At 36.6% G+C, this 54,249-nt stretch overlaps 5 protein-coding genes and 1 long non-coding RNA gene across 9 annotated transcripts; 2 read left to right on the top strand and 4 right to left on the bottom strand.

Annotated features, from left to right (window-relative positions):
- The first annotated feature begins 18,619 nt into the window (after nucleotides 1-18,619).
- LOC103453322 (multifunctional methyltransferase subunit TRM112 homolog A-like) lies at nucleotides 18,620-19,698 on the top strand. Of its 2 annotated transcripts, none has more exons than XM_070827247.1 (2): nucleotides 18,620-18,752; nucleotides 19,154-19,698. In XM_070827247.1, the coding sequence occupies exon 2, from the start codon at nucleotides 19,214-19,216 to the stop codon at nucleotides 19,580-19,582; it is 369 nt and encodes a 122-aa protein (XP_070683348.1). In that variant the 5' UTR covers nucleotides 18,620-18,752; nucleotides 19,154-19,213; the 3' UTR covers nucleotides 19,583-19,698. The 2 variants fall into 2 exon arrangements, with proteins under 2 accessions (XP_070683348.1, XP_008391085.1); XM_008392863.4 differs by having other exon boundaries at nucleotides 18,626-18,752; nucleotides 19,141-19,698.
- Nucleotides 19,699-20,044: 346 nt separating this feature from the next.
- LOC103453323 (uncharacterized) lies at nucleotides 20,045-24,616 on the bottom strand. Of its 2 annotated transcripts, none has more exons than XM_008392864.4 (8): nucleotides 23,411-24,616; nucleotides 23,170-23,310; nucleotides 22,837-23,064; nucleotides 22,187-22,394; nucleotides 21,900-22,036; nucleotides 21,492-21,572; nucleotides 20,637-20,703; nucleotides 20,045-20,549 (listed from the first exon to the last, which is right to left on the bottom strand). In XM_008392864.4, the coding sequence occupies exons 1-8, from the start codon at nucleotides 23,713-23,715 to the stop codon at nucleotides 20,250-20,252; spliced, it is 1,467 nt and encodes a 488-aa protein (XP_008391086.1). In that variant the 5' UTR covers nucleotides 23,716-24,616; the 3' UTR covers nucleotides 20,045-20,249. The 2 variants fall into 2 exon arrangements, with proteins under 2 accessions (XP_008391086.1, XP_028962994.1); XM_029107161.2 differs by having other exon boundaries at nucleotides 22,837-23,069; nucleotides 23,411-24,289.
- A 299-nt stretch (nucleotides 24,617-24,915) lies between these two features.
- Nucleotides 24,916-29,042, bottom strand: LOC103424091 (probable mitochondrial adenine nucleotide transporter BTL3). Its single transcript, XM_008362166.4, has 4 exons — nucleotides 28,243-29,042; nucleotides 27,582-27,885; nucleotides 26,229-26,696; nucleotides 24,916-25,180 (listed from the first exon to the last, which is right to left on the bottom strand). The coding sequence occupies exons 1-4, from the start codon at nucleotides 28,815-28,817 to the stop codon at nucleotides 25,112-25,114; spliced, it is 1,416 nt and encodes a 471-aa protein (XP_008360388.2). The 5' UTR covers nucleotides 28,818-29,042; the 3' UTR covers nucleotides 24,916-25,111.
- A 4,602-nt stretch (nucleotides 29,043-33,644) lies between these two features.
- LOC114826368 (uncharacterized) lies at nucleotides 33,645-34,384 on the bottom strand. The gene is made up of 2 exons (XR_003775180.2): nucleotides 34,159-34,384; nucleotides 33,645-34,068 (listed from the first exon to the last, which is right to left on the bottom strand). It is a non-coding gene; the product is annotated as an uncharacterized lncRNA (long non-coding RNA).
- Nucleotides 34,385-36,843: 2,459 nt separating this feature from the next.
- On the top strand, nucleotides 36,844-43,355 carry LOC103453326 (carbon catabolite repressor protein 4 homolog 1-like). Of its 2 annotated transcripts, none has more exons than XM_008392866.4 (11): nucleotides 36,844-37,141; nucleotides 38,206-38,911; nucleotides 39,002-39,088; nucleotides 40,218-40,304; nucleotides 40,417-40,497; nucleotides 40,609-40,689; nucleotides 40,776-40,829; nucleotides 40,913-41,001; nucleotides 41,273-41,381; nucleotides 41,585-41,726; nucleotides 42,685-43,355. In XM_008392866.4, the coding sequence occupies exons 1-11, from the start codon at nucleotides 36,981-36,983 to the stop codon at nucleotides 42,891-42,893; spliced, it is 1,806 nt and encodes a 601-aa protein (XP_008391088.2). In that variant the 5' UTR covers nucleotides 36,844-36,980; the 3' UTR covers nucleotides 42,894-43,355. The 2 variants fall into 2 exon arrangements, with proteins under 2 accessions (XP_008391088.2, XP_017192397.1); XM_017336908.3 differs by having other exon boundaries at nucleotides 40,609-40,692.
- A 1,000-nt stretch (nucleotides 43,356-44,355) lies between these two features.
- LOC103453327 (protein CURLY FLAG LEAF 1-like) lies at nucleotides 44,356-45,184 on the bottom strand. Its single transcript, XM_008392867.4, has 2 exons — nucleotides 44,954-45,184; nucleotides 44,356-44,805 (listed from the first exon to the last, which is right to left on the bottom strand). The coding sequence occupies exons 1-2, from the start codon at nucleotides 45,182-45,184 to the stop codon at nucleotides 44,356-44,358; spliced, it is 681 nt and encodes a 226-aa protein (XP_008391089.1).
- Between the last annotated feature and the right edge of the window lie 9,065 nt (nucleotides 45,185-54,249).

The following is a 54,249-nucleotide window of genomic DNA, read 5'->3' as shown; positions in this document are numbered from 1 at the left end:
AATCACCATCCCTAGACCGAGATTCAACACAAGGCTCGTGTTGAATCTAAACAAAGGTTCATAATCATCCTAAGGCCCTAAGACAACTATATAATCCATCAAATGAATGCAAAGGTTATGTTAGTAGTATCATATACTCTTGTTTTAAAAACGTTTTATAAGCATAGTGGGAGTATTATATACAACTAAAAACAATCATATGGACCAATAGTTGTAATAGGACCAAAATTGTTTTAATAGAGATTAAAATGTATGTTTATATGTGATGAGACCTAAAACCCTCAACCAAACCATTATTAAGTTGATAAGCGTGAGAGTGCTTTGAACACTCTTTCGTGGCCTTCCACCATGGTAGGCTCCGATCGTATGTGACTCGTACACCGGCTTCACCCTATAATGGGGGAGTACAAAGTGCGTGCTTACACTCAGGAGGAGTTCTATATACATACATGATGAAGTGAGGTAGGCAACGAGTTTAGCCAACATGATATAATTCTGAGGCTATGCTTGAACCCCTACACGAACTAGGCATGGTGGGAATGACTTAACTAAGTGCAATGACGCCAACATGATATAATTTTGAGGCATCATTCTCTAGAGGCTAAATTAGATGGGTACTTGCAAGAGATGCAAATGAGTAAGCGTACTCTCTCATTATTATTAACGCTAGCCAACATGATATAATTCTGAGGTGGGCTTGGTAATAGTGAGTCTCCCATACCCTACTAAGAGTTTCCTCCAAAAACTCTCGGATTCCAATGAGGGATATGGAATTTGCCAAAAATAGTGGGTGGTGCTATTTGATTTAAAGACCCGAATCAAATGGCTTAAAATCAATCAATTTATATTCGTTATGTATTTGTTTACCAATATATTTGCAAAACGCTATCCCACACTTGACAAATAAAAGCCGAAAGCTTTAGTTTCCGGACTTGGTACTACAAAACCATAGATTGTCTTTAATGGCTTGTAAATGTACCTAAGTAGTCTCATCCTCACAATCTTCCTATTGATAAAGTATCATTAGAAGAATATGTTAGATAAAGTCTATCATAAAGAGGACAACACTTTTAATGTCATAATTCTTCAATTACAAAATGTTGTATAAAGAAATAAGAGTTGTTTTGAACAACCCTTAATCAATGCAAACATTAGTGCTTGTTTCTTTGTTACATGAACAAGGAACTTTAGAAGAAAGCACAAAGGCATGGACACTTTATGTGCCATGATTCTTTACTTACAAATTGTTGTATGAAGAAATGAGAGTTGTCTTGAACAACTCTTGAAAGTTTGTAATTATGCTTAGAACATAATGGTTGGTTGACAAAAATAGTCCATCAACATGGACTTATGATGATTTTGAATTATTGAGTGTTGAAGTGATAAACCACTTAACGAGACGGAAACTAGGCAAGGACTTCACCTTTGTTTCCCTATCCTTATAGTTCAATAAGTTTATTGTAAACTATGTAGTGAACAATAAACCACATGCTCTCCAAATTGTTTGATGTGTATAACACAATTGAAATAAGTTTCAAGAGAGATAGTGGGAGTTTAGGGACCATGACTAATGTAGTCAAATGTGAAAGTCAAATGAAGAAGATAAGAATTAACTCCAAGGGAACAAACTTTCTTTATGAAAGGATGGACATTGGAAGGGGTATTTGCAAGAAATGTCTTGCAAGTGTTAAGAACACGCCTTTCGAAGGTGTTGTAAATTGTTCTTGAATAGTTCAAAACAGTTGGTTCTTCTACTTGAATGCTTGATTCCGTATTAATAACTATGTTTTACAATCGTTGTAAAAGTGTGACTAATAAGAAGTAGAAGATATATGAGAGAAGGAAAAGGTACTTCACATTCGGAACGTGAATAAAATATAGATCTTTGCGAAAGCAGATAGTACTTACTTCCTCATATGAACTACCAAAGAAATTGGAAAAACCAAAGATTGTCTTTACATTCCAATTTTAAGGAACTTAATTCCATCACTATAGTAGAGATGGATGAATGTTTTGTTTGACAAAACATTGTTCTTTATTAATCAATGATTGGATTATAGTAATCTAATTGATTGTCTCTATAGTAGAGATGATATGGTAGTGTTAACTGTTTAGAATATAATGATGCTTAAAACCCAAAATGTTGCAAGGTAGTGACTAATCCCAACTAAAGTTGTGATACCTCTATAACATAAATTACGAGTTGGTCAAGGATGGATGCTTTGGATCGTTAGATCCGGATCCAATACCTTCTTATTAAAATTGTATAGAGACAAAATGTTTGAATCTTTATTCTTTTTGGAAAGAATAAAGAATCACAAAGTTGTTGAGGTTAATTCACTTAGATGTTAGTGGCACTTGTCCACAACATAATACTACTCATGTTATATGACATTCACCGAAGATCACTCTCGGTTGGACTATAGTTTATTTTGAATAAACACAAGTCCGAATACTTTGCAAAATGTTTCAAAGAATTCAAGTAATGTAAGTTGATGAGTAAGACGTCTAAAGTAATTACCTCCTTAGATTTGATCCAAGATAAGGTAACACTTTAGAACAGTTTCCTTGAAAGATATCAAGGAAATAAGCATCATAAGATAATAGATTTCTACATAAGGAGAAGAACGAACTTAAATAAGATTTAGTTCGTTGGATGTTATCTATTACCCATATATAGGATATATACTTCTAAAAACAATATGATTGTCAATTAGAAGATCTTCCAAATTTTTCATGACTCCATAAGATGTAGTTGGAAAGAAAGACAAATCTTAAGCATGTTAAGATTTGGGGTTGTGTGCTAATAAGCAATATTTGTTTGATAACAATCTTGTGGGATATCCTTAAATTAACTTTTGGATATCGCTTCTATAAACCAACTAACAAATGTTGTTTTATTGGGTTGTTCATTGTAATCCTACAATGTGATTTGCCTAAAAGCAAATAAATGAGAGATAGAACTCAAAGAATGGGTTCTTTGAGAGACAAGAAAGTAATCAACAAATATAACAACCTAGTTCCTATACCAAAAGCTCCAAGGTAGTCAAGAAGGATTTATAAACCGTCTCAGTTGAATGGTTTGAACTTTATGACTATGTCATAGAGTTGCACCTCTTAATTCGAAAGAAATAAGAATGAAAATCCTTATGACTACATTGAGTGTATATATGATATATACTCAAGAAAATGGTAAAGTACCATTTGACCCGAAATAATGAAACCTTCATAAGCTAATTGGTAGCTTAAGGTGACTACAATCAAAAGGATGGTTGACTTTGAAGAAACCATCTTTGACGTAGTCTTGGTTTCAATAAATTCGAAGATAGCTAGCTACAACTAAATGGTGATTCAATGTTTGGACATAATATGGGTTTCTGAAACCATTATTAAGATAGTCTTAATAATATATGTCTAAAACTATGAATCACAAGACATGTAAGTTGTAGAGATCCATCCATCATGAATCTTAGCAAGCTAGTGGGAGCTATAAGCATCTTGTGAGAAAAAGGATCAAATCTTTTGTTTCTCATAAAGATGTAAATGAATCTTTTGTTTACTAGGTTTACAAAAGATTAGTGGGAGTTAATCATGTTCCTAAAATTTAAATATATATGATATATTAATTTTGGAAATGAAAAGAATACTTCTTCGTTAAAGTTATGACTTTAAACATTATATGAAGATATAATGTAAATGGGAGATATAGTCTATATACATGGGATGGAAATCTATATTGATAGATTTCAAGATATAATTTTGATTATATCAATCCCTAATAATAGACAAAAGATGCTAGAAAGTTTCTCATATGATGATAAACTTCAATTAGAAGGATAACTCTAGTGAGACTAAGAAGTTGCTCTTCTCAAAGAGAACGTACTCTTTGACTCCCAAAGAAATAATGCGTAAATAGAATCCTTTATGCATACGCAGAAAGGTGATTTATGTATTTCATATTGTATGAAAAACATTGATATGAGTTATACCTAGAACGGTACAAGACGATATCAATGCAAGTCCAGGATCAGAACCATGGCAACTGTTAAGTGAGTCCTTAAGTATTTAAGAAATACTAAAGGATAAATTCCTCAAAGATCGAGGAAGAATTAGAGTAACGTAATGGAAGCGTAAATGTATTAGATTATGAATCTAATCCATCATTGGATGTTTCTTCATTATGAATGAAGAGATAAACGGATATCTCTTTATTATGACTAAAGAGATATTTGGATGGAAACATTAAAGTAATGACTTTAGTGTGTTCCATTATGAATGCAAAATATATTGCCATATAGAAGCTTACAACAATGTTGTTTGGATGGGAAAGTTCATTTATGAACTCTCTATTCGGTTCCAACCAGAAAGTGTATCTAGTGTACTGACACTATGACACTAATGGGGCGATAGCTCAAGCCAGGGAATCAAGGTCTCATCAAGGTCCGAACTCAAATGAGAGACTGAACCACATGATTGAGAATCATGTATAATGGTGACGTCGTTATTCTCAAGGTTGCTTCTATGGATAACATATAGATATCCATTGTCTAGGCCTACTACTCAGCCATTTATGAAATGACTACATAAGAGGTATCATCACTGATGAACAAGCTGATTGGTACTAGTGCAAGTGGGAGATTGTTGGAAATGTGCCCTAAAGCCAATCATATGATGATACTTTACGGACATTTCACATGTTAAACTAATCTAGTTTAATATAAAGGGCAAAGATTATTGTTTGAGCTGTCTCATATAAATGTTATATGCTTAAACGATAAAGTCCAAGGAATATGTGATTGGGAGAATGCAATCTAATGAAGTTAGATTCATGAGACCATTCTTTCGTAGACACATCCTAAATGTTCCTGATCATAGGATTGTCAATTGGGCATTGACAATCCGTTAAGATCGGTACGTACTGTGTCTTCTCTCAGGGAAAGTGACTAGTCTCGAGTCATTGGTGTGTGTGACATCAAGTCAAGTACGTAGGTGCTCAATAGAGAATGAGTTCACTGAACACGATCAACGAAGAGTTCTCATATTCATGTCACATGAGAACTCATGGTTGGGATAATGCAAACTAGTCCTTTGACCTGAGGCATCATCGTTGTCTTGTGGTTAAGTCCTTGATCTTTGATTATGTCAAACGTCATTCCATTGGAGTGTCCACGGCATCGTTGGGGTTAAGCCACTTAGTCATGGAGGCAAGTGAATGCGCAACAAGAGATCTCTAACCTTCAAACCGTTTGAGGGAGAATACTCTATGATATGATTAAAACCTCTGGCTAGAGTATGAATGAGATTTAGAAATGTCGTTCTAAATCACATTCAAGGTAATCATATAAGCACACGAATCACATTGGATAGTAGACATGAATAAATAAACTATCAAACCAAACAATGTGGTCAAGAGTATTAGATTAGAGAAAGACCGTATTGCATTTGTAATCCTAAACTGAATAGGTTCTCCACCTCTTCTGATTAGCTTGGGTAACCATGATATGCTGCTAGGTGTCACTCATGGTTTGTGGAAGCCCTAAACGTGTATAATCACTAAAGGGAGAATTGAAAGTAAGTTTTAATTCACAATCGATGTAAAATGGTTTTAATCGCCCACTGCCTCGCTAAAAGGAACCTAATGGATCGCACACCGTGTAAGGTGGAGATTGAAGAAACAATGGAGATGAGTAAGAATGATTAAATGGTTTAATTATTTATTTATGGCAAGGATTAATTAATATGTTAATTAATCAAACGAATAAGTTCGTTAAAGACCTCGGGATAGTTTTGGACGTTTAGGCCCAATGGGCTTCGAACGTCAAGCCCATTGACTTAAGTTGTATGACAACTTAATTCACAAAAGCCCAAAAGCCCAAACAACACCCTATGGCCGGCCATTTAGAGGAAGGGTAGTGAACTTGCTTTAATTACAAGTTTGCCACTCAAATGAACAAAGGTATAAATATGACTTTATAGCCTTTTGTTCATTAGGGTTTGTTTTAGAGAAAATTGGAGAGAACATGTCTCTCCCTTTCTCTCTAAAGAGGCCGGCCCCTTGGAGGGTGCATCTAGCAATCCCACTACTCCAAGGTCACTCATTTCTTCTGTAATCTAACCTTGGTGAAGATACTTAGAGGTTCTCTATTTTGGGAACTTGGAGAATACTATTCTTCCATCCAAATTCATAGATTTAATATGCAAGGAATGAAGGCCCTCTCTTTGGGTGATTAGCCTTTGCTTATGCAAAGAGGAATCTACAAAGGTATATATTTCTCAACTCACTTTGATTTGAGTTGAGTCTTGGTTCACCAATCTACTAGGCTTTGAATTTCATGGTTAATGTTTTGTTTTTAAGTGCATGCAAGCATGATTCCGCCTTTAATTGTTAATTGCATGCTTATTGATGTTGCTTAAATGAACATGTTTTCACCAAATAATCCTTCAAGAATCATACCATCGAAGGTAATCTCCAATACCAAAATTTGCCACGTATCCTCGTCAATAAGAAAGCTCAGCTATTACAACCTGGAGGGGTGAAAACAAAACAAGGGTGAGTGGAATAAAATTTTAATAAAGACCTTCTAAAACGTTATAACCCCTCGTTGTAAAACCTGTATAGTTTCCAGAAAATCATACCACGTATAAGTATGAAATCAAGTGTAAATCAACAGTAAATCCATAAATAATCCAAATCATTACATATCAGCAGCAACATAATAAAATAAGGTGCTCATCAATCTATGTTGACACACGGGTCGGAGTTGCCTAATGCAACCTGTACGACTCATAAATTAATCTATAATAACACATGAGTCGGAGTTGCCTAATGCAACCTGTACGACTCATAGGCAACCTGTACAACTCATAAATCAATCTATAATAACACATGAGTCGAAGTTGCTTATTGCAACCTGTACGACAATATCGGAGTTGCATATAACACAAATCTAGTCATGCCATAACTCAATCATTTCAAATAACACAATAAACTCACCTGAACTTACCTGCACGTTCCGTGTTCACCTTAACACTTCAAAGCATTCACAGTAATTGTATGCAGGTAATATGCATATAGATATACCATGATGCAATCTAAAACTCAACCATATCATAGTATTTTAGAATATATAAATATATATGACATGGCATAAAATGCATAAATCAATTTAAAAGCACGTGTGGAATTATCAATCATATATATACGATAAAAAGGAAAAGACCCATTCACCTGAGGTCCACGCTACGACTCACTAGCACGAATATCGAGACATCACGAACCATCGTCGCCTATAACAATTATCAAATCACGTCTCAGAGTACTTATTGATAGAACATGTAACTTAGATAAAACATATCCCCAAGGACGTTTTAGAATGATTTGTAACTCATTGACCAAAAGTCAACTGTCGATCAAAGGTCGACGGTAGGGTCCATAACACTACATAACTTAATCCGAAAGATTCGCACCTCGGATTTCCAATCTGTAACTTTTAAAAATTCACATTATGTTTCTAGAATAACATACTAAAATCTTACCACGATCCGACTGTCAGATCTTCGCTAATTGCCAAAACTAAGTGACGGCCAACGTTTTATTTTATGAACTTACAAATCCAATTCGGGAAGATCCATATGTCAGATTCCTGATCCGTAAGTTCCTATGGTTCTCAAATACTACGTACTATAACGTAGTAAAGTTTGGTGACGATCCAACGGTTGGATCATCGATTCATAAAATGGTCAAGCGACGAACCTTAATAGAACTCGGTTCAAACAACGGAAATTCGTCAATCAGACTTCACATACGGAATTGGAGAGTCAACTTTAGCCTAGGAAGGTTAGGGGATGCTTCGGCCGCACGCCACCGTACATGGCGGTTGGCCGCCCCGACTCGCTGGAAAATCCAACTATTTCTAAAAATTCTTAAACTTCATATAAATGAAGATCTTAATGAGTAGAGAAAGTTTTATACGTGTGACTAAGGCCTATTTTGCCAGGAAAATCCCCAATTTCACTAAAACCCGTCGGAACCCTAGATTTGGGTGGCTTTCGATTCAACTTCTCTGGTGCTCCGCCGCCTCCAAAGTTGTTTGGGCTTTGATCTAGGCCTCAAGAGGAGTCTAATGGTGGTGGTAATTGAAGGGAATCGTTTCACAAATGGTGGTTCTCGCCATCGTGGCTTCGGGACACCTACGATGAAATTCGTCGTGCAACAGAACCAATCTACTCGAATCTGTGGTGATCACTGAAGGAGGAGGGACGTGATAATGTTTGCAAGTGTTGGAGGATCCTAATTCACTGGGAAAATGGCGAAGATCATCAGAAAAAGACTCGGGGAGGTTGGGTCTAAACTGGGTCACAAAATGGATGTCGGGAACAGAGAGGGGCTCAAGTTCGCTAGGTCTCTCTCCTCTCTTTTCCCTTCCTTTCTTCTCTTCCTGATTGGGCAGCTTCTTCCTCTCCCCTCTCATAATTCGTCCACCTCCCTCATTTTCTCTCCTGTTACTCTTCTCCCATCATCTGATTGGGCAGCTCTGCCCAATCCTTCTCTTCCGTTTCTCCTCTTCCCCGATTCCATTCTATTCCCCTCTCAGCCACACACATGTGGCATAATAATTTAGTAGTATAAAATAATATAATATAATTAAAATAGTGATTTCTTCAAAGTACTTTCGAGTTCGTAGCTCCGTGAAACTTTAACCGTAACTCTAAATTCGCTTCTGCTTGCGCTTATACGTTCGTATCATCTAATACTTCAAGAATACGCTAAAAAATATTTAGTATGTCTCACTATACGTTGGTCAACGAAAGTCAAAACCTTCACCTCTAGGGAATTTTTCGTAATTCACACTTTTAAAATTTATAAAATCGTATAACTAGGGACAGGTACCACCTTAAAAAATTTCATCCCGGAAATTTGAAATCATTTGCTAAACATAATGTACTCCAGAAGATAGGAAAAAGTATATATATCCATATATAGAAGGAGGAAATCAAGCTAAAGCGGTTGCATAAAAGAGAATGTCATTCCATCACAATCAGAGTGCAGTGATTCCTCTTTCATGCCTCCAAACTCAAACTTTCCTTCTCCTTCAGTACAATACTAAAACATAAAGTAGAAAAATTGATGTATAACAACGTAATGTCGAAGTACGTATATAATAAAGTGAAGTTAAAATGATTGTACTGAAAATAACACCGAAAATAGAAAACTTCACCTACACACCCATAAGCGCCACGTGCCTTGAAGATGAGTGTGTGATATCTTTGGGTTAAGCCCACACAATAATTAAATAACTAAACGTAGGCGGACCTAGATGTCCACTTGCTTAACAAGTTCAATAATTAAGTTTTCAATATTACGGTCTGCAGCCCGTAATACCAACAACTCACTATTGTCCCGATAAGTAAGTAACAAATTCCTGAGGGTGCAATATTACCATCATGCCCCCATTGGGAAAATACGCCTAAATCATCCAATTAGCGCCTCAATCGCGCTCACGTACTGCCCTCTCAGGTGACATTGCAAATAACACACAATTTGCTACATTATAATCTCGATCATTCAACTATCTGTTCACAATATTTTTCTGTCAATCATGTGCTATGGATAAAATTTTCATAGTATGCCTCAACAATGCCATACTCAAAATCAAAAATTGTAACCGTAATGACAACCAACTAAAATAAAGATAACTATTTATTACAACATGTACACCACATAACCCAAAAATGCAGTTCATAACACCATAGTAAGCAGGTTCATATTGAATTTTCCCTCAAGTTTAGCAAAACTACACCAATAAGAACAATCAAGAGTTTGAAGGTCAAACAAGTCCAACAAATCTAGAATACAAGGTAATTGAAATTAATGTATGACATCTCGCTACAACAGTAGCTTCTAGAACATTTAACCACCAATGGTTAAGATTCGTTTAGTAGAGTATTTGTTGGGTGATTGAGAAATTAATGTTCACGACTAAATATCAATGTCCTAGCAACTCCTCTAGACGATTTGATTGTTTAAAAAATAATACAAAGTGTAGTAGGGTAGACATGGACCCAAAATTAACTAGAATACCTTCCAGCACAAAGAAATGAATGGGGAATCCCCATCAGAATAGACACTAGTCTAAACGCCCGAGAAATCTGATAATTTCATGAATGACGAATTTTACCAAGTGGTCAAAAATGTAGTCCCTCTGGACCAATGAAAAAAATGGGTTGACTTATCAAGTCGATCTATAAACATCAAATCATCATCATCATCTCCACATGTACAAGATACCTCATACCAAACGTGTATGATGATATTTCCCAACTCTCTTCATATACAAGAAGTGATTATGACTATTCAAACCATTTCTTGATATCCTGCAAGTAACATCAAAACAATACCTATGAATTCCAACTAAGGCGGGATAGGACAGGCCGAAAGTGTTCAAGTATACATATGTCTTTTGCTGCATTAAATAGTAATTACATTTGCACAATCAGGATAATACACGATAGTGCAATCGTAGAAGTTGATTTAATTCTTCCATCATCACTATCAGAAATTTTAGCTTATCTCAAATGAAGATGTATTTGAGAAATCTAAGGTTGGTAAAGGTTCTAGACATGTTCTCACCGATAAGTGTCATCCGATATTTCAAATGAAGATAATAACACTTAACTCTAGTTATGAATAGGATGGTTCATTTCGAACGGTTTTAACCGTTGGAAAGTATAAGCGATTCTCCATCATGCTAACTCAGCACAGTCGAAACATCCAAAGAACATGTCATCATGGATTTCCAAATGATCAATGTCATCGAAAGATGTAAAGAAAAGGTAAGGTGGGACAATAGTTCATTTGTCAGAAACTTTATTCTTAATTAACATCCCAAACCAAACTAATTTTCCTTGGTTGACAAGTGAAGAAAAACACTATAGTAAAAAAAATCGATAACAATTTGTCAATAAGTTCGACAAGACCAAAGATTGTTTCGAATTTCACAACACTTTGTGAGAATTCCAACTTTCTTCCACTACTACCTTTGGAGAAAAGAAAAGAATATCATTTACGAAAATCACATCTCCCAAGAGAAGTACCAATTTACACAAAGGTAATATTTAAGGAATTTGATGAGAAGCTGACTGTTGATAGTTGAAGAATTTAATCTCGTTACTAGAATAGGTGAGATAGTCGTCTACAAGACTATTATGAATTCGTCAAACTACAGAAGGAAACTCGAGTTACAAAGGTTCGTCGATTAGACCATCAACTCAAAGTAAGGAATAACGGTTTTTAATCGTCATCCAAGGAAGTTGCTAAAATCTATGTACGATCCTGAAGCTCAGTCTTTCACCTTCACATATATGACACATCCCGACCCGGATTGTCCACTAGGACTTCGAATCGAGTTGTGTTGGCTGACACCTGAAAGGTGACGAAGCCATAAAGTATAGTGATCTGGAATATGTGAATAATTTTAAACCTAAAAGTGCATAAATACGAGAGTGCGCTGTGAGTGAAAATGAACCCATTTCACACGTGATGTCAGAATATAAGTAAAGTACAGTAAAGTGAATCGAAAATCATACCATCGAAGGTAATCTCCAATACCAAGATTTGCCACTAATCCTCGTCGATAAGAAAACTCTACTACTAGAACCTGGACGGATAAAAAAAAACAAGAGTGAGTGGGCCTGAAAATAACGCTTTAATAAAGACCTTCTAAACGTTATAATCTCTCGATGTAATACCTGTATAGTTTCCAGAAAATCATACTACGTATAAGTATGAAATCAACAGTAAATCCAGGAATATTCCAAATCACTACATATCGACAGCAGCATAAAAAATCAGGTGCTCAACAATCTATGACAACACACGAGTTGGAGTTGCCTAACGCAACATGTACAACTCATAAATCAATCTATGATAACACATGAGTCGGAGTTGTCTAATGCAACCTGTACGACTCATAGGCAACCTGTACGATAATGTTGGAGTTGCCTATTATTGCAACTTGTACAACAGTGTCAGAGTTGCATAAAACACAAATATAGTCATGTCATAACTCAATCATTTCATATACCACCATAAACTCACCTGAACATACCTGCACGTCCCGCGTTCACCTTAGCGCTTCAAAGCATTCACAACAATTATATATAGGTAATATACATATGGATATGCCATGATGCAATCTAAAACTCAACCATATCATAGTATTTTAGAATATATAAATATATATATATGTATATATATACACGATAAAAAGGAAAAGATCCACTCATCTGAGGTCCGCGCTACAACTCCTTAGCATGAATATCGAGATGTCACGAACAATCATCACCTAGAACAAATATTCAATCACGTCTCAGAACTCTTATCAATAAAACACGTAACTTACATAAAACACATCCCAATGACGTTCTAGAATGATTTGAGACCCATTGACCAAAAGTCAATTGTCGGTCAAAAATCAACGGTAGGTTCCACAACCCTACGTAACTCAATCCAGAAGATTTGCATTTCGGATTTCTGATCTATAACTTCTAAAGATCCACATTATACTTCTAGAACATCATACTAAAGTTTCATTACGATCCAATGGTTGGATCTCTGCCAATTGCTTATTCAAGTGGCAGTCAACGTTTTACAAACTTACAAATCCAATTTGGGAAGATCCATACGTCAAATTCCCAATCCGTAAGTTTCTACTATCTCAAATATCACATACTATAATGTATTAAATTTTGGTGATGATCCAACGGTTGGATCATCAATTCACATAATGTTCAAGTAGCGATCTTTAACAAAACTATGCTCAAACGATGAGATTTCATCAATTGGACTTCACCTATGGAATTGAGGTGTCAAACTTAGCTTAGGAAGGTCATGGAGGTGACTCGGCTCACGCGTCGCCGCACACGGCGGTCGGCCGTTCCGATTCGCCGGAAAATTCAACTATCTCCACAAATTCTGAAATTATATATAAATGAAGATCTCCAAGAGTGGAGCAAGTTTTATACCTGTGGCCAAGTCCAATTTGGCCGGGAAAGGCTCCAATTTCACTCAAACCCGACGGAACCCTAAAATGGGTGAACTTCGATTCTCCTTCCTCGATGTTCCAACGTCTCTACCACTGGTTGGGTCTTGTTCCTAGGTCCAAGGGAAGTTTATTAAGGGTAGTTTTAAGTGGTGGAACTCACCGAATTGGAGGAATCACTGTCGAGCACCTCCGGTGCTCCGGTGGAGTTCTTCACGGTTTAAGCCTTAAAAACCCTTGATCTTTGGTGGAGATGGAAGAAGAGAGGTTGAGGAAGAAGTTGCAGGTGGAGAATGAATGAAAATCACCTGAAAAATGGTGGAATTTGGCAGGAACAACTCGGATCCCTGTCGGGTATAGTGTGCACGTTCACGAGAAGAAAAGTTGAGGCTTCTCTCCCCTCTCCTAATTGGTTGACTTTTTTCTCCATTTTCTGATTGGTCATCCTTTCTTTCCTTAAAACTGATTGGTTACCACTCCCACATGGTAGGAGTTTGAATTAATTTATAATTAAACTTTAAATAACCAATTTCAAACGTCTGTAACTAAACCATTATAATCAGGACTTGCAAACAGCTTTCGCCTATACATTCATAGTGACAAGTAAGGATATGCTAAAAAAATAAGTTCCACGTCTCTCTAACCAATGGTCAATGAAGGTCAAAATCTTTGCCTCAAGGGGGCATTTTCATAAAATCACTAATTTAAAATTTATAAAACTTAAAATTAGGGACGGGTTGCCACATATAGGTTTGAGATTTCCAAGATAATGTGTTGAATAACTAAGTTCTTTCAATGAAGTAAGACTTGTTCAAAAAGTCATAAGGATAGAAGTTGTTTGATAATAAATAGGGGGAATAAATGTGATGTTAACAAGGTGGGTCAACGGTGTATTCTACTTCTTGCATTCTGTGGAATCCCAAGTAAAATTTGAGAATTGATGCCAAAGGTAAATATCCTCAAAACATAATATACTGCTACCCAACTCTACTACACGAACTAAAAGGTCTTCATAGTTTTCTTGACACTCAAATCACTCCAACAGAGAGATATCATCTCATCTTTTGATTATATTGTCTATCGGTGGAAGTGATCGAGAGGTGGCTAGTCGAAGAAGTTTTGATTACCTAAATAGGTAATATGGTTAACATAACCGTGAGTTTACTGTCTTAATACAAAGTTTGCCCCTAACTTTCCGAGATTTAGTTTCTTAGGCTCCAGCAGTAACTGTTAGTCAGTCTATTATTAAAGAACTTGTACTAGGAACTAGTGCCATAATTCTAGGGAAAATACTTACTACTTATGGGATTTCTACTGACCGTAGATATAACAATTCTTACTCCCGTGCCAATGCTCATCAAAATGATGAGTATAACACCAAAAGTAATGTGGGAAATTAGTATTGATTGGAGTGTTCTAAAGTCGAAAAATAAAATTTTCTAGTAATCTACTTTAGAATGGACTTAAACAGAAGTCAATCTTCATCCTAAAGATCCGGAATGATCCCTAACATGTTTGGAAAAATTTGTGCTATCAGGGACCAAAAGTGATTATCCCAAAATGTTTTTTTCGTCGAGTGCTACCCCTGTAACACCACATTCTCACTCGAGACATTTTTGGAAATTTCGATGAAAACTAGAACTTCGTAAGGATTCTGGTAAGTGAAACATTAACGGGTATTGCCAAGGAATCAAGATTATTTATGGTCTCCTAACTCGAAAAGATTGGAAGAAATGACAAGATAGTAAGGTAGGAAATTCTCCCCCCCTCGGGGATACACAACTATCAATATAGTAGCCCTGCTTTAAGGCCATCAACTTATCTCAAATATACATCTTTCCTTGGCAGGGAAATTCTTCCCTTATAATTTAGAGGTGTTTGCCAAAATGATCTTCTAAAACGTCGACAAGTCGATAAAACTGCCCAAAACTTAGGAAAAGCTAACACATTTTTCATATTCGACAAGGTGGCAAGCTTCAGAAATTAGGTTCAAGAATCAAGAATGCTTACATCACGCGTGTGATGAACGCAATACTGCCTAACTTATGCTCTGACACCAAACAAACACATCCCGACCCGGATTGTCCACTAGGACTCTGAATCGAGTTATGATGGCCAACACCTGGAAGGTGACAAAGCCATAAAGTGTAGTGATGTGGAATATATGAATAAATTTAAACCTAAAAGTGTCTAAATACAAGAATGCGCTGTGAGTGGAAATGAACACATTTCACACGTGACTTCAGAGCATAAGTAAAGTATAGTAGAGTGGATTGAGAATCATACCATCGAAGGTAATCTCCAATACCAAGATTTGCCACGAATCCTCGTCAATAAGAAAACTCAGCTATTAAAACCTGTAGGGGTGAAAACAAAACAAGGGTGAGTGGGCCTGAAAATAAAGTTTTAATAAAGACATTCTAAAACGTTATAACCCCTCGCTGTAAAACCTGTATAGTTTCCAGAAAATCATACCATGTATAAGTATGAAATCAAATGTAAATCCGTAAATATTCCAAATCATTACATATCAGCAGTATAATAAAATCAGATGCTCATCAACCTATGCTGACACACGAGTCAGAGTTGCCTAACGTAACATGTACGACTCATAAATCAATCTATGATAACACATGAGTTGGTGTTGCCTAATGCAACCTGTACGACTCATAGGCAACCTGTATGATAGTGTCGGAGTTTCCTATTGCAACCTGTATGACAATGTCGGAGTTGCCTATTATTGCAACTTGTACGACAGTGTCGGAGTTGCATATAACACAAATCTAGTCATGCCATAACTCAATCATTTCAAATAACACAATTAACTCACCTGAACTTACCTGCACGTCCCTCGTTCACCTTAACACTTCAAAGCATTCACAGTAATTGTATGTAGGTAATATGCGTATTGATATACCATGATGCAATCTAAAACTCAACCATATCATAGTATTTTAGAATATATAAATATATATGACATGGCATAAAATGCATAAATCAATTTAAAAGCACGTGTGGAATTATCAATCATATATATATATATATATAATAAAAATGAAAAGACCCATTCACTTGAGGTCCGCACTACGACTCCCTAGTACGAATATCGAGACATCATGAACCGTCGTCGCCTATAACAATTATCAAATCACGTCTCAGAGTTCTTATCGATAGAACACGTAACTTACATAAAACATATCCCCAAGGACATTCTAGAATGATTTGTAACTCATTGACCAAAAGTCAACCGTCGATCAAAGGTCGACGGTAGGGTTCATAACCCTACATAACTCAATCCAGAAGATTTGCACCTCGGATTTTCAATCTGTAACTTCCAGAGATACACATTATGCTTCTAGAATAACATACTAAAATCTTACCACGATCCGACGGTCGGATCTCTGTCAATTGCCAAAATTAAGTGACGGCCGACGTTTTATTTTATAACTTACAAATCCAATTCAGTAAGATCCGTATGTTAGATTCCCGATCCATAATTTCCTATGGTTCTAAAATATTACGTATTATAACGTATTAAAGTTTGGTGGCGATCCAACGGTTGGATCATCGATTCATAAAATGGTCAAGCGACGAACCTTAATAGAACTAGGTTCAAACGACAGAAATTCGTCAATCGGACTTCACATATGGAATTGGAGAGTCAAATTTAGCTTATGAAGGTTAAGGGATGCTTCGACCACGCGCCGACGTACAGGGCAGTCGGCCGCCCCGACTCGTTGGAAAATCCAACTATTTATAAAAATTCTCAAACTTCACATAAATGAAGATCTCAATGAGTAGAGCAAGTTTATACCTGTGACTAAGGCCAATTTGGCCGGGAAAATCCCTAATTTCACTAAAACCCGTCTGAACCCTAGATTAGGTGGCTTTCGATTCGATTTCTCAAGTGCTCCACTATCTCCAAAGTTGTTTGGGCTTTGATCTAGGCCTCAAGGGGAGTCTAATGATGGTGGTAATTGGAGGGAATTGTTTCACAAATGGTGGTTCTCGCCGCCGTGGCTTCAGGACACACATGATAAAATTCGTCGTGCAACGGGACCAATCCGCTCGAATATGTGGTGATCAATGAAGGAGGAGGGACGTGATAATGTCTGCAGGCGTTGGAGGATCCTAATTCACTGGGAAAAATGGTGGAGATCATTGGAAAAAGGCTCGGGGAGGCCAGGTCACAAAAAGGATGTCGGATACAAAGATGGGCTCCAGTTCGTTGGGTCTCTCTCCTCTCATTTCCCTTCTTTTCTTCTCTTCCTGATTGGGCAGCTTCTTCCTCTTCCCTCTCCTAATTCGTCCATCCCCCTCATTTTCTCTCATGTTACTCTTCTCTCCTCATTTGATTGGGCAGCTCTGCCCAATCCTTCTCCTCTATTTCTCCTCATCCCCGATTCCATTATATTCTCCTATCAGCCACACACATGTGGCGTAATAATTTAGTAGTATAAAATATTATAATATAATTAAAATAGTGATTTCTTCAAAGTACTTTCTGGTTCGTAGCTCCGTGAAACTTTAACTATAACTCCAAATCCACTTCTATTTATGCTTACGCGTTCGTATCGTCTAGTACTTCAAGAATACGCTAAAAAATATTTAGTACGTTTCACTATATGTTGGTCAACGAAAGTCAAAACCTTCACCTCTAGGGCATTTTTGTAAATTCACACTTTTAAAATTTATAAAATCGTAGAACTAGGGATGGGTTGTCACATGCAAAAGAGAGGATATGGTGTAATTAAATAGGCTTCGATAAAAATCTTGTTGGAAATTTCAACCCGATTGAAGGAAAAAAAGTGTCTTGCACCAATATTACATAGTTAAACTCTCCTCCAAAATTAGGTCTAAGTTTACAATTCTTCAAACCAAACTCTTCATTTATCTAACATGAGTCCCATTCACGCCAGTCTCTGAGCCACCTTATTTGCCTCCGTCAGGTATGGAAAAGTTTTGTTCGAGATATTGAACGTAGAAAATAGCACGTATCTTTCACCACATGACCCATCGAAAACGTGTCATCTGCTGCATGAACGTTTAGAGCCGCGAGGATCATCCTTACATCCCCCTCAAATTCAGCATTCGAAAATAATCAAATTTAAGATTTTTCACTTAAAGTGAAAAGGTATACCACAAGACCTAATACTAAGTGGCACCTTAGAATAATATTATTAAAGAAAATGTTAGCTAAAATAATATTCTTTGGTTACAATTACAACAATGTGCGAATTTTTCTCCCCTCAATATAATGAATTTAATATAAATACCGCTTGTACACCAAAAATGATATTTTTCAAGTTTTGACCATCTGATAAAATGAGAGAGGAAACAATCAAACTCGAATGCAAAATAAATATTGGTAAGCTAGAAGCCCTTGCAACAATTCTCAATCTAAAAAATTAATTTAACGGCACATTTTTTCTTATACAGGCCATAATGTAAAAGTGAGAAATCGATCTCGATACCTCTAGTACAAAGGTGAGCTAAAAAAAAAAAAAAAAAAAAAAAGAAAAACCTCCTAGAAATTTAAGGTAAGGATATTTAGGTAATTATACCATGTAATAAACCCTAATTATTTTCTCCTTCCAGTCATAAGCGCTCACCTCCCTCTCCGACTCTCTGCGTTCTGTCTCCCCCCCCCCTCTTTCTTTCTCTCCATTGCCGGCGGCCGGAATTGCAGTTCCCCACTTTGCAGAGTCACAGGTATTTAGCTTACCCCAAATTCCTCAAACTTGCCCCTTTTGTCTGTTTTACTTATTGGAAAATCAGAAGCCAGTTCATGCAATTATGCAAACGAAAGTTGGAATTGTTCTTTCATCCCTGTTTATGCACTCTGTCTGTAGCTCTGCGTTTGTAATTTTGATCCGTAATCATATTAGCTGTGGATTTGTTTAATCAATTTTGCCATTTCATTTTATTGATATGCCTTGTAAATTTTGCTGAAAACTCATCTTAATTTGTCTCCTTAGCTTCCTTTTCAGATGTATTTAGCCAATGTTTCTGGGTTTAGACTGCCATGTTTGGGTTGGTACATTTTTCCGCAACACGATCAAGCGAAAACACCAAACATTTATGCCTAATTTGGTATTAGTTTGTGGTTTCAGGTCGTCAGGAAAAACCGTAGAGAACCACTCTCTGGACTTTAGGCTAAGATAGTGAGAGAGATGAGGCTGCTAACCCACAACATGCTATCATCCAACATCAAAGGCGTGACCAACGGCTTCCCTCTGCGCATTGAAATCGAGAAGGTGGTCGAAAAGCAGGTTGAATTCAACCCCGACTTCCTCAAGAACATGTTCCCTAAGATCGAGTGGAAGGCACTTGTCAATGCCTCTCATAGTATGGGGTATGTTGAGCTCCCTGAGGAGGTTGAGCCTTCTAGGCTTGATTCTGAAGATTTTCTTCACAAGTTCCATCACGCCCTTTTGGAGCTTCATCTCGAGGAGGGGGCGCTTGTCTGCCCTGAGACTGGTCGCCGCTTTCCAGTGAGCAAGGGCATACCCAATATGCTACTTCATGAAGACGAAGTGTGATTCGCGTCAGATGGTGGATCGGACTTGCCATTGCTCTTCTTGTACTTACTAAAACTTAGGGTTTATGTACCGCAGATTTTGGCATTATGAAATGGAATATGCTTTCGTTTTGTTTAGTTATGTGTTGAAAACCATTTTAGCATTGAGGATTGTTGAATGTACTAGTAGAAGAATCATGTAGAACTAGCATCCACTCCTAAACATGCAACCGAGTTCAAATCCCCAAATTTGGATCCCATCCGGATTCTCATTGTGAGGATCCCTTGTCCGTTCATTGTACATTGGATGGTCAAAAATCATTTTGAATTTGTTTATTTAAAACTAAACGCAAATTGTAGCTAACGAAAGCTGGTCGCACGATGTACGATGAACATATAAGATATGAGAATCCTAGGACGCTCACAAAGAGGATCCGTAGAGGATCCTTATCCCAATTCCCCCTCCCAGCATTTTAGATAAGACTGAAAAGTAACATCGCGTGTATTCGTGCGGAATATGATGCAACTCAGTGTGTCAAAATCGCTAAGTATAAATCAATGCCCTACAACTTTAGTAACAAAATGGGAGAGTTATGGTACATAACTTCCTTCCATTCTGTTTGGAGGAAATGCAAAAGGAAATCTCTAACAAAATGACTTTAAACCGAAAATGCTGTAGACACTACTTCCTAACTGTTTTTGCAGCGAGGGGTTTCACAAGATGGAGGTGGGACGCCGAAAACCCAATCGAGAACATTCAAGTATTTGGATCTGAAAACTTCTCTCTCTTGTGCATAGCAATGCATTATGATTGCTGTTGATAAGCTGAAGATTACTACGTCAGCTCTCTTCAATTTTGTTGAAGGCGGCAAGTACCCGGTATCAGCCATGCAGGTGAAAAAGCTCTCGATGGCCCGAGCAAAACAGTAGAGTGAAATCTCAATCCGCCTGCTTTTCTTCTCAATGGCCAAGGCTAGACCAGTCGGGAACTGCCCAACAACACAATTGAGACGCCTTGAGCAAACATATAAAGTTTATCTTGGTACCGAATTTAAAGAGTTGAAGAAAGTTCATACCGTCCCCATTGCGACCATTGGTATGTTACACCTCCTGAAAATCCTAAACAGAAAGCACGTCCACGCCCTGGAGAGAAATATTAAAAATAAATTTTCTCAACATAATTAGAAGTGATTATTTTTTTGGGTCTGTCAGTTAGAAACGACAAGTATCGATAATGTGAAAATACAATGATGCACCATTTTGAATAAAGTTACAAGTATCGAATCCCAGTTCATGAAGCAGGTTGAGGGGATTTCGGGGCAGGCAAACAATGTGCCTGACCAATTTACTAGCTGAGTCTATTTCAGTATGTTTCCCAACATCACTATGTATAACAACGTATTGATACCTTGAAAAATCAGATTCTAAAAAATTTATCGAAACTTTATTGTGGATAACAGAGAAGGAAAAAGAGACAGGCACAAACATACCTTATTAATCTAGTCTCCTAAAGGGTCCAAAATATTTCATCTGGTATAGTCAATCTCTAACAGAACACGTGTTTTAAGTTTCCCATGTGGCATCGCATGAATTGTTTAAGTGCTGCCACCTTGGCATCCTCGTTTCATGTGAGTCATTGTCCTAGTCTTGAGTTCCTTCGGTATCCTATGCTTAAAAGATTTAATACTGCGTTTCATTTCCAGTTTCATCAGTTCCTACATCAGGTCTTGATACCTTAAGATTAATTATGCCCCATGAAAAATTGTCTAAGGAGAAACAATGTTGAACACTTATGACGGGTATAAGGAAAGACCTAGGTTTTAATAAACGAATCTGGACACTACTCAGGTTCTCATTTACATCTTTCCTAGTAGCAACGTTCATGTAAATGGTACCATCAGAATGCAAGATAGAAGAAAGTAGCTGCTAACCAGGCAGATGAGCAATATACGGATAGAAACAAGCTCGATCTTGCAGTACCAAGAAGGCCCTTTAGTAGTATAGAGTAATGCCTGCATATAAACAGCAATCATAAGAGCACAAACAGAAGCTAAGATTACATTAACATGCACACACACACACACACACACACATATATATATATATATATATATCCAGTTTGAATACTTTAAAAGAAACTCAATCATGACAAGATTATCAAAATGCAATTTGCATTTATGTACATATCAAATTAATTATGGTAAGACACATCTCCCCAGTTAAATTCAATTTTGTTTTCTTGGAAACTTCAACTAGAAGAAGAAAGCACTTGATCACATCTACTTAAAGCATCACGGGTATATGAAAAAATGATCAAGTAGGTAAATCATATGAATCACCTTTTCAAGAGATCTTGGCGATGAACTATAAGGGCCGGAATCAGATACACTGGAAGATAAACCGGCAATGCTCTCTTATAGGCTTGAATAAGGAAAGAAAGAACATGTCCACTACATGACTGATCTCCATGAACAATCTGCATGAATTTGAGAGCTTAAGACTTCAAATCATAAAGAAATAAGTTAAGGAAGTTTAAATAATTATGATATGAATGAGAAACAAATTTAAATTGCTTTCACATGATAGGTAGGAAAAAGAAGTATTATGATAATTGAAGAATGCATACCGAGCAGGGAACTTGCATGCCTGGATCTAGTTTAATATTTTTCCCAATGGATTTGTAATGCTTTTCTATTGCTTCCAAATTAGTAAAAGGTATGCCCCTTGCAATCTCTTTTACACCTTGCAATATTACGGTATCCTTTCCTCCGTGTTTATTGAGAAAGGATTTGTATGATGGAGGTAAACTTTCCTGCTTCAATATGTAAGCAGACCTGAGAAATGAAATTTTCCTCCTCTTAGTTGTAGTACAGTCTAAAGTTAACGATAATCAGAAACAATTCACAAGTTTGATAATCTATAAAACACTGAAAAGACATTTCTAATTTGATACGAATGAATGTGACACCACAACCGAAAAGGACATAAAGTTAAATGAGCCAACTACAATATCCCTCAACTTTTTAGTAGATTTGGTGAGCAGTCACCAGAGTAGCAAAATCTTCTTTGATGATCAGTGATATGGACTCACAAACAGATACAAAAGTGATGTCAGTTTCATTGATTTCCACATACAAGTATACATGGAACTGACGGAAGTGCATTTCCATCTTTGACACAACCCTTGACATGGAAATGGGAAAAAAACAATCCATGTCAAAACATTCAAGGCTTCGCTAACAAAATATTACACAGTTTACAGTAAAGGGTGCGTACAGAATTTGCGAAGAGGAGAGGCACATAAGGAAAATGTCACCATGAGCCCAGGTGAGAGGTTTACAAATGCTACCAAACCGTTTGCTTTTGATCCCACACCGCGACGCCAACACAGCAGCGCGCATAAGAATGTATATGGCCAAGCTCGTATGCTGGGTGTTCAGTCCGGTAAGAAGCATAGACGGCCCTGCTATAGCACCTGCCAACAAAGCCCTCCATTTGGCTGTCCTGAACTAGAATAAACCAAACACATCAATTAAATCAGAGCAAACAGAAATCGAATCCAACCCGAAAAAAATAAGAAGTTGAATCATGGAAGAGCAAGGAACTTGCCTACGGTGACCTGCCAACGAACCAATAATCTCGTCCACCGAAACAAATGTGCCGGCAAAAGTTCCGAGAAATAAACCATATCTCAATGTCTCCTTCAAAGCGGTAACAATTGCTTCTCTATTTGTGATCACACCCTCCGTCCTGAATAATTAATCAGAATTTAACTCAAATTACCATAATTAAACAAAATTACACTTAAATTCCGGATTTTAGAGAATTCGAAGCTGGGTGAGCTTTTCACCTGAGAGAGGCTAAGAGCTTCCGTCGTCTCAGACGAGCTAGGATCGAGAAAATGGCTAGGCCGCCCTTGAGGCCGGCGCCGATCGTGAATCCCTTGACCGAAGCAGTCACGACTCTCCGTAGCTTCTCGGAGTCACTCAACGGCGCCGAAACGTATCCGAGCGAGGAAGAATAGTAAAGCGACGAGGGTGAAGGATCGGACTTCCTGTAATGCGTACAGTTGGGATCGGCGGATCCGTGGCGGTCGCCATCGGGGCCACCATTTCCTCCGGCGAAGCACGTGCAGAGGTCGCGGTCCGGCAGCATCGCGGCGAACGAGTAAGGGCTTTGAATGCAGGAATGGGGCTGCGAAGCCGAAGACGATTCGGAGTAGAGGACGGAGAAGGGAGGGCTTTGCGATAATGCACAGGGCGAGCCAGAGACGCACAAGCGTCCGACAGTTTAGGTGGTTTGAACTTTGAAATGATGACGTCATTTGTTCTCCTTTCTTTTTTTGTATTAATTATTTATTACCTTTTTAAGAGGTTTCGTCTTGTTGGGAGATTGAGAAATAATTGTATAAGAAAATCATGGTTGTTAGGTTTGGTTAGCTATACCTTTACACATTCCAACATGTAGCGTTTTGATGACATAGAAGAATATATACCTGAAAATGATATCTCCATCATCTGTCCAAAAAGCACAAAAAAATACCGAAAATTCTACCATAGCGGTGGTAACGAGTTAGAATCATAATAGGACCAACATTCGATTCTCACATGTGTAACTAAAAAGAATTTATAATCTTGGACACATAATAGCGAATAAGAATATACCAGTAGCATTTAGGAATAGTAAATTTACTACGGTGTACCACATACCACAAATTCTTCCGCAATTCCTCATTAATCACTACAGGACCGTTTGGTGAGCTGGATGAGATAGATTGCGATCAATTAAAATGGATTTAAGTCCACTCCGTTGTTTGTTGTGTCAAATGTGAGATGAACAAGACAAAAAATGATGGGTTATAACTCAATAGAGTTAGTTATCTAACCTATCCTTATACATAGATTACAAGTTATATCTTACACGTCCTTGCCAATCTAACCTTATCCCTAAAGCCTAATCTCATCCAGCCCACCAAACGAGCTCACAAGGATACCATAAAAAAATCAAAGTCCCAAGGTAAAATGGAACAAAAAGTGATGACAACCCAATTGTTACAACAAGTAAATGAGAATGTGATAGCAAACATGTATAAAGTAGCACCAAAATATTGCTATTTCCTGACTAGAATACGATTCTTGAAATTGAAAGTTCGGCAGTGAACAAAGGGTTAGATTTGCAAATGAGTTAGTATGAATTGAGCAAAGATTCAGCTATGGAGTATTTTCCTTCCTTCCGCAATACATGAAGCTTGTGGGAACATAAGTGGTAATGCAAAAGAGTAATCCTAGGTGGACCCATTTTTTAGACCATATTTGCAAACCATGTGATGTGTCTGTCAGTGGCACCAATAGGGTATAAGCTCGTTAATCAACACTTAATAATAATCCGATAATCAACAACCACGTCATACGGTTTAAATTGATGATTTCACTAGCATTACTCAATGCAAAAATCACTATAATCCTACCATTCTGAATTTATAGCAAGTGCTCCTCCGAGCTTGCCATGAAACCTCCAATCATATACCTTCAGACATACCCATTGTATCTCTTCATTCTACCTTGAGAACAATCTTCATAAACTCATAGACGAAGTAACTTATTGCAGCTGAAGGAAGTACCTGAGTATGCAAAACACCAAAGATAAGAACAAAGACATAACCTTAATGCTTGAAATTTGAGAGAAATGGACCACGGGAAATGAATGGAGAGTGTTACGGAAATGGAATAAATGATTCCATAGAAGCACATCAAATCTTAGTATGGCCCAATAAAAATGTTGTTTTTCTTGGAAGGCTAATACAGAAACGCAATATTTGGAAATGAATCACTCAGTTTGGAAGCCATGTATGATGTACCATCCCAACTGTAATACATATGCAGATTTTAATCTCCCTTAGTTTATCTTGTTTATTGATAGTCTCTGGTGTTAGGGTAAACCTATAAGCTGATGCTATGCAAATATATGAATGATAAAGTAAACACACCACACACAAACGCAAAGAATTTAGCAAGGCTTGGCAACTTTGCCTACTCCACGTGTGATCCCCCATGAGAAATCACCAACACTATGGAGAATAATAAGTCGGTTACAAGAACTTACTGAAAACCCTTGTATTCTCTCTGATGTTCATGTGAATGAACAGCAAATGACAAGCTTATTTATAGTTCATAGACCAATGGTTACATGCCTTAACAGTATAGGATTCCTAAATCCCTTTAGAATAGGGAAAACTAACTTATTTCCCAATCCTAAACTGATTGGGATTACGAAGAAAAACCTATTTCACAATTCTTATGGGCAATAAGCTGTGCACTCTTTCTCAACACCAATTGGAATTTGGAAACCTAAACTTGTTTGGCCTTGGTATTTTGATGAGCCAAATCACAACAACATAATATAGCAAGAGCAAAGATATGATAAAAAACAAAATGATAAAATCAAATAGCAGAACTTCTAACCAAGGAATCTAGATATATTATCAAAATTCAAAGCCGTGGAAACCAAGACATCTAAATAAGAATATGCCAGCAAATTGGCTAAATTGCCCCAATTTAAATGCAGAAGCTATGACCATGTTTATGATTCCAGAAGCACCTAATTGACCATATTAACTTCCATAAAACACTAAAGCAGTTAAGCAAAAGGTGATCCTTGTAATAACATACCTGTAACAAGCTGGGAATAAGTCCTGCATAGAGAGCTGGGACGCCTCCATGTTCAACTATTTTAATACCAGTTGCCAAGGCACTCATTCTAGTTTCCTGGACTTGTAGTTGAAGCTGTCGCCTCACCACTTCAAACGGATATGTGGCAGCTTCTGCACAAGCACCAGAAATAGCTCCATATAGTAACGTCCGCATCGGTCCCAACTCCAGTTGATCCAAAGCACTCCAGCCCTGCCCCTGTTGGCTCATCTTGTGAATTCTTTTCCTTCCATCAGGTGAATGCAGGTATGCTGATTTTAATATATCGTAGACACCATAGAAAACTGCACCTGAAGGTGCCATGCTTGCAATGGAGGGTACTAAGCCCTTATAAAGGGAAAAGAACCCTTCAGTTTGGATCATGTGGCGAAAAGCACCAATCACACCACCCAAGGCTTCCCCACCAGGAGCCACCAACTGAGTCCGAATCTGAAACACACAACAGCTAAGTTAGATATAAGTCATTTCGGGGTTAGTTTTAGGTGATAGTGGATTAACTTTGAAGAACACAAACTCAATGCCGACATGATCCACAAAGTGCTTTGTTTACAGGTAGGAGATCTTTGTATCTCTTTAATTAGAAAGGCCAACCATAATTTTTTTCCCTTAAAAAATAATCTAAGCATCAAAAGGAAGACCTTGTTTTCAATATGCAAAAGAAACCCTCTATTTATGCAATACCATACCCCAAATCCAAATCAATTTACGCTTCACCACAGCAAATATCACAGTGGCATTAGCCGTGTAGAGTGGGCATACAGATACAATACAACCTTCAGCAGGCAAGGGACTCCATACAGCATCTTAATTGCGGATTTTTATGAGTTTTCTTCAGGGAATTTGACACGTCAAATACTTTTAAAAGATCCACAACGCCCAATTTTATGCATAAGCCTGAATTAATGCTACATAGCAGAATTTATGAAAAGGATGTTGAGATTCATATTATTGCTATAGTGCCGTGCTACAGGTACTATCTTGGACCTGAGATGACAATAGCTTGCATATTCAAAGATATAACTCATATACCTAAAGGAAGTATGTTCTTCCCCTTTAATAAAGTGTATTCGAAAAGAAGAAATGACCAACATTTCCCAAGTAAATCATACGTTAGATACCTTCGCTAAACACTCCCAATTACGTGTACTTTCTATTGGCTTAGGTTATGGAAGGGAAAAGAAGAAACTATATCATTTACCTGTATCACCACATTTCGGAATTAAACAGATACTTGAATTTATATATCAACCTGGAAGAATAACCACTTTTCAGCTAGTGATTGGTCAAATGGCCAAATTCGAAACTATCACTTACCGTATCAAGAGGTAAGCAGAGTATGGTAGCAGTAATTCCGGCTGCAGCACCAGCAACAAATCTTTCAAAATTTGTAGTCTCCTTATTTCCGGAGAAGCAGAGCAATTGTTTTCTGTAAGTATCATAAGCATAGAAATTGATTGCTTTAAATGGAGCTGTACGAAGAATATTGACTAGGTTCCCCTTCCAAAAGCCCCTCAAGCCCTGATTCGCCGCAATGGTCCTAACTAGCTCAAATAAATGCCTCTGTTCGCCGCGAACTATGTACTCCAGCTTTAGTCTCTCAAGAGGTGCCACAAAAGTTCTGATACAATAACCTTCAGTCAGCAACATATAAGGCACTAAATCGCAGTTAACGAAAAAGAAACTCCAAAGTTCGATATGATAATCTCTAAAACCACATTGTAAATGAAACATAAAATTCCCATTCTTCGAATTTCGATTGACGTGTTTTGTTCAATTCATAAAATTCCCATTCAAAATAAAGTAATGGGAAAATCAACTTACTTAAATTAACAGTTTATGCAATCAACCGAAATAATTCTTGGGAAAATCAATTCCATAATTTTTCTAAACAATATACATTAAGAATTACAAATTACTCAAATTACCCAAAAAGAAATTGAATGAAAAATATGAAGAAAAGGTAAAGAACATAGACCTGGAAACCATGGCGGCTATCGCACCAGCCCACAAATGCTTGGTGGTATTCATGGCCCCACCACTCCTAACCCCAACTTTCTCTCTCTTCCTCTCTGTAACCGCCGCCTCCACCTCCGCCTCCTCCGAACCCTCATCTCCGTTCTGCACCAAACACCCTTTGGACTCCCGAACAACCCCATCGCTACTCAAGCTCACCGAAAAGAACCCACCGCCGGCCACCGCTCTCAGCCTACAACCGTACGACAAACCCGAGCCGGAAACGACAGCCGAAGACCGAGAGTTCTTCTGAAAGGACACGACGGAATTGAGCAGGGAATTGGGAACCGTGGGTTCCAAGAACAGGCCGCCGGTGATGAAAAGGGTGGGATTTGGGTCGTCCATTTGGTTAGGTGTGGGAATGGGATTGGATTTGGAGGGTGTGAACGGTGGTGTAGTCAGAGTGAGGCGGGAATGGGATTGGGGGATTGGAGGAGAGTAGGCGGGGGGAATGGGATAGGAATGGGGATGGGAAGAAGGATTGAGGAAAATAAGGGCGGATCCGGTAGCAGCAGCTTTGCTTCCATCGCCAAACATGAAACATGCATGGTATAAAATCCAGTTCCCTCCTACGGACAATGGTTAAAATTTCTCACTCCGCGCACAGTCAAGTCGGTTTCCTTGTTTAGTCAATTTCTTACCTTACATTTTTTATTTGTCTGAACGTTACGATGTTTTATTTTTTTGGTAAACTAGAAATATCATTCCAGGCAAAGGCCAATAAAGTACAAGGAGCTAATATACACAAAAGGCCGAAGCAAAGGCTAAAGCCCAACAACACAGACACACCAAAAGAGAACCCTATCCCTCTGCTACAGCCGCCTCTGCAGCACCGCACGGATAGCAGGAACCAGGTACACCAACGTACGCCAAAGTTCCTTTCAATCAACACCTCATAGATGAGAGGAGGGAAGACCCCAGGATCCATCAACGAAACCCGCACTGAACTCAGCCACCAAGGAGCCAAAAACAAAGAAGCCTGTGAGAAACCCACAAGCAACACTACCAATAAAGGCAGACCAGGAGAAGGAGGTGGTACGAACACCCGAGCCGATATGCAAATCGGAGCTCGACACACCTTCTCGATGGACCGTGACAGACCACGGTGAACAGTGACTGCAGACCGAATATAGGGATAAATTGATGAAGGATGGAGCCAAATCGAAAAGAAAAGAGATCGGATTTATGGTGGATGTATGAGGGACATGAAGATGGAGGGAGGGATTGGATGGATCTGAGGAAATAATTGAGTAGGAATAATGGATGCATAGGTCACGCTGATCATGGAGGATAGCAGGGGAAGAACTGTAACAGAAAAGAAGGGAAGGAAGAGCAAAAAGAAAAAGAAAAGTGCAACCACTGACCCTAGCCATAGCTAGGATCGGCGGCCAAACGGAAAATCCAAGGGCAAAACTTCACACAATAGGTGAGAAGGAGTCTCAAAAAAAGAGGAAAAACTCTCACCGACTCGGGAGAGAACTTTTTTGAACGTTACAATTTGGACAGTAAAAATTTCAAGTTTAAATCCTTAAAACTCCTCAATCTTTTACATTGTTTCAAATTAGTCTCAACATATTTAGACATTTTAACTAAGTATCTTATTTATTGAAAATATTATATTCATTAAGCCCCAATTAATTTTCTCATTAAATATACATGTAGCAACAATGACTCCCACTTTTTAATGTACATAAACACTAAACACTAAGAATCCCAAGATTACAGGGTATATAAAAAAAAGTCAACAAGTTCGACACTGGTCAAACCAAACTCATCGATCGGCTACCAAGCGCTCTGCCAGGAAGCGCTCCTCCAGGCACAACTCGCTCGCCTAGGTTCTCCCTCCCAACCTCACTATCAAGGTACGCAGAATCGAAATCGAACTGAATTGAATGCGAATCCAGCGGGTTGATTGCATAATTTGTTCGGGTTTTGGGGCATGTGAAATTTGAAGATTTGATAGTCGCATTTTGGTTGCGTTTTGAAAATTTAATAGTTTCAATTTGATAGTTACATTTTGGCTATCTGTAGCCGCCACCACGCCATCATATCCACTTGGGTAGAGACAAGGAACCAAAGTAGGAAGCAGAGAGAGAGGCAGAGTATCATTGGCTCTAATCGGTGGTCGCGTAGTAGCTCTCCTTTGCTGTTGCTGCTTCGAATTAGTAATTTCAAACGAACAAGAGGAGAGAGTCCCCGTTTGGAACATATAATGCCTGCGGTACAGTTTCAGTACTACAAAAAATCCAAGTCTAACTGCAGTCTTCTTGTGTTAAATTGATCCAAATTTCTTTCTAAATATACAACGGATTGCACCATCCTCCGTCGTCACTCGCCGGGTTCCAATTTGGAGGGCAACTGTTGGTTGCTATCAAGGAAGAAAATATCGGTAATATCGGAAATATCGGTAGTCCGAAAACACGGAAATATCGATGGAAATATCGGGATAATATCGATATCGATAAAAATTACATGGAAACCACGGAAATTGTAAGAAAAACTTGGAAATTTTTAATGAAACTTTGTAGGATGTTTATTTAGTCAATTATCTATTAGTTTATCACAAAAAATTGGAAGGAAATGCATTGCATGATGGATTTAACTGATTTAAGTTGATTACATAGCGAGCTGGCAAACATTGTGAGTGTAGAAAATATGTAGTAATTAATGAAAGAAGTTTAAACACACCATAATCATTTATATATAATTAATTAGTACAATATTTGGAGGTTTTATTTAGGATATTAAAAAAAAAAAAAAGGGAAGTGAATAAAATGATGAAGAATAATGTGCCGAATTTGACAATTTAAATTTCTTACACATAAGCATGCGTCTAGGCGTTGAAGTTCCAAATTATAGTATATCAATTAACGATTGAAAATCAATACATTGAATAAGATTAAACTTTAATTTGGATGCCGATTATGTTTTTTCAACTTGATATAAAGTAAAAGTATTGAATTTTGGAAGCTAGGAGTGTGTCAATTGAATTTTGGCTGACGTGCAAGGTATCAATCTCTTCGTCTCTTCGAGGGCTACAACTTTCCTTTTTGTTTCACTCAATTTCGTTGCGTATTGAAAAAGTTATACTCATTTGAATCTTACCCAGTTTCCGGCGACCTCAGTAGATTTCGAGGCAATTTCCGGCCAAACCACAACGAGTCAGACGTCGTGTGAGGTACCATTCTCTTCGCCTCTTCGAGGGCTACAACCTTCCTTTTTATTTCACTCAATTTCGTTGCGTATTGAAAAAGTTATACTCATTTGAATCTTACCCAGTTTCCGACGACCTCAGCGACCTCAGTGACTTTCGAGGCATTTTCCGGCCAAATCACTACGATTCAGACATCGTGTGAGGTACCATTCTCTTAGTCTCTTCGAGGGCTACAACTTTCCTTTTTGTTTCACTCAATTTCGTTGCGTATTGAAAAAGTTATACTCATTTGAATCTTACCCAGTTTCCGACGACCTCAGCGACCTCAGTGACTTTCGAGGCATTTTCCGGCCAAACCACTACGATTCAGACATCGTGTGAGGTACCATTCTCTTCGTCTCTTCGAGGGCTACAACTTTCCTTTTTGTTTCACTCAATTTCGTTGCGTATTGAAAAAGTTATACTCATTTGAATCTTACCCAGTTTCCGACGACCTCAGCGACTTCAGTGACTTTCGAGGAATTTTACGGCCAAACCATTACGATTCAGACATCGTGTGAGGTACCATTCTCTTCCTCTCTTCGAAGGCTACAACTTTCGTTTTTGTCTTGCTTGATTTCGCTGAGTTTTGACAAAGTTATGGCCGTTTAAAGTGGGTGTAAAATTTCGGCCGAAATTTTGATTTTTTCCCCCATTGGCGAGTCCCACATCGCCCATGCAAGGAAGTGAGCAATGAATTTTTCCTATAAAACTCACACTCCCCATGTGAGATAACCAAAACTTGTTTGGCCTTTGGGTCATGATCAAGTTAACTATGTGTTGAGTTTTTTTAACATATTTAAGTATTTTTTTAATAAAATATTGTTGATATTGTCGATAATTTTGAAAATATCGTGATAATATTGTGATATTTTAACGAAAATAGGTTGGATAGTTAAAAAAATTTCGGAACTTAAAAAAAACGATAATATCGGCGATATTGTGCCGATATTATTGATTTTTTCTTTCTTGGTTGCTATAACACGAAGAGTTGGCTACCGGGCTTGCACCATTCGCAACATGCACCGCAAGAATGTCGATTATGCATTGCTCAATGGTACTGTCTCAAGGCCATAGCCTTCTTGAACCACATCATGGTAGCCACAAGCTCCACCTATTAAGAATGTTTGTTATGATCCTAATATCCTATCTATTGGATCGTACTTGTGTCCAAAACCATGACGTTTCAGAATGATTTGTTGTCCATGAAGCACTTTCTAAGTACTTTTTTAGAAAGCACGCTTGGATTTTTAATAAAAATTTCAAGTTGAATCCACTAAAAGAACTTCTAGCAAAAGTACTTATGAGTGTTCAATCACAAACAAGGCCTTAGGTCTTTTGGGTTGTTTAAAGTATGTCAATTCTCGTATTGAATGTTATGGAGCCACCATCATAGAATGTGGCGTGAGCACGCTTCCAAGGCCCGGCGGGGTGAAACTTGGCTTATGGTGCTTGCGGAGAAGTCCGAGCTGCCCACAGTTACCGGCACCGACATGGTCGGTAAGTAGAAGAATGAGCAGCTGAACCCAAGAAAGCTCGCAAATTGGACAATGTCATAGTGTAATTAGCACTCACTCATATTGACGTGGTAACTATATAGTACAGGACTCTAGTGGTTTTAGACTTAGTTGCGATTATTCCGGTGGTTATATTTCATCTCTTCAACAAGTTTAGTAATGAGCATAACAGCCCAATGACAGCTATTACAAATAGTACTACACTCTTGATCGTGAAATATCGATTGCTTGTTGAATTTGTTGCATTGGTTGTTAATTTGAGCCACTGGCATTTGGTGAATCAATTTGAATTAGTTGTTAATCAGTTGAATTTCTCGCATGCAGGCAATTTGTGAGCTGTCATTTTTGACGGCTGAGATAGGCTATACATTATAGTTTGAGGATTTGTCCATTTTACATTTGATTAATCTACACAGCAAAATTGTCATAATAATGTAAATATCAAACTCATCTAAACAGACTAAATTATTCAAACTCAAGACCTTTCAATTACGAAAATAACTTATATAACACGAGTATACCATTACTGTGGTGTTTTATGCCAATAATATATGTAAAAAAATTTGTATCATGATGATGCTAAACACCGATTTTTACTTCTCAAACATTTTTTTTCAATTTTTAACTATCTGATTGAATAAATTGAAACAGATCAATAGAAAAAAATTAACAAAAATGTATAAATAAAAAAAGTATATGAACAGCACCACCCTTAAATAGTAGGCACTGACACATCACAGTAACAGACTAATACTAATTTCATTAACAAACCCCACCAAATTAACAAACCAAAAGAAACTAAAAATTCAATAAAATTAATGAAAAATTAGGAACAATCAGCTTTCCCGCCGCTAATTATTTACTTGTTTTCTACTGCAACTCCATTTTTCCACAGAGGAAAGAGCAATTACGAAGCTCCAGCTTCGAACGCGAGCATGAAAAGGAAAACGGAAACTGCAAATAGCAACGCAAGAAGAAGGAGCTCCAGAAAGCCGAAGATCTTGATCCTCTTGTTCCTGAGTCGCTCCCTCGCAACCTCCACTTTCAGATCTCCGATCTCCTTCTTCATCTCCTTCTCCTGATCATCAAATTTCAAAATTCCGATCAAAATTGTGATTGCTAATACGAAATTACGTAGTAACGAGTTAGAGATGACGCAAATACGTACGGCAATGTCGTCATCGTCGTCGACTGCAGTGTCGCGGCGGCGAGCGGGCGATGATTTGAGCGAAGAGAGAAGAAGCGCGGCTTTTGCACAGCGAATTGCGACATCCGATCTCAGAGCTCCGCCGCCTCCGTTTTTTTTTTATGTTCTTTCCTGCTGCTCCCTCCATAGCTCTCTCTCTCTATCGATCGATCGATCGATCGAATTCTGCTTCACTTTTTGTGTATGTGTTTATGAATTGAAATTTTGAGTTTTTAAATATTTTGGAATCCCGCTCTTCACAATCACAAGTGTCGTTGCCACGTCATCACGACGAACCAATTCAGGTCCCAATTCCGTATAAACTGGGCAGGTGGGCCACAATTATCCGTATAATCCAGTTTCCTAGAGAAATTAGGAAGCGAATCCCCTCCCGACCCAAAGTAACTGAGCTCAATGATCAAATGGTTCGAGTCATTCAAATTTAAACCAACGGTTACAATTATTATAACTTTTAGAAAGTCTTATGTTTGTAGTCGTTGAATCAAATTTCAATAATCCGGATCATTTGATGAGTGAGTTCAATTCTTTTAAATTCGAAGAGGATCGGTTACGATAAATTAAAGAAAATTGATGATTCATTTATTTAAAAAAGTCCCAAAAATTCAGTAGTACTCAAAAGACTTTTTCATGCAACATTTATAAACAAACTCATAATAAAATAAAAAAAAATCTTTTACCCAATACTAATACACTGCCTCACAACAAGGATTGCCCGAAATATAGAGACGATCAAAAGAATCGAATCTAAGACCTTTCACTTATAAGTGAAGTAGAATATCACTAGACCGTAATACTAAGTGACAAATAATGTTTATAACTTATAAAATTGTACCACATAGAGTGTCCATAGAGCAATTCAAAGAACCGAATAGATTTCCCTTAGTCTGGTACCAAAATATTGGTTATTCTTTGATGAAAACAACCAATTTGATAAATGTCAATGTCCTTATTCATTCTTGCATGTGGTCGAATATTCTAGTGGATGAGGTGTTGAGTTTCAAGTCATGCATTCCGGATTCCAAACTCCTAATTTCAAAGCATGAAAAAAAAATACCACTTTAAGCCAGTCTCTTAAATCATAAAAGCTTGGTTAAGTTTAGACATTAAGAGTCAAGCTTTAGTACTTGAATTATAAAACCAAGAGGTTAAACACTAATTAAGCCCTAATCCTTTAAATTGACCCAAACAATAAACAAACAACAATACAATAATTGGTGGCAGAATCTTAGTCATAGTTTGGTTTAAACTTATAAATGAGTTGAATTAGCATTCAAGCTTAATAAACTTTATAGTAAACCCTAGATCACTATATTTCACGGTCTTATCGTATATGAAAAAGACTTGCAAAAAATTAATAAGTTGTTCTTAAAAATTGGATGGTATCTGATAATTACAACAAACAATATATATACACGAAATTATGTGTAAAATATTCTACGTGGCACTCTAAAAATATCATTATACACTCCTTATAAAGTGTATTTTTATTTTTAAATAAAAAGTTTGAAAGTCAAAATAAGAATTTTGGAGTGTCAATATAAACTAACTAGCAATTGTACACATGCTATACATGTGCTTATTAAAAATTTGAAAATATAAAAATATAAAATTGGTTGCTAGACAATCTTCAAATGATTTTTTGTCATTGAAGAGACTGTTCATATATTTTTATCGATTGTTTTTTAATAACTATTTCGCCACTAAAATTTTAGTTTATTTAGGAGAAAATCATGGAAAAGAAAATGAGGGCAACTGATATAGCAACGTGACTATGAGGCTTAAATTAAACAGTAAAATTATTTTATGATTTTATGATTAGTTTATTATATTCCCATAGCTTTTATTTTTGGTTATTTTTCTTTAGTTTTGTTGACAAGGTTAATTTGATTTTTTCACCATTTTTTTGTTTACAAGGACAATTTTGTTAATAAGCCGTTTAGATAAGTTCGACGAAGTGGGTAACTACAATGAAGAATACATACAACTATACCACTGTAACATTTTCTGTATTGTCCAAAAATTCATCAGAGGTTACTAACTTAACCTAATAGAACATAATTCATTAGGCAAACTACTACGAATACACGAAACTTTTTTCTTAGTATACATTACCATGATTCATTTAATTTTTGTCGCAAAACCTAAGAAATGATGGTTTGAAAATTCCTTTTAAGTACCTACAACGCTAAATTATTTGTAAGGTGAAAAACACCAATAAATCAAACTCGATTTAAGAAGTAACTACAACGAAGGACACACAAGATTATTTGTATAGGAAAAAAATAATAAATCGGATTTGACTTAAGAAGTAACTACAAGTACAAGTAAGAAAATTTTGGCTAATGAAACTACAAAATTATCATTCCAATTTTATTTTTTTCATTTCGCAGTTCAACTAATTTCTTTACGACACAAAAGAAAATTTATTTCTTAATTTTACTAAAATAAAAATAAAATCATTTTTTCCTTTCCTATCAATTTTCATTCATAATTTGTTGCAGATAAAAAATAGCGGTAAGACACAAAAAACAAATACTCCCTCTCACTGACTATTTACATATAAATATTTGATAAAAAAAAAAATATAATTAGAGCAGAGAGAGAGGCCTCTCCATCTTCCTCCGCGTAAAACCTCTGATAAAACCCCCAAAACCCCATTAATTTTTCTCTCACAAAGCTTCAATCTTTTGCTTAAAAGAGATCAAAAATCCCATTTTCCGCAAAACCCACCTCCCATTCTGCGCCAAAATCCCATTTTTTCTGGTAATGCCATTTGGGTTTCAATGGCTCAAGAATCTGGGTCGTCTGAGTCCCCCAATTGGAGACTCATTCTGGATTTTCCTTCAAATGCTCCTGTGTTCGGCTGCAGATTCCAGCCCTACATTCGTGTGGTCACACCCAAAGGCTCTTTTCAATTCCCGCCTCACGAGAATTCTTGCACCTGGTTAGCCTCTCTCTCTCGCTCTCTTAATCTTTCTGGGTTTTAATTTCTTGATGAATGTATGAATATATTCTTGTTTCTTCATGTGGGTTTTAATCACAATGCATGGCTTGTAAGTGGGGTTTTTATTAAACTTTTGGTTGCTAAAGAAACAGAGGTTTTTTGTTTAGTGAATTTTTGGTGAAATTTAGTCCCAATAAGGACAAGTAGGATTTTTGGTCCTAATTTGGAGAGTTGGGTTTTGGTTTCTTGAACCAAAATCAAGTTTTACATTCTTCTTTTTGCTCAAAGCAATCAAAATTACTTCTTGTAATAAAATTTCTGTTTTATTTCTTATGAAATGGGTAATTCTAGTCAATATTATTGCTCTGTTTTTTGGCTGAGAAAAATGGCTTCATTTGTCCAAGTGTATTTCTCTGTTTTTTGGCTGAGAAAAATGGCTTCATTTGTCCAAGTGTATTTCTAAATCTGTAAGAAATAAATAAATAAATGAAAAGTTGATGCTTTTTATGTTTATTTATTTTTATTTTGCTTCCTTAAAGGTAGGCGCTTGTAAGAGGCTTCATGAAATTTTGTTTCCCTAAAATAATGATATATAATTATAATTAAAGAGATGGTTTTTTTTTTCCTTATTTATTCAAATTTCAGACACTTAGGCATACCAATGAATAATTATAGCAGTAATTATGATCAACATAAATAAAAGTTACAGCAATAATAAAAATATTAACAATATAGTGAAAACAAAATAACAATACGGAACAAGAAAGGATAATAACTTGGTAATAAAAAAAACCAATACAGTAATAACTTGGTAATAACAATAATTTTGTTGTAGCCAAAATACGTTCACATGCAAATGAAGTAGAAGACGGTTTATTATATAGAAAAAAAAAATGGAATTTTTCGTGCATCCAAAGTGTTGAAATTGTTGTACTACAGCAACTTATTGTTGAATCGCAGAACCTGCTATGGCGGGTTCCTGTTCAGTACTCGTTCCAGTATACGGTAGCACTGCTGTTATCATGAGCAGTCTTACTAAAATCTCTCATTATTATATATTGTAGGTACCGAGAGAATGTTTGCTCGTCTTCCAATCAAGAGAAGGTTCGCTGTTTTGTCCACCATGACAAGCTGTCCACAATTCAGTGTAGAGTTTGTGTAGGTCAAAATCGACATACCAAGATAAGTTACTATTGCTCTAACACTTGTTATATGGCTGCCTGGAACAAGCACAAGTTGCACCATCATTTTGCAGATCCTGATCCACAAGCAGTGAAAATCATCAAGAGTTTTGGGCCTTATGGCTCCTATCCTGATTTACCTGGCTATCCGGATGACGATTCACAACCTGATGAGGCGGTGGAACAAGATGGGAAAACATGGATTGAAATGGGACCTTGGGAATATTATGTACCCACGGAGCATGATATTGGATTTTGTCTGAGGCTAAAAGTTGAAGTTGTTGATTCTTCAACGCGTACACAATTGTGCCCAGCAAGAATCGAAGTGACAGATCCTGTGATTTATCCTCCTCCTCATCCACCGCGTTGTACAATGTGGAACTCTTGCATCGCTGACCTCAAAGAACACTCTTCTAACGATGTAACATTTAGGGTGCTGTCCTATAATATTCTCGCTGATTATCTTGCTACTAGTGGTAGTAACCGGCACGATTACTGCCCAGATTGGGCTCTTTCATGGGCATATCGTCAGCAAAATTTACTTTATGAGATCATTGACTATGACGCAGATATCTTATGTCTCCAAGAGGTAACTACTCTGTTCTTAAATGCATATGTTTTTACGAGATCATTGCCCAAGACCGTTTTATTTTTTATATTTTTCCTCATGTACGGGCAGGTACAGAAAGATCATTTTGAGAATTTCCTCAAACCTGAGTTGGCAAAATATGGATACTCGGTTGTATACAAGAAGAAAAAGACCGAGGTAAGGTGATATGGCCTGTTTAATAGAAATACATGCACTTCCAGGATTTACTGCTTAGAATAGTATCCCTTTGCCTAACGTATGCACCCTTGCAGCCACGGTTAGAATTGGTTAACATGGTGCTCTGGAATGTAGCTTCGCTTGTTTTTTCTGAGTTGTTACTTTATTGTCCTTGTAGTATACATTGTTGGCCCACCCCTTAAAAACTTAACCACTTGGAGTTCAATGCTTGTCTAACACGGTATGAGCCTGCGGTTTGAAACCTCCAATTCCTACTTTTTAGAGGAATTGCAAGGTGTATGGAACTTCGTATTAGTAGGTTGAAAGTCAAATTACAGGGCAACTGTGATAAAATTTGAGCTTGACCTATTTTGTTTATAGATAGAGTTGGTCTTGATTTTTTGTTCCCCAACATTAACCTGACTTGTAATAAAGCATTACTATACAGTATGAACTGCATCTGGAATAATTAACGTTTAAAAGTATATGAATTGTTAGATAAATATTGGTTTGCTTGCATAGCACTGTGATTGTAGGCATCAGCATTTGGTAAGTAGGTTGAGTTTCATACAGAATCCTGTATGAACAATGTCCTGCTACAAGGTGGGCCCGGTAAAAAGTCTGGTAAAAGGCCCTGTAGCCCTCTCATTTTCCTAGTTAATTGTGTCCACGAACTTTGACACATTAGTATGCCACCTTCCTATGGCCTTTTCATCAAAGACTTGGACAAAGCATCCTTGAGATTGTTCAATATAAGTTTTTAGGTAACAGGATGTCAGTTCTATGTAACTTGCTGATACTCAAAAATCTAAATACAATTTTTAAGACATCCAATTCATTCGCCCAGGTAATATTGATTTTTGCATTGCTTTCCGTTACAAATAATGAAATTAATATTTTAAAAATATAAGTTTTGTGCATTTGAATTCTTAATCATATTAATTACCTCCCTACCCAAATGTTCTGTGCAATGTGCATTCTGATTTCTGCACCAATTTGTTGATATATAAATTCTTCTAGAAAAGTGGGAGCATATCTTTTGCTTTATGTGGTCTAACGACAATCACTTAACCGAAAATGCTTGATGGCATTATATCATGGTAATATGAGTTTAATGGATGTCTTTCAGATATTTACGTTTAAGTCCCAGCTTACAGTTGATGGATGTGCTACATTTTACCGTGATCAACGCTTCAAAGAAATTGCAACATATGAGGTGAGGAAGTTCTCGCTTGTACTTACCACGAAAATGGAGAAAAAGCAAGGAAATCTATCTATGTGAATATATGCATGCTGGAGGTATTTAATGGTTCTGGTTTTCTTTGCAGCTTGAGTTTAATAATTCAGCAAAGCCCTTTGTAGATTCATTGGATGGTGAACAGAAAAAAGAAGCTCTCCGTCTGTTGAAGGTTTACATCTCTAGACTCTCGTATAGTTTTTACTCTTCACTATGTTCTAGTGGCTTTTGTTTCTGCTTCACAACTGTTTGTTATATCAGCTTCTTGTACTCGATTTTGTAGGACAATGTTGCACTTGTTGTTATATTAGAAATGGTGGAAAATGAGGGCTCTTCTGATGGCAATCGACCTAGAATTTGTGTGGTAGTATGTCTATTTCAAATTATACAGCCTTATATCATAAATCCTCGAGTGCTGACTGCTGACACAGTTGTCCCTTTTGACCATAGGCAAATACCCATATACATGCAAATGTACAAAATCCAGACATTAAATTGTTCCAGGTACAGTGTGTAAAATGAAACTCTTCCTTCTACTAGTTTTGAGTTTAAAAAGCAGAATTGACTCGCTTCTTTTCTGGTACAAGGTTGTAACCCTCATCCATGCACTTGAGAAAATTGCCGAGTTGAAGATTCCCCTGCTGATTTGTGCAGATTTGAACTCTCTGCCTCAGAGGTTAACCTTCTGCTACTGCTACTGATTGGCTTCTGAGACTATGATGGAAGAATTGCTACAGTCCCTGATTTTCCATTTACGATTTTTTGCACTCATTGATTGATTCCATTTTTCTCTTGAACTAATATATCCAATTGGATATATTAATTATTATTCCTAACAAACCAAACCTCCTCTTTCCATATATTTCTCTTCTTAACTTTGGCGACTATTTATTTCTACTTGGGATGATAAATGAAGGTTAGACTGATATTCACACTCAACATTGCAGTGATCCTTATATGTTCATAAGCAAGGCCAGAGTTGAGATTCTTCCCATCAAGGAAACTGATAAATCGGGCATATTGCAGACACTCAAGCTTTCTCATCCATTGAATCTGGTAAGGCCAATGTATCCCTTAATTCCCTACTGACCAATTCTCTGCTCCTTTTTTAATCTCAGCTCCTACTGAACAATGTATCCCAACCCGCACCTCTAAAGCTGGTTGAGGTTCTGAACATCTTGCAAGAATTTGAATTCTGCAGAGCTTATCGTTTTTGTGATCATTTTAAAGCGCTGAAAAGTTGTTCTTTTCTTTTCCAGGTAAGTGCATATGCAACTTTTTTTCAGTCTGATGGGGTCGAGGATCACCAACGTGAGAAGATGGATCCTGAAACCAGGGAGCCTTTGTTCACCAGCCACACACCATCCTTCTTTGGAACTTTAGATTATATATTCTACACAGGTACCATTTGAGTTTTATAACGTATCTGATTTTTCTCTGCTAAAACTTTGAACAAAACGTGTATGATGAGTAATTGAAAGTTCAATATGAATCTGTATTAACAAATTATACTTTTGAAAGACCTCATAGGTTTCTGTCCACTACTTATATGTCTGTCACTTGAGAGTCGAGAGCTAGGTGCTTTCACTTTCTTTTTCTTTTTTTTTTCTTTCTAAGAGAGATCCAAGCATCTTAAGGAGGCTTAAATTATTTTCCAAAAGTATCCTTTCATGTATGATGTATGGCAAGTGCCTTCGCCCATGAGCGGTAGGTCTCGGGTTCGAGACTTGGGAGCAGCCTCTCCATAAAATAGGGGTAAGGCTAGCCGACATTCACCTCTCCCAGACCCTGCGTAAAGCGGGAGCCTTGTGCACTGGGTACGACTTTTTTTTTTTTATCCTTTCATGTATGTGTTGATTAAGTTCTACCAAAATACTGGGCTGATAGTCAGACAACTGTATCAGGAAAGTGGCATTGCATATAATAATATGCAATTGGATGTATAGGGTAAACTTATTTTTTGTTCTTTCTAAATTCAGTCACGAAACTTATAGGGTAAACTTTAGAAAAAGAATATTTTGACCTCCCAAGGTTGCTTATGTAGAACGATTCAGAAAGACGTTTCTAGCAATGACTATATCTAATTGGATGTATTTAAAATCTTGTGAAAGTTTCTTATCGGTTCATTCTATAGCAACGTGTATTTCTTTCTTATTGGCTTCCAAGGCATTGCAAATCTAACATTTTTGTTATAGTACATCATGGAATACATTACGAGAGTAATTGCATTTTCATAATGTATAAGCATACGGCATTGCTGTTTAGGCTTTCTGATGTATATAATTAACACCTTGTTCACATTCTGAATTTTGTTTTATTCATCGTTTTCGTTGACTGTATGTATAATGCTTTCCTGCAGCTGCTAGCTTGAGGCTTGACAGCGTATTGGAGCTTCTTGACAAAGAAGGTTACCTTCCATCTGCTAAATGGTCATCAGACCATATTGCCCTCATGGCAAGTTTTTCTCTTGAGACAAGCACTTACAATCGGAGCTCAGAACCTCTTCCAGAGAGCCTAGGGCAGCACCCAACATTTTTGCACAACAATAAAGTTTTACAGGAAAGCTGAAGATGATTGAGAGATTACTTAGTCCGATAATCAGTACGGAATGAATTCAAATTCTATACAAAACCCGCAGCTGGCAAAGTTGGTACTTGCATAGGATACATGAAAATACACAGAAGATTAAAGATTAGCATCGATCTCTACAGTTTCGTCGATTTAGGTCAAGATGTAGATACACAGAAGAAGATTAGACACAGAAGGGAAGATTAGCATTCAAATTTTCTTCCTTATACACAGTGACAATTCATCGTTTTTTTCTTTTCTAACATGGTAACTTTTCAGGGACCTCGTCTTTCTGTAAGATTGACTTGAATGCTGCTCTATAGTTGAACATTTTCCGTTTCTGGTAATTTTTACGATTCGTGTTTAGAATGTTCTTTCTCCTAATGGATATTAATGGATTTTTGGATATCGGACATGTTATGTTTTGACAGTGAATGATTAACCACTCCCGTGTTGATTTCATCTGATCAGGGGTTTTAATTTACATTTTTATGGTCTTTACCATGAAATTTTTTATTTTCTAGTGTCAGCTGGCTGCATGAGCAGCATTTGCTCTTGGTATTTTCTTTTTCCCAGAAGTTCATCAGTTTTGTAGTTGGCTATTTTTACTTTGATCTCACTATAAACCTCAATTACCTAAAAACATTTGGGTAAATCTTTTAGTTTAACTCCTCCAAAAAGTAAAAGGTCGCCCTTGTTAACAGTCGGGGAAACATGTGCGGTGAGATTTCATCAGAAATAAAAAGGCAAAAAGAATAAGAGATGCGTGTACTTATATGCTGACACCAGTTTCATCCTAACCATAATAATAATAATAATAAATAAACAACTATTATTATCACGCTGGAAGTTTAATTTTGCCTCATAAAAGTGTTTTTTTTCAAAATATAAAATATTCAGAATGCAGAATTAGAATTTTAGAGTGTTACCAATAATTCCGTAAAAAAAACTTATAATTCTATAAAATAATAATAAATGCGATGATGATACCTACGCCAGTAAATTGTAGACCTCCACTATAAATCGTCTTTAGTTTGCAACGGTTGATGGTTCGATCTCATCCAATATACTTATAAAGCAAAGAAATAAAATCCTTGAGACAGATTAAGAAAGGTAGAGCATTTATATATAATCAGTAGCAGACCATGATTACCGACACCCATGGTTTAAACAACTTTAGTAGTAGGATAATAAGCTTCATTTATATTTACATTAGGTAGAGAGGTCTCTCTCTCTCTCTCTCTCTCTCTCTCTCTCTCTCTCTCTATATATATATATATATATATATATTAGCACTCTTACCAGTCATTTTTCTAATAGAGGAGGAAGATGAAGCTATAAATTGACAGAAATTTAAACCCTCCAGGAAGAGTATAACACAGAATATATAATTAACTGTTAAATCATATGGCATGCCTTGTCTTAGTCTTAATTAGCAGAAGCTTAATTACTAGCTAATTAATTAACACATGAAGCTACTAGTACGCCTTGGCTTGAAATTGAATAGGTTTGGGGGGCTCTGATCAAGTTGGTGCATGTACTTGCAGTTAGGGCATGCAGGAGAAGACCTGCACAGCATCACCAGCATGTGGCACTTGATGCACACAGTGGCCACCATCTCCTGCTGCTGCTGATGGTGATGATCAACATGAAACCCTAAATTAATAGGGTTACTTTTTGTTGGTCTGTGGGGTTCCATGAACAAAGCACTGAAGTTGTGTGTTGATGAAATGTCTGAATTAGCGTTGGATTGATCACATGATCTTAGGTTGAGCTCCAGGTCGAGGCTCATGGGACGACGACGACGACGATGATGATCAGCAGCTGGACTAGTTGGTGGCTCAGGGCTCCTCCTTGGGTCCCTTGAAGTCTTCATCTGAGTCCTTGTGTTGTAAAAATGTATCTGCCCCGACTGCATGTACACGATCGATAAAAAAAATAGTTTCTATTTAGAAGTAAAATACTAAAAACTGAAATGGTTATCTAACGGTATGCTATCTTTGTTACTTATGTTTATATAATTGAAACATACACAACACACACACATATATAAAATATACCTGAATATCAAGGCATCTTTGCCACTCCAAAGGCAATGGAGTCTCAAGGTGAAGCTCGATATCAAACAAGGATTTCGGTGTGCTTTGTGGTACTTTCACACGTTTTTCGAAAAGTTGCTCCGTATGATCGTATGGATCGTCGTCCCATTTTCTTTTCTTGGATGAATTCTCAAAGTCTGGGATTGCCTTCTTTTGGATTGGAGAAAGAGGATGAGCTTGAAAAGAAACCATAGCTCTAGCTGATTCAATCACTCAAAGATAAGTAGTTATACTCTCTCTCTCTCTCTCTCTCTCTCTCTCTCTCTCTCTCTCTCTCTCTTACACAAGCACACACAGAGAGCTGAGAGCTGGGGAGAGTTGAGAGGTTGAGAGATCGAGTTGGATTGGATTATATGTCAAATGGTTGGGAAATTTTTTTGGTAGTTATATAGGCTGGTGGAGTTTGGCCACAACTGCAAGGGAGGATCTAAGGGGCAAAATTTGAAGGTACAACTAAAAGAAACCTGGCCTACGCATGCATGACGTGCATTCCAAGTTGGTTGTATTAACTCTGATTATTATAGCTGAGAGAGAGCTCCAAGCCAGCTCTCTATTAAAGCCTACGATGTGAAATTCTAACCAACTCAACTCCTTGGTCTAATACCCCCAACCCCCCTGATCCTGATGCCACCCTAACACACCCAACTATATAAATCTTAGCAATGCATTTGGTCTCCATGGACTGTATACTGTACAAGAAAAATAATATAACTTCTGCCATATGACAATACTATGCAACGCAACGATTCAGTTAAAATATGACATGTGTTCAAATTTGATTACCGATTTTTAAGTTTTTTTAAAAACATTTTAAAAGTCATAACTAGACTATATATTGTGAAACTCAATAGTGATATCGGGTAGGAGCAACTTCACATAAGTTTTTTATGTCTCGAATTTAGTGAGGTATGTTATCCAAGCCATGCATAAGCCACAATTAAAAGCTAAATGTACACCAAAGCCAAATTTTAGCAAAACTATTGCACCACTCAACATTGTCATGTGGCAAGAGCAACTCATGCTTTCAAGAGTAAGCGAATTAAGCTAGCCAAGCTAAAAGCCAAATGTACACCGAATGCCAAGTTTTAATTTGATTATCGTGCCACTTGGCATGCAAGAACAATCACGTAAGTTTTCAAGTCATCAAAATTCAAATAGAACTGCTATTAACACTTTAGAATAGTCTTTACCCAAAATTACTATAAATTTATGTTGCTGGAACTCATCCCAAGCTCAAACTACTGTAACAGCCGGATCTATCGGGTGATTGGGACAACCTCACAAGTTTTTGCATGTATCCAAAAATTAAGTTAGCTAAGCTAGCCAAGCTAGAAGCCAATTGTAGACCAAAGGTCAAGTATTTACTGGATTGTTACATAATCGTAGCAAGAACAATTTAACATATATAACTCATGTCCTGAAAAGTAAGCAACCTAAGCTAGCCAAATGTAAACCAAATGCCGAGTTTTAAGTGGAATGTTGAGACTCAACGCTGAAATGCAACATGAACAGTTTTGTAGATGTTTCTCTTGTTCTGAATATTAGAAGAGTACATGTAAGCACTCTAAAATAGTTATCATGCACTCTCCAAATCCTCCAATTCCATTTTCCCCTTGATTTCTATAAGAGAGAAATTAATAATAACTATTTTGAAGTGCTAAAAACACTTCGATTTCAATTGAAGGTGAGCTAAGCTAGCCAAGCTAGAAGCCAATAGTTGAAAACCAAATGGACACCAAATGCCAAGTTATGATTCTTATGAGAGAGCGGTGAGATGGGAAAGAGGAGGGAAGAGGTGTGTGAAGTGGCCATTAAATGAGAAGAGTCTGTATACAGTTGAAGGAAGGTCTTGAATATCTATGGATCATTAATATACACAATAACTCCAACTTCCCACAATTAGGTTACTCAAAGAAAAACAAAAACCTTTAAAGCTCTCAACACCCAAACTCCTCTCTCCCTCACACCCGTCAATAACCACATTCCTTGCCATAAGCCATGAAATTAATCACTGCAACTAATTAAATTTGCTTTTAAAGCTCTCAACACCATCGGCTATTTGTGTTTTTTTTTTATAGGGAAATCAATGATATATGAGAACTGCTAAGGAGATTTAAAAGTGGGACTCTCTGTCATTTCATGTTTTTGGCACATTATTTTATAATGTTGGCACCAAAATTGTCGTTAAATTGTAAGATAACAGAAAATCCATGAAGAGTCTCACTTTGAAAGAGTCTCCTTAACATTTCTTATGAAATATTGAAAGTATGAAAACTTGATCGTAGACATAGAGGATTAAGTGAGACAAACTACACATCAGGACCCGAATTGCGGTTGACCATCAACTTACACATTCTCCCGACTCAAAGCAATTGGAAGGAACCAGACCCTCGATAGAATGTCCCCGGTCCCCCTACGAACTTGAGCCAACACCATCGGCCATTATATCCGTCATGCCCCTTATTTTATTTCTTCATTCAATATTTATTTTATTTTTTTTCTTTGAAGTATATATCTTGCAATTCATGACCCTATCCATTTGCTCCTAAGATCAGAAACTCTATTTATTCTTGGACCAACAATCAGATACTTTTCTTTTAACTATTGTTTAAAATTTGTTTACATATTTGGTGAACATTGAATATTTTTATTGTAATCAATCTATCCATTAAACATTTAAGTATATAGCTCATGTACTATAAACCTCATGCATCAAAGGTTCATTGATGTCACTGACCTTATAGTGTGGTGGTACCTCTACCCTTATTAAATAGGTAGTTTTGAGTTCAACTTCTAATAGACTAGGCTGTTGAATCCCACTTTTAAGAGAATAAGTACCTAATATACTTATGTCCTTCATGAGAGGTATGTACATGGCACTGGTTCATCGCTACAGTAACATCACATTTCAATGAAAAAAAGATATATGTAAGTTTTTATCTTCATTGGCATGGGACGGCAACGATAATGCATCTGTACCATGTAAGTTTCTCTCGTATTTCACAATAACAAAACAATAAAAAAAATATGATAAAAAAAACTAAAACAGGATATCATAAAAATGATATATTTATTGAGTTTTCATCTAACTGCTGGTTCTTTATTATTTATTTTGCATTTTCTCTTCTACCTTGATTATATCTCGTGAATGTGATATAGATAGCAGAGTGCAATTTTGGGTCAGAATTGGAGTGAGTGGAAAGGGCAAAAGAAAAAAGAAATTGCAAGTTTTGTTGGGCAATAAGTTCCTTTGTTTGGGAAAGATCTAAGCATACTCATGAAGGATGAAGCCATAAGGGCATTGGAGAGGAGGGTGTGCTTAGAAAAAAAATCACCAATCAAGTATAAATTGGAGAGGGACCCTAAATAGACTAGACAACTAATGACATAAATACCAGGCCTGTTTATTGGTACTAGTCAAAAGAGCTAGGACACAAAAACTAGTTTTCCTAACAAAGGGGCATTTTTGTAAGGTAGCCACCAAATTGAAAACAAGAATGTAAGTGGAGAAAAGAAAAACTAGAAGAGAAATTATGATTGCAAGAATGTATAGTATTTGTGTTGAGTTTAAATTATGACTGATTCATTGTACGGCTTAGCCTAATTTTTTTTGTCATTTAGAATAGAATATTGTTGTATAAAAAATGAGTTGCTATTAGCACTCTAAAAAAGTCATCATGCACTCCAAATGTATAACAATACAAGGAAAATTTTGTATAAGGAGTGCTGTTGACATTTCCATAGTGCAAAGAACAACAACAAAAAAAATAAGGTAAGAGAAAATTCATGAGTATCTGTCTTTGAATTGCAGTTTTGATCTTAGAACTAAAAATTCATGAGTATTGGTGTTTGAATTGTCACAACATAAAGTAATGGTCATTTGGGGTAACTCCATTAGAACTTCTGTGTTACCCAAAAAATAATTAGGTTACTTCACATTATAATAAGTTCAAGGATCAATACTCCAAAAATTTTTAAGTTAGGGATCAAAGCTTCAATTAGGCAAAAGTTCGGAGACTAGTACCCTAGATTTATCAATAGATAATTACCAAAAGAATATATTTTTGAGAAAATCCTAAAGGGTCCCAAAGAGTATTAAAGGCTTTGAGGGAAGAGGGTTTCAAGTATTGTTCACCTGCCTTCATTAAATCATCTTGAATTCACTTAAATGCAGAATTCAAGGATGACCATCGAAACCACCCTCACTTACTTCGACACTCCTTTCTTTCGATCGTCACTCTCACCAGCACCAGCACCAGCACCAGCACTGGTTTTATTTCCTTCTGTTAAATGCTCCCAACCCACCTCTTCTTCCATTTATTTATACTCTCTCTCTCTCTCTCTCTCTCTCTCTCTCTCTCTCTCTGTGAAAATTTATTCATCAAGCTTCAATCAGTTTCCCCCATATAAGAATCAAGTGTCAGAATATCTACTCTCTTGTGTGTTCATAAATTCTAGAATTAATTTTCTTTTAATTAAAAAGAATGTTATTGCACTTATTTCTAGTGTCCTAGCAGGAAAATCCAGCTTCGGTACCGCATGAACTTAAGGAGGGAAAGAACCGACAATATTGCTTATATTCAACCGATTAATTTTATCGGTTCAACTTCAAAGTCACCAATTCTCTTCATAATTAATTGGACAAACGTATTTAACAACCATGCTCACCATCTTAAATGCTCACCATCTTAAAGTACCGAATGTAATGCATGAAAATCCTAATTCAACATTTGAAAACGTCCCATAGCAACTATATGAGATAAGCTCTATGGAACTGTGTTACGGGTTTCTTACGTATGTATCTCTCTTATAGTTTGTAATTGCATGAGACCATCTCCAAAGGAAATGTCAAATTATAAGAGTCAAATTATAATTGATGACTGATGTGGCAAGTAAATTGTCAAATGTTATTTTATTATTTAAATATAGTTTTAAATGATTGTAATTATTAAAAAAATGCTGAAATAAAATTTTTATTGATTGAAATGTTAGTAGAATAAGGGACCCACTATTAAAATGAATTAAAAATAAATTTAACATTGATGTCAAATTTGACATCAAATCACTAAGCCTTCAAATCCAGTCAACAAATAACACTTCAGTTGGAGAGACTTTTGAAATCAAATATACACAGTAGCATTCCACCTAGGATTTTGACATCTCCTTTGGAGATGCTTTGAGAACCCTAATTTAACTTTTGAAAGAGTCCCATAGCGACCATGAGACAAACTTTTATGCAACTATACATGTACACAGTTTTGATGTATTTCCCTCATCACGTGAATAATTGGTAAAGTGATATATACCGGTACTGGCAGAGCCAGTTAATGCCTAGGAAGGTTATATGACCCTTCTTACAATTTGGAAATGTGACCCTTCTTACAATTTGGAAAGTTGTATTTATATATGATATATTGATATAGCTTGGCTTTTATACTCGTTTGGATGTACTTTTAAAATGACTGAAAGTGCTTTTGGTGAAAATATTTTTAGAATCAATTCTTAGTATAAATGCAAGTAAATTCTGGAAAAGCACTTTAAGTGCTTTTGAAACCAAAAAATATTTTCTCTAAAAGTGCTTTCAATAATTTTAAAAGCATATCCAAACGAGCCCAATCTCATAATTTCATTATTTGCCTAATCAAATAAATGATATTTAATTTCATTTCCTCATACTTATATTCAATTTTTTATTTATTTGAGTTCTCATCAAGGTGCATATGTATATTTTCGTCAAAGGCGAGTTCTCATAACAATATAAAGATTGAGCCACCTAGTACTATGGTCTTGGTATTCTTCTTCACTTGTAAGTAAGAGGTCTTAAATTCGATTTTCGTCAAAGGCGAGTTGAACCACATTGTTGCTAGCCCATTGTGAGGCTAAGCCCATCTCTCTCTCTTTTGGTTTAGATAATATCGTTTGTTAAAAAAAACAATATAAAGGTTGGAAACTTGGAATATTTTTATGTTTAATAAGCAGATACTCATGACCATTTCTTCAGTAATTTTATGTAGAAGCTAATTTATCATAATTTTATGATCACTCAAGATTGACCCTCCTTAATAAAATTTATGGCTTCGTCACAATAGCAAAAACTCGCTCCGCCACTGAATGTACGTAATTGTAATTATCTGGTATTAATGGCTTTGATTTGAGATGGAGGTGGGGGTGACAAAATGTATTACATAGAATTAAAGCAGCCTGCCAAGATTGATCACTTTCAGTCGTTTTTAGATTTAATTAATCTGCTAACCGTTGAGTGGCCGTCAGCCCGTGGGAGTCATAAGCTTTTGAACCGAAAGCTTTATATCATATGCACAATGCATGTCAAGATTATAAAAGCAAGCATATGCATGTAGGCTTTGAAACCAAGAAAAACAAAGTATACTTGTATACACGATTCACTAATGACTCATCAAAATCTATTCACCAAATTTATTCACTAGATGGTTGGCGATCAATGTACGTGTCAGCATCTTACTTGTTAGAATGAAATAATTTGGATATGTGAAACACTATCGGTAATGTTAGGTAAACCCAACTTTTAGATTAAATTTGTAAATCATATGATCTATCAACAATAGAAAATAAGCAAGTCATTAATCAACACTTACGTAATAATTTAATCATTACAACCACGTCATATAATATATAAAATTTGGTGTAAATAGTTGGTCTTCTTAGTATTACCCAAACACTATTATATAATCTAGGGCAAAAGTTCGTTGAGTGTACCACTTCTTAAGTTTCAGTAGAAAAGTTGTGTACCTCAGCTTGCGTCATGGTTTCGAGAAGACGACTAGCTCAATTTTTGTAGCCTATTTCGAAAGAAATCTGATTCCGATTTAGACATATTAATGGATCAGATTTTTGATCTGGACCTGATCCGAATATGATGTAATTACTATTGAAAATGAATCACATATTGATGGTGGGAGGAACTTTGCATAGACTTATAAGTAAGTTAGGCTATCCTCATATTGCCAATTGGTTTTATGGTAGAACTTCAACTTTTTTCATGATATCAAAGCCATGTTGACCCATGTGTGAAGCCCTACGGCTACACGTACTCCACGTCACTCAATTCTTGTTGTCAATGCGGCTTGAAATTCGCCACATGTGAGCGGCTATGTGAGGATGTGAAGGTAAAAGAGTCACACATCATGAAAGAAGAAACCTTACAAAAGGGTATAAGAGGTTGGGCCACTCTTCTTATTGCCAATTGGTTTTATGGTAGAACCCTGACTTTCTTTTTTATGATGGAACTCTAGCTTTCTTCATAGTATCACAGCAGGTTGTCCCATGTGTGAAGCCTAAAGGCCATACATGCTTCACCTCACCCGTTTGTTTGTGTTGTTCACGTATTAGGCTTAAAAATTTGCACACATGAGAGAGCGTGTAAGAATAAATCTCACATTGATGGGAGGAAAGACCTTGCATGGGCTTATAGGATGGTGGAACCTCAACTTTATTCAATTATATGGATCAAGGTTTCCAATCTGATTAAGGAAAACTAATGAAAATGACTTGAAAACTTTGAGTTTTAATGATAAGGACAAAATAAAGGGTAAAGTGAATGGTACTAGGTTTGACTTTTTAGTGTAAAAATGTGGTTTTTCGTTAAAATGAACAGTACCGTGGGTTTTTCATTAAAACTCCCATCTGATTATCCAAATAAGATTCGAACCAGATAATCCAATTATAAAGGAATCCGGATAGATGAATTAAGGTAATCCGATCCGACTTAACATAACATTTTTTTGTGAATATTATACTTGTTTGCAATATCAATTTAGTTCTTATGCATGTAAAATACACTTATAACCCTATTTTCTTATTACATACTAAGAAAAATTCTAATTGAAAATAAACAAAAAATATTAAATGAAATTACTAATGATATTTATTTATTTATTTTGGTCGAATGATAAATTTTGTTAGATTAGAAGTTAAATTAGTCCTCGATGGGGTTTGAACCCACATCATCATGTAAGGGCTTAACATCTTTCCACCACTGGTAAATGGTCACTTGCTATTTTAATTTTTTTTTTAAATTTAAATAAGATCGTATATGATGAACTGGATGACGTGAAGCACGTGTGTAGGCTTACTAGATTTGGACATATATTGAGCCAAATGTGATTCACTGAATTAGACATATATTGAACCAACTCCAAACCCGATTTAAGTTGATGTATTTTTTAAGTACAACTGATTGTATACATATTGTAAGAGAATATGACATTTGAGTTTAAAATCTCCCGTATAAGGAACAAGTATTCTAAAATTTCACTGTTTTTCATTTTAGACATATATTATCGTCTTACTAAAATAATTATTATGCACTCAATACATTCAAGTGGTAAATGACTATTTTAATTGATAGTATACTAGTGCAAACCCTAAGGTTCCACTTAGGACACAACAAAAAAGAAACCAGAACTTTTTTACATTTAAAAGGGGGTTTTTACATTAGAAAAGGAGACAGAAGAGAGAGAGAGAAAGAGGGGAGAGAGGAGCGCGGGGGGGTGTGGTGGTGGTTGTCTAATAAACCACCTAAGTAATCGGTCCTTGTAATGTGCCAACTACTTCAGTGGACAACACTTGGCTTTCAACTCAATCTTTGACGGGTCATTCATCTATCTGCCCCATCGGGGGCACACTAACCGTGGATTTTCAAATTATTAAGGAAAATAGAAAAAGATGATCTATTTTCTTAATTTTGAGATAGAAATAAGATTTTTTTGAATATGCACAATAATTAGACAAAAATAAGATTTTTTGAATATGCACAATAATCAGACAAAAATAAGATTTTTTTTTACATTTTTAAATTATCAAATTGCTCTCGTATATAAATGAGTTATTTCCTCATATTTTATGATTTCTTTCTCTCTACTCACTCTCTCTCCCTCCCTCTTTCTCTAAAATTGATATTTATTGGCTATTCTTAGATTAGTAAAAGATAACGGAAAATTCAGTTGGAAGATTTGATTTATTTGGAGATTGTTTGTGTTTGCTGATTGGCCATTTTGAGAAATGAACACATTTATGTGCTTGCAATTACAGATTGCGGATTTCTTCCTTAAATCATCATCTTCTTCCTCATATTCGAAATCTCATTCAAAACCCATCCGGGTCAAAACCAATATGCAGTCCAAAAATTTTTCAGATGTCAAAGAAAATCCATTTGAAAAACTAAAGACACCAGTTTTTCTATTGCAATCTCTCTTCTCCGTCGATGAACGCCTTATCCC

The sequence above is a fragment of the Malus domestica genome, chromosome 08 (assembly GCF_042453785.1).
Source record: "Malus domestica chromosome 08, GDT2T_hap1".
Lineage (NCBI taxonomy): Eukaryota > Viridiplantae > Streptophyta > Magnoliopsida > Rosales > Rosaceae > Malus > Malus domestica.
Note: the sequence above shows the minus strand (reverse complement) of the source record. Positions and strands in the feature narration are given on the sequence as shown.

Bases quoted from the DNA above. Each gene is read 5' to 3' on its own strand.
- LOC103453322 (XM_070827247.1), top strand. From the start codon at position 19,214: ATGAGGCTGCTAACCCACAACATGCTATCATCCAACATCAAAGGCGTG.
- LOC103453323 (XM_008392864.4), bottom strand. From the start codon at position 23,715: ATGCTGCCGGACCGCGACCTCTGCACGTGCTTCGCCGGAGGAAATGGT. The intron at 22,037-22,186 runs GTATGCATTCTT...AAATTCATGCAG, and splicing joins GCATGCAAGTTCCCTGCTCG to ATTGTTCATGGAGATCAGTC. The intron at 21,573-21,899 runs GTGATTCATATG...GTTTATATGCAG, and splicing joins CGCCAAGATCTCTTGAAAAG to GCATTACTCTATACTACTAA.
- LOC103424091 (XM_008362166.4), bottom strand. From the start codon at position 28,817: ATGTTTGGCGATGGAAGCAAAGCTGCTGCTACCGGATCCGCCCTTATT. The intron at 27,886-28,242 runs GTCTATGTTCTT...TTATTGTATCAG, and splicing joins ATAGCCGCCATGGTTTCCAG to AACTTTTGTGGCACCTCTTG. The intron at 26,697-27,581 runs GTAAGTGATAGT...TGTGTGTTTCAG, and splicing joins TCTGCTTACCTCTTGATACG to ATTCGGACTCAGTTGGTGGC.
- LOC103453327 (XM_008392867.4), bottom strand. From the start codon at position 45,184: ATGGTTTCTTTTCAAGCTCATCCTCTTTCTCCAATCCAAAAGAAGGCA. The intron at 44,806-44,953 runs GTATATTTTATA...GTGTACATGCAG, and splicing joins AAAGATGCCTTGATATTCAG to TCGGGGCAGATACATTTTTA.
- LOC103453326 (XM_017336908.3), top strand. From the start codon at position 36,981: ATGGCTCAAGAATCTGGGTCGTCTGAGTCCCCCAATTGGAGACTCATT. The intron at 37,142-38,205 runs GTTAGCCTCTCT...TATATATTGTAG, and splicing joins CACGAGAATTCTTGCACCTG to GTACCGAGAGAATGTTTGCT. The intron at 39,089-40,217 runs GTAAGGTGATAT...GATGTCTTTCAG, and splicing joins ACAAGAAGAAAAAGACCGAG to ATATTTACGTTTAAGTCCCA.